Genomic DNA, 72,089 nt, shown 5'->3' with positions numbered 1-72,089 from the left:
TACTATACACGTACCTGCGTACTTATGTTTATGGCTACTCATCCAGCAATAGCTAAGTAACAGCATCATCCTATGTGCCCATAAATGGATGAATGGATAAAGAAATATGGTACATACACATCATGGAATTGTATTCAGCCATAAAGAATGAAATCATGTCATTCTTAGGAATATGGATGGAACCAGAGATCATGATGTCAAACAAAATAAACCAGACTGAGACGAGAAAAAAAAAAAAAAAAAACCTGTGAAAACTGAAGTGGTCAAAGGGCTGGATGGAGGAGGCCAGGCTCTCGGGCCCTTGATGTTGTGCCCACTGCTGCTCAGGAGAGTCCTGCCATGGCCTTCACTGGGGCACCATCCACCTGACCCCTCCAACTCCCTGCTCCTCAGACTATAGACAAAGGGGCTCAACATGTAGCTGACACCAAGGCCACATCAAGGTCATCTAGACAACAAAGTGACTACATAACTGAGGAAGAACTCAAGGTCAGTGCTACAATTTCATTCTTAAGTGTCATTCAAAGGCCCTGTGTTAAAGCTTGCTCCCCATCTTGGTGCTATTGGAAGGTGGTAGAAATAGTAAGAGGAAGGTCTAGTGGAAGCCTTAGTTCATTTGGAAATCACTCTTGTAAGAGATTGTAGGACCCCCATGTGTTCCTCTATTTCTTCCACTTACAGGTCATGAGGTTAGCAGATTTCCTCTATATTCTTGGCACCCCTCATCATGTGCTCATTGCAATAGGGCCAAGCCATGGGGCCAATAAATAACAGATTGGAATATTGAAAAATGTGAGCCAAAATAAATGTTCTCCCTTATAAATCAATTATCTTAGGTGTTGTGTTATAGTAACACAATGCTGACTTGCATAACCAGTGCATAATGCAAAGACATTACAAATAGTTTAGACCCACATACAGAAACGACTTTGAACTGGTAGCTGACTGTCAAAATTCTAGAATGATAGAAGCTAAGTACACTGCTATGTTATTGATGAGGTTGCCTGAATAGGGGAACTCAGGATTCTGGCAAGTAAAGAACAGTGTGGGGTTCCTCTGTTTGTGCAGAAGTGGGGATTAGAAGAGGTTTACTTAAGCAAAAACCATATTCTAAACAAAATATTCATCAGTACTGTCTTCTCTCATCTCTATGTAGCAGAGATCAAGATCAATGAAATGTCATATGCCAACGTTTCTTTTTGCCCAAATATGTTTATTTCAATATCCAACATTTTTACACCAACCTAAAAAGCAGACTTCACCACAGTCTTTGTACAATTTGTGTGTGGATTGACATAAAACCACAGCATATTGTCATCAAGATGGTGTTGTCTTTCATTTACCAGCTCTCATTAGAAGAAATCACATGAGGGTAATTTGAAGCCTAGGATGCACCAGGACAGCAATGACAGCTTGCGATTCCATGGGAGAAAGTGAACAGCAATCATGAGTTCAGGAGGAAAGGAGAATGCATCAACATTTAAACTATTTACAAATGGCTTCCTCTGCTTTCCCTTTTGACTTATAATCCTTAATGGAACTTTCCATTTGGAAAAAGTTGTGGATTAACATATTGTAGTAAAAAAAAGACAGAGAGAAATCCAAAGTACAGTTAGTAAGATTCCACCATGGTAACACTGAGCAAAATATCCCAGGCAACTTATCAGTGCTGATAACAAGTAAATGAACACATGGAGCAAGGAGAAGCTCCCTGCTCATGTCTTACCACATCATTCACACAGGCTCGGATACGGAGTCAATCTAAGTGCCCATAACCAGAGGAGTGAAGTGAAAAAAATGTGGGATATATACAACATGGAACACCATTTATTCTTATGTGAGGGTGAAATCCTGTCATTTAGGCCAATGTGGATGGAACCAGAGCACATGGTGCTATATGAATAAGGCAGGTACCAAAAGTACTTCATGGTCTCTCTCAAATGAGGAAGATAAAAATAAAATAATATAAATGCTAACTTGAATATACAATAGAGATTACTATACATCAGGTTGTAGATGGTGGATAATGGATGGCTATATTTGATGAGTGTTCACTATGGGCACGTGTGGAAATATCACACTGAACCTCCTTAATAGTTACAATTATTTACGCTCATCAAAATAACATACAGAACAGTTCTCAGTAGTCAAGTATTCCAGGTTTTGCCCTGTTACAGCCCCATCCACATTTCTCCCTGCCCAGTGCCTGGCCCCCCAGAACCATCAATCTGCTCAACATTTATATATTGCTAGCATTTCAAAGGTGTTGTCTAGCACATAAAAATATGTGCCTGGGAAAAAAATGGTGGAGTAGATACCTCTGGGGACATGACCTGTTTTGCCAAGGACTATGTTAGGCACTGTGGATACCACGCTGAAATAGAAGCACTATCTAAATGTGAGAATGAAACCTAATGACCAGCTAATACTTTGGTAAGTTAAAGGCTACCTTATCAAAATTGGAAATTTTGGAAATAATATATGAAAAATTCAAAGATACAAAATTGAATATCTGTTCTCATCCATGCATGGTGCACACTCAAAATCCCAGTGACTCAGGAGTCTGAGGCAGGGGGATCACATATCAAAGCCATCCTCAGCAATGTAGTAAGGCCCTAAGCAACGTATCAAGACACTGTCAAACAAAAAAAAAAAACAGAAAGGGCTGTGCCTATGGCTCAGTGGTTAAACAGCCTTTGTTTCAATCCACGGTATCAAAAATTTTTTTTTCTAAGATACACTTCCACAATAAAATTATGAAAATTAGCCTTAGTTGTTATATGCATTTTTTCACATGTGAATAGTAATAATGCATATTTTAAGCAAAATGAAAAAAATCCTTATCATGACATATGTCATTTGAGATTATTTATAAAAATATATCTTATGGGATAAATGTGAATTCTCAAGTATTTCTCATCCAAAGTGGGAATAATTTGGGGAAAGCTGGAAAATGACAAGAGAAGGGGTTGGATTTCATAGTTATCACAGTGTGCAATAAAATGAAAGGTGTAGTGGGATTGTATGCCAAAGTTGAAATAAAAAAATGGAAACTCTGTGTTATGTACAAGGACCAAGTCCTGCTTCCACCTTCTGGTGAAGAATCCCGGATTCTCCTTCTGAGGCTCTGAGTCCTGCAATCATGGGCACTTACTTAGTCTCAGCACAATTACAACTTTTATCTTCTTGTTTCACAGAGTCTCCTCAGAGCACTCTTGATGTCCTTGTTCCTCACACTGTAGATGAAGGGGTTCAGCATGGGGGTGACCACAGTGTACATCACTCAAACAGTTGCAGTAGAGTGTGAGTTTTGGGTCACAGCAGAACTAAGGTAGAAAAAAGGAAAGTGAAATAGGGGAAGGAGAGTGAAGGGGAAGGGGAAGTACTGGGGACTAAGTTGGAGCCAATTGTATTCCATGCTTTATGAATATGGCAAATGAATCCCAATATTATGTACAATATTGAAGCACTAATTGCAAAGGATATTGGATTCCATCATTTTTTAAATATCCAGGACCTTATCATGACCGTACTGTGCGACAGAACAGCAGAACCAATTCCTCCTACCTGATTACACTTAGTACCCTGGGGCCAACCTTCTCTGTCCCTCCTGCTCCCTTACCCTTTCCATCCTCTGGGAACAGCATTCTGCTCTGTGCTCCTGTGAGAGCAACTTCTGTGCCTTCTAGATGTGAGTGAGATCCTGCCGTACTTGTGTCTCTGTGCCTGGCTTATTGCCCTTCACACGGTGACCTCCAGTTCTCTCCATAGGACCAAGGATGCCAATTTTATAAAATTTATATATAAAAAAAGTTAAACCATAGTGAACACATTCTTCAATTGAGCACATGAGGGGAACTGTTCCTAGTAACGTATTGTATCTTTTTATGAGTAACTAGGAAAGAGGAGGTCAAAGTCTCCAGAGCAGAGTTAGTTAGGAAGAGATGGAAGCATTAATTATCTTCATTTTATCAGTATTTAATGCACCCAAGTATTAAAGTATTACACTGTACCCATACCTACATGTAATTATTACGTGATAATTACACATGTTTCTGAAATTGTTTAAGAAAATAGAAATGTTGACTGTCCTGTCATGATCATTACACACTGTATACATAAATTGAATTAATATGCCATCCTCTATTTGTACAGATAAGAAAATAAGTATTGAATAAAATGTTTTAAATTATGCATGTCATATATGATAAAATAATAGAATATACCAGACATTACTACCCTATGTACATACATGATTATATGACTTATGTTACTACCGTAAATCATGTAAACGCAATGAATGAGAAGTCATACTCCATTTATGTATAATGTGGCAAAATGCAGCCTACTGTCTTGTATAATGGATTGGAACAAATTTTTTAGAAATAAGTTTAAAGAATTGAAAAGAAATTTTTAAAAACTAAGTGAAATTTTTTTTTGTAGAGTGTGGATATTTGCCTCCTTATTGTGATCATTTGCCACCTATATTTTACCCTAAAACATCAGATTTCAAACCTCAAATATGAACAAGAAGAATCACCCTACAATAAATTAAATTTAAATTAAATGAAATCTAAAAAAGCAAAATAGACATATACAAATTATTTAAAAACAATTACAATCTTTGAAATGCAAGAAAAAATGGTCATTGTGCCTAAGTCAGTGATCTGAAAGAATAAATACAAATGGCTTAGAAACATGAAAATGTGCTAAATTTCATGAGTACACAGAGAAAATCACATTAAAATAATCAAGAGAACTTTGAATACCTTACCTTGGTGTTTGCTGTAGTTTAAATCTGCAATACCCAGAGACAGAGTGATTCTTTGTTGGGGAGAACCCCAGAAGCAAGAGTCTGTATCTGAAGCTCTTGTTTCCTCTGAGCTTAATTTATACTTTAGTAAAGCTTCTCTAGAGCCATCTTAACATGAAGTCTGGGACAATGGCCTGCCCTCTGTGACCTCAAGCTCGTTGCCTGGTGACCATAAGGTCCTGCTACCTAGTGAAGAAGTGACCAGGATCCTTCAGAGACAGTGTGTATCAAATGGTCCAACAAAGTGGCAAATGCTTAGTGGAGTTTTAAAATCTTAATTTAGTATTTATGGACAAGTGATTGTACATATCCATAGGGTGAACGTGATATTTTTAGCACATACACACAATGTGTGCTGAACAAATTAGCTTAAGGGAACTTTCTCTCCCCACAACATTACCTTATGATTCCAGGTCTGTGCTCCTCACTTCAGATCTTCATAAAACTCATGACAATATCTGGGCACTACAGCCCCCACCCATCCCCACTCACTGTAGAACACCAGGACTGGGTCTTCCTATTCACCTCTGTTCCTGTACCTGTTATCCAGCCTCCCTCCTCCTCCTCCTCCTCCTGCCTCCTTCCCAGCTTCCAAGGTCACTATTCTGTATGTAGATTGAGGCTCTTTTGGCCTTCACATAGGAGCACATACAGTGTTTGCTTCTGTCTGACTTCTTTCATGGGACACAAGGACTTGTTACTTTTATTCTCTTGTAAATAAGAGGATTTCATATTTCTTGAAGGCTGAAGAGCACTCACTTATAAATATACCACATTTGACTATTGTGAATAGTTCCCCAGGAACATTGGGAAGTGCAGGGACATCTTTGGAAGCTAATTTCATCCCCTCTATTTTGTTGTTATCAAGATATACCTCCATGAGTCTGGATATTTTTTTTTCTGCCTCAAAGCTAATATGCACATCTATAGTTTTGTGGCTGAGACACTCTCTTCTTTCTCTTCAACCATCTGCTAATTTTCATTCTATTCAACTAAAATTCACACAGGAAAAATTCTTTATCAGGAACTGTACTAGACATCAATGGTGCAGTCACAGATGAGATAGGGTTCAGAATTTCTAGGAATTCATGATGTGTGTGAGTAGAAAAGTTCCATAAGTTGAAGATGATGGGAAGGAAAGAGGATCCAACAGAAAGGCAGAAAATCTTCAAAGTTTGTCTCATTTGCATCACCATAGACACCTCTCTGCAAGGGAGTTTCCAGGATTAAAAGGCACCAGGAGCATCACTTGTGAGATTCTGTGTTAAAGGTATAATTTTGGTTTGTTAATATTGAAGATAATCCACTATTATAGATAACTGGGAAAGTGCCCTGTTATGTTCACACACCTGAGATTTCCTGGTGAACGTTAAAAGGCTGATCCAATGTGGAACCTCAGGAACAGTCCTGGGGACAGGGAGGTCCTGAAGGGAGACCCCAGGGAGGAGTGGCTTTAAAACCTGTGAAAGCTGAAGTCGTCAAAGGGCTGGATGGAGGAGGCCAGGCTCTCGGGCCCTTGATGTCATGCACACTGCTGCTCAGGAGAGTCCTGCCATGGCCTTCACTGGGGCACCATCCACCTGACCCCTCCAACTCCCTGCTCCACAGACTATAGACTAAGAAGCTCTACATGTGGCTGACACCAAGGCCACATCAAGGTCATGTAGACAACAAAGTGCCTGCAGAACTGAGGAAGACCTCAAGGCCAGTGCTAGAGTTTCAATCTTAAGTGTCACCCAAATGCCCTGTGTTAAAGCTTGATCCCCATCTTGGTGGTATTGGAAGGTGGTATCAAGACTAAGAGGAAGGTCTAGTGGGAAATCTTAGTACATTTGGGAATTGCCCTTTAAAGGGATTGTAGGACCCCCATTTTTTCCTCCTCCTCTTCCACTTCCAAGCCATGAGGTCAGCCGTTTTCCTGTGCCCCATTCTTGCCACCCCTCGTCATGTGCTCATTGCAATAGGGCCATGCCATGGGGCCAATTCAAAAAAGATTGGAATAATGAAAACTATGAGTCAAAATAAATGTTCTCTCCTTATAAATCAATGATCTCAGGTATTGTGTCATAGTAACAGAATGCTGACTTGCATAACCAGTGCATAATACAAAGACATTACCAATAGTTCAGACCCACATGCAGAAAAGGCTTTGAACTGTTAGCTGACTGTCAAAATTCTAGAATGATAGAAGCTAAGTACACTGCTATGTTATTGATGAGGTTGCCAGAATAGGGGAACTCAGGATTCTGGCAAGGAAAAAACAGTGTGTGGTTTCTATGTTTGTGGAGAAGGGGGCAGTAGTAGAGGTTTACTTAAGTAAAAACCATATTGTAAACGAAATATTTATCAGTAATGTCTTCTCTCATCTCTATGTAGCAGAGATGAAGATCAATGAAATGTTATGTGCCAACTGTCTTTTTGTCCCAAATCTGTTTATTTCAATATTCAATATTTTTATACCAAATGAAAAGCAGACTTCACCACAGTCTTTGTACATTTTGTGTGTGGGTTGACATTTTCATCAAGATGGTGTTCTCTTTCATTTACCAGCTCTCATTAGAAGAAAGCACACGAGGGGAATTTGAAGCTTAGGATGCACCAGGACAGCAATGACAGCTTGCAATTCCATGGGAGAAAGTGAACAGCAATCATGAGTTCAGGAGGAAAGGAGAAATGCATCAACATTTAAACTATTTACAAATGGCTTGCTCTGCTTTCCCTTTTGATTTATAATTCTTATTGAAACTTTTCATTTGAGAAAGTTGTGGATTAACGTGTAGTAGTAAAAAAAAGACAGAGAGAAATCCAAAGACTCTTTAGTCAGTTTCCACCATGGTAACACTGAGCAAAATATCACAGGCAACTTATCCGAGCTGATAAAAAGGAAAAGACCACACAGAGCAAGAAGAAGCACCCTGCTCATGTCTTACCACATCATTCACACAGGCTCAGATACAGAGTCCATCTAAGTGCCCATCACCAGAGAAGTGAAGGGAAAAAATGTGGCTTATATACAACATGGATCACCATTTATCCTTATGTAAGGATGAAATCTGACAGGCCAATGTGGATGGAACCAGAGCACATTGTGCTAAGTGAATAAGGCAGATATCAAAAGAAAAGTAATTCATGGTCTCTCTCAAATGAGGAAGATAAAAATAAAATAAAATAAATGCTAACTTGAATATAGAATACAGATTACTATATATCAGGTTGGAGAGGGTGGATAATGGATGGAAATATTTCATGAGTGTACACTGTGGTCATGTGTGGAAATATCACACTGAACCTCCTTAATATTTACAGTTATTTATGCTCATAAAAATAACATACAGAACATTTTCCAGCAGTCAAGGATCCCATGTTTTTCCCTGTTACAATCCCATCCACCTTTCTCCTTGCCCAGTGCCTGGCCCCCCAGAATCATCAATCTGCTCATCATTTATATATTGCTAGCATTTCAAAAGTGTGGTCTAGCACATAAAAATATGCACCTGGGAAAATGGTGGAGTAGATACCTCTGGGGACATGACCTGTTTTGCTCATGATTATATTAGGCACTGTGGACACCACGCTGAAATAGAAACACAATCCAAGAGTGAGAATAAAACCTAATGACCAGATAATACCTTGGTAATTTAAAGCCTACCTTATCAGAAATGGAAGTTTTGGCATTAATATAGGAAAAAAACAAAAATATGAAAATGAATATCAATTCTCATCCATGCATGGTGAACAGTTGCAATCCCAGTGACTCAGGAGTCTGAGGCCGGAGGATCACATATCAAAGCCATCCTCAGCAATGTAGTAAGCCCCTAAGCAACATAGCAAGACACTGTCTCAAACAAAAAAAAGAAAGGACTGTGCCTATGGCTCAGTGGATAAACAGCCTTGGGTTCAATCCACAGTATCAAATTTTATTTTCTCAGATTTACTTCCACAATAAAATTATTAAAATTAACTTTAGTTGTTATATACATTTTTTCACATGTGAATAGTAATTTTGCATATTTTAAGTAAAATGAACAATTATTTAACATGGCAAACATCATTGGAGATTATTTCTAAAAATATACCTTTTGAGATAAATGAGAATTTTCAAGTATTTCTCATCCAAAATGGGAATAATTTGGGGCAAGCGTGGAAATGACAAGGGAAAGGGATGGATTTCATAGTGATCACAGTGGGCAATAATGTGAATGGTGTAGTGGGATTGTATGTCGAAGTTGAAATCAAAGAAATGGAAACTCTGAGTTAACATAGAAGGATCCAGTCCTGCTTCCACATTCTGGTGAAGAATTGCGGATTCTGCTACTGAGGCTCTGATCCCTGCAATCATGGGCAATTATTCAGTCTCAGCACAATTAATATTTTTATCTTCCTGTGTTACAGAGTCTTCTCAGAACACTCTGGATTTTAGCAAAATAAATAATTAAACATTATGACATATGTCATTTGAGATTAACTTATTTCTAAAATTATATCTCATGGAACAAATGAGTATTCACAAGAATTTCTCATCCAAAGATGGGAAAATTTTGAGAAAGTTCAAAAATGACAAATGAACAGGAATGAAGTTCATAGAGATCAGAATGTGCAAAAAAATAATGATTCAGTGGAATTGTATGCAGAAGTCAAAATCAAAGAAATGGAAATGCAGGAAAAAAGGAGAAGAAGAAAGTTCTGCTTCCAGCAACTGATAAAGAATCCCAGATTCTGACTCGCAGGCTCTGAGCCTTGCAATCAGGGGCACTTATTCAGTATCAAAAAAATTGAAATTTAATCTTTCTTACAGAGTCTTCTCAGAGCCCTCTTGATGTCCTTGTTCCTCAGACTGTAGATGAAGGGGTTCAGCATGGGGGTGACCACAGTGTACATCACAGAAGCAGTTGCAATGGAGTGTGAGTTTTGGGTCACAGCAGAACTGAGGTACACACCTAGGCTTGTACAATAGAATAAGGAGACCACAGAGAGGTGAGATGCACAGGTGGAGAAGGCTTTGTACTTGCCCTGAGCTGATGAGATTGCACAGATGGAGGACACTATCTTGCAGTAAGAATAAACGATGCCAGCGATGGGGCCACCTCCCAGCAAGAAAGAAGCAATATATATCACCACCTCATTAAGAAAGGTGTCAGAGCAGGCACGCTGAATTACCTGGTTAAGTTCACAGAAAAAGTGTGGGATTTCCAAGTCTGTGCAGTAGGACAGCCTAAAGATCATTAAGCTTTGCAAAATTGCATGTAAAAAACACACAACCCAGGACACCAGAAGTAGCAATCCACAGAGCCTGTGGTTCATGATGACCATGTAGTGCAGCGGGTGACAGATAGCCACATACCGATCATAGGCCATCACAGTCAAAAGGAAGTCATCCAACCCACCAAAGAGTACAAAAAAGTGAATCTGGGTGATGCATCCTGCATAGGAAATGGCCTTGCTCTGTGTCTGGATATTTACCAGCATCTTGGGGATGGTGGTGGAGGTGAAGCAGATGTCCACAAAGGACAGGTTGGAGAGGAAGAAGTACATGGGCGTGTGCAGGTGGGAGTCTGAGATGGTGGCCAGGATGATGAGCAGGTTCCCCAGCACAGTGATCAGGTACATGGACAGGAAAAATCCAAAGATGAGGGGCTGCAGTTCTGGGTCCTCTGCAATTCCCAGAATAAGAAATTCTAAACATTGACTATCATTCCCTGGTTCCATATGCATGTGACTACCAGAAATGAAAAAAAGAGCATAAAGAATTTTCCCATAGACAGGTATTACATCATTATAGAGAGACAAAACATATTTTGCTCTAAAAAAATTAATTTTAGGAATGGGTGTGTAGTTCAGTGGAGGAGTGCTTGTCTAACATGTGCAAGGCCCAGGATTCCATCATTAGCCGCACAATAAACAAAAAGAAAAAAAACAATGGAATGGAAATTAATTAACTTCTATAGAATGTGCATGTATTGTGTTCCCCTAAGGGATGCTGTGCCATCTCTGATGATGAATTCCTCTTTCACTCTCAGGGTTTTACTAGGAAGTCACGTATTTCAGAATTCTAAAGGGAACATTAATAGAGCCTTTAGAAGCATAAAAGGAGCACCCTTGATGTGCACTCTGGTGGTTCCTGTAATTTGGCTACAGTTAATAGTGCATCAGTAAACATGGAAGGACAGATATATCCAACTACACGCATTTCATTTCCTCTGACTATATTCCCAATACTGTGATTACTGCATCATGTGATAACTGCATTTTAATTTTTATAGAACCTCCAAATTGTTTTTCATAATGGCTTCATTAATTTGTATTCCAAATAACTCTGGATAAGTAGTTTATTTTCCTGTACATACTCACTGGCCCTTATTATCTTTGAAATTTTTACAGTAGACCTTCTAACTGAAATAAGATATTATTCTATGACAACTTGATTAGCATTTCCCTGATAATTGGCAATTGGGCATTTTTCATATGGCTATTGGCCATTTGTATGTATCTAGTACACCGTGGAATAATACTCAGCTGTTGATAAAAGATTGAATCCTGTCACTGGGGACAACCTGGATGAACCTGGGGGACATTATATGAACTGAAAATAGCCAGGTACAGGAACACTACAGCTGTAGGACATCATCCATAGGCAGATTCTGTAAAACCTGGTGTCACAGAAGTGCAGCAGAGCAAGATAGTCACCAGAAGCTGAGGAGCGTGGTGGAGACAAAGGGATTTTGAGAAGCTTCTCAAGGCGAGCAAACACACAATTAGAGAAGAGGAATGACTTCTAGAGTTGTACTGCACTGTAGGGAATTATAATTAACAATAATATATTACATATTTTAAAATAGCTAGAGCAGAGGATTCAGAATGTTCCACCACAGAGAGATGATAAATGTTTCAGGTGATTAACTAATTACCCTTGTGCAATAATCACACAATTTATAAATGCATGGAAATATAAAGTTATACTAATAAAGTTGTATAATTACATGTTATTAAATACAAAGCAATAACTAAATATTAAGTACCAACTACATTCCAGGAATTGTATCAGTAATCTGTATGAGTTTTTAAAAAAAGTCTCCATTATCCAAAGAGAGGGAAAGAACATAAGCAAAAATGGTGAAAATCACTTAATATGTCCCATGGTGATGGGTACTAAGAGGAAAAAGAAAGAGTAGAGAGGAAGTTGTGCTTTTATAGCAATACATGTAAAACCAGCAGGAAGAGAGGCATCCAAACAGAGACCACAGGGAAGGCAGGGCAGGAGCCACAAGTCATCCTCAGTGCTGTGGTCTTCACTGGGGGACAGTCATTCCTGAGGAACATGTTTGTTTTGGAAAACCAAGGCTTTATAGAAAGCCCTTGGCCAGAGAAGGATCAAGTAGAAGAGTGATGAGAAATGGTGTCAGAGAATGTTGAGGAATGAGCTGGCCTCATTGCTCTCTGAGGCTACAAGGTACAGAGAGCCCTTCATCGACATCCTAAAACTCTTATCCTCTTAAATTTCCTGCAAACACATTCTGTGAATTTAAAAGGATTTCCTCCTTATTACCACTTGAGGGTTAAGTTCTGACCTCTAGCTGCTAAGAGTCACCCTGCAATATATAAGCTCAGGTACCACTTCTCTGAGACTTCCATGAGGCACATAAACACACACACACACACACACACACACACACACACACACACACACACATTCAAAAAAAGAAGGAACACACTTCTTCCCTGTGTTTAAAAAGGAGCATGAAAATCTGTGCAGTCAACACAAGGAGAAAGAGAAATAGAGAAGGATGGGTAGTGAGAGAAAAGGACACAGAAGGCAAAGGGGTGGACAGAACATGAAGAGGTGAGGGCAGAGAGAGAGCTGACATGGACCCAGGGAAACAGGACCCTGCAAGCCCAGGTGTCTCTTCTCCAGGAGGGAAAGGCTGCCTTGGTCCTGGCAGTGTTCCAAACCCAGTGACCCTCGCTGGGTGCTCAGCTAAAACCATAAACAATAAAAGTATGTTTTCTAAAAGACCAAAGTAGTGACATTGTTTTTTTTAACCTAGTTTTTAAATGTTTTTATTATTAAATTGCAGTGATACATAAGGTTGGGGCTATTTTTTGAAAGTCTTTTTATTTGTAGGTGGACACAATACCTGTTTTCCATTTACTTATTTTTTGTGTGGTGCTGAGGATCCAACCCAGTGCCTCACACATGCTAGGCAAGCGCTCTGCCCCTGAGCCCCAGCCCCAGCCCTGTTGGGGTCTTTCTGACACAATCTCACGTGCAGGGAATCTGTTTTGCTCCCCTTCAGTCCCTAGTACTTTCCCTCCTTCCCCTCCTCCCTCCCACTCTTCCTCTTCCTCATATCAAGGTGTCTGACAGTCCATACACATTAGAAAAAATGACCAAAGGTCAAAAATCAACAATTGACAACAGGAGATATCCAAAGTACCTACAGCAAAGTGGGGAACTTTTAATAGGAAACAGCAGATCTGTCGTCCTGTGGCTGTTCCTTTCACCTGATGATTGACTTTTCTCTAGATTCACAGCAGATACGGCAGGCCTCTTTCTCCCTGTCTTAAAATTCACACAGCACGATTGTGCCTGTTCACTGAGTCTATAGGTCACAATCCAATATATGTGTGTGCTGGGCGATGATCAAATCAGGATAAGGAGCTTTGAATCTCTTTATCACTGAAGATTTCATTGATTCCATTATTTTTTTGTATGTGACATCAATTCCTGGTTGATATTGTTTTTTTCTATTTTCTGATAAGTAATATTTTGTTAGATACATAATAACTGTATAGATTTATTGTGTATTTTGTAATGTTTTGATACCCACCAGTGTACATCTCTCTGCTGTTCACTCTGGATTTTCCATTCCCCTTCCTTGCAAGGTACTCAGACTTACATTTACTGTCATTCCAACCTTCATACCTACCATCAGTCTTCTAAATGAGCTTATGCTACTGTAAGTTGATGGTCAACAATGATCTGTGTTGCTGATTTCTGGGACATTTTTAGTATCTTATAAATTCATTAATAAACTAATAAAGCTAGCAACAGACACCACCATCTCTGGGCTGCAGGCCAGGCTAGTTGGGCTCTCAGGGAAACTCAGGTGAAAGCTCTGATTCCTTCTTTTCCGCTCTCTCCTGAAGTGTCTGCTGGGTTCTCAGACTCACCTGGGTCGTGTCTCTGGTTCGAGGGTCTTCATTAACATGCATCAGTTCTTCCCTGGATGTTGAAGGTGCAGAGTGAGGCTCTGACCCCAGACAAGAAAACAGAAATGGGTCCAGCTTTGGTCCTCAGGTCAGATTTGAAGATCCTGAATAAGGAATTAAGTCCCAAGGGCATGCACTCAGGGAGAGCAGGAGCAATCACAGCCTACACCTTTCTCTATCTTCTCACTAGGCACAAGGCCTTCTTTATACTGCAACCTCTAAGCACCTGGTTTCCCTGCAGGACTCTGATCTAGACAGGAAAGGAGCAGTTCCCATGGATTCCTCAGGGAGCAGAGTGGAGTCAGGTGCATCAGCCCATATTACCATCAATCTACAGAACCCATCTTCCCAAAGTCCAAACCTCCTGTCATCATATCCCTCCTGGGCATTATAGTTTTCGTCCACGTATGAAACTAATAAACCTGCCCCAGGTAGTTATCTTATGTTCTCAAAAGACTGACTCATGTTGGAGACACAGTCTCTGGTGTCTACAGAAATTTTTTCTATCCCTATTTAACAGAGGAGTGAGCTCTTTTTTGTATAAAATGTAAATCCATAAGACAACATCTCCTGTATTCATTACACTTTGCCAATAATACACACAGTGTCATGCATCTGATAAACTCACTTGTTTCTAATGAGGGACCAAATGATGGCTCTTACCTTAGGATGTGAGTATGAGTTTGAAGAGATAAGAATCTTCAGGCGCCAAGACTTGAGCTCCCTTCTCATTTCTTGCTCATTCAAAGCTGGCTCTTGTCAGATCTCTTCTCTCAAATTTCAAAATAAAACGTGATTTTGTATGTACTTGCAGATTTCTGTGTGTGGATAACTCAACTGTTAAGAAAATCACAAATCCACAGGCACACATGTCGTATTCACACCTGGCACCATGACCACTTTCTGTGGACCCACAAAGTATTTCCACACACTTCATTTATTCCTCACAACATTGTTCTAATGTTACGCTTGTTTCCCCAGATTAACTTCAGAATAAAAGGCACTGGGGGATGTTAAATTTCTTGATATTAAATTTTTAATGGTGCCATTTTAGTGTCACATATTTTTAGGGCACCATGTGATGTTTCCATACTGGTATACACTGGGTAATGAGCAGATCAAAGTGAGCATATTTACCTAATCAAGATTTATCATTTCTTTGTGGTGAACACTCCAGACTCGTAGAGAAAAGGAAAATGAAATAGGGCAAGGAGAGCGAAGGGAAAGAAGTGGTACTGGGGTTAAGTTGGAGCAAATTGTATTCCATGCTTTATTATTATGGCAAAATGAATCCCAACATTATGTATAATTATGAAGCATGAATTGCAAAGAATATTGGATTCCATCATTTTTGAATATGCAGGACCTTATCATGACCATACTGTGCAATAGAACAGCAGAACCCCTTCCTTTTACCTGACTACAACTTAGGACCCTGGGGCCAAACTTCTTCTGTCCCTCCTGCTCCCTTACCCTTTCCAGCCTCTGGGAAACAGAATTCTGCTCTGTGCTCCTGTGAGAGCAACTTCTTTCCCTTCTACATGTGAGTGAAGTCCTGCCATACTTGTCTCTCTGTGCCTGGCTTCACACAGTGACCTCTAGTTCTCTCCATAGGACTGACGATGCCAATTTTATAACAATTATATATAAAGCAGTTAAACTTTATTGAACACTATCTTCAATTGAGCACATGAGGGGAACTGTTCATAGTAATGTTTTATATCTTTTTATGAATAACTAGGAAAGAGGAGTTCAAAGCCTCCAGAGCAGAGGTCGTTAGGAGCATTGATTATCTTCATTTTGTCAATACTTACTGTGCACAAATATTAAAGTATTACACTGTATTCACATCTACATGCAATTATTACATATTACTTATGTCTTTCTGAAAATGCTTAAGAAAATAGAATTTACTATCCTTACAAAAATCAGTATACACTATATACATGAATTGAATTAATGCCATGCCCTATTTTTTAAATTAAGAAAATAATTATTGAATAAAATATTTTAAATTATGCATGTCTAAAATGATAAAATAATAGAATAAGTCAGATATTATTACCATATGTTACTATGATACCTATGTTACTACTCTACATCATGTAAACCCAATGAATGAGAAGTCATACTCCATTTATATATAATGTGTCAAAATGCAGTCTACTGACATGTATAACAAATTGGACCAAATTTTTGAAAATAAATTTAAAGAATTGATAAGAAATGTTTTAAAACTAGGAAAAAACTTATTTGTATACTATGGATATTTTCCTCACTATATTTACCCTATAATATCAGGTTGCAAATCTCAAATATGAACAATAAGATGTACCCTAAAAATAAATTAAATTTAAACTAAACAAAATCCAAAAAGTCAAAGTAAACTTATACACATTAATTCAAAACAATTACAATTTTTAAAATGTAAGACAAAATGGTTAATGTGCCTGAGTCAGTGATCTAAAAGAATAAACACAAATGGCTTAGTAACATGAAAATGTGCTCAATTTCATGAGTACACAGAGAAAATCACATTAAAATCATCAAGGGGACATTAAATACTTTGCCTTGGTGTTTCCTGTAGTCCTAAATCTGCAACACCCAGAGACAGAGCAATTCTTTGTTGGGAAGAATCTCAGAAGCAGGAGTCTGTATCAGAAGATCTTATTTCCTCTGACCTTAATTTATACTTTAGTAAAGCTTCTCTAGAGCCAACTTAACATGAGGTCTGGGACCATGGCCTGCCCTCTGTGACCTCAAGCTCATTGCCTGGTTACGGTAAGATCCTGCTACCTCGTGAAGGTAGTGACCAGGAACCTCCAGGGACCATGTGTATCAGATGGTCCAACAAAGTGGCAAATGCTGAGTGAAGTTTTAAAATCTTAATTTAATATTTATGGACAAGTGATTGTACACATCCATAGGGTGAACATGATATTTTTAGCACATTCACATAATGTGTACGAACAAAATAGCTTAAAAAGACTTTCTCACCCCACATCAGTACCTTATGATTAGAGGTTTGTGCTCCTCACTTCAGATCTTCATAAAACTCATGACAAGATCTGGGCACTGCAGCCCCCACCCACCCCCACTCACAGTGGCACACCAGGACTGGGTCTTTCTATTCACCTGTGTTCCTGTACCTGTTATCCAGCCTCCCTTCTCCTCCTCCTCCTCCTGCCTCCTTCCAGCCTCCAGGGCTACTATTCTGTATGTAGATTGAGGCTCCTTTGGCCTCCACATAGGAGCACATACAGTGTTTGCTTCTGCCTGCCTTCTTTCATGGGACACAAGGGACTGTCCCCTTTATTCTTTTGTAAATGACAGGATTTCATTCTTCTTGAAGGCTGAAGGGCACTCAGTTATAAATATACCACATTTGACTACTGTGAATAGTGCCCCAGGAACATTGGGAAGTGCAGGTACGTCTTTAGAAGCTAATTTCACTGCCTCTATTTTGTTATTATCAAGATCTACCTCCATGAGTCTGGATTTTTTTTTTCTGCCTCAAAGCTAATCTGCCCATGTGTAGTTTTGTGGCTCAGACACTCTCTTTTTTCTCTTCAACCATTTCCTAATTTTCATTCTATTCAACTAAAACAGGACGAACTCCTTATCAGGAACTGTTCTAGACCTCACTGTTGCAGGCACAGATGAGATAGGGTTCAGAATTTGTAGCAATTCATAGTGAGTAAGTGGAAAACTTCAGTAAGTTGAGGATGATGGGAAGGAAAGAGGATCCAACAAAAAGGCAGGAAATCTCCAGAGTTGGTCTCATTTGCATCACCTCAGAACACGTCTCTGCAAGTGAGTTTCCAGGGCAACAAGGCCCCCTGAGCATCACTTGTGAGGTTAAGTGTTAAAGGTATAAGATTTGGGTTGTTAAAATTGAAGACAATCCCTTATTGTAGATAACCGTGAAAGTGCCCTGTTATGTTCACACAACTGAGATTTCCTGGTGAATGTTAAAAGGCTGATCCAATGTGGAACCTCAGGAACAGTCCAGAGAACAGTGAGCTCCTGAAGGGAGACCCCAGGGAGGAGTGGCTTTAAAACCTGTGAAAGCTGAAGTCGTCAAAGGGCTGGATGGAGGAGGCCAGGCTCTCGGGCCCTTGATGTCTTGCCTACTGCTGCTCAGGAGAGTCCTGCCATGGCCTTCACTGGGGCACCATCCACCTGACCCCTTCAATTCCCTGCTCCTAAGAGTGTAGACAAAGGGGCTCAACATGTGGGTGACACCAAGGCCACATCAAGGTCATCTAGACCACAAAGTGCCTGCAGAACTGAGGAAGACCTCAAGGCCAGTGCTACATTTTCAATCCTAAGTGTCACCCAAAGGCCCTGTGTTAAAGCTTGGTTCCCAGCTTGGTGCTATTGGAAGGTGGAGGAAATGATAAGAGCAAGGTCTAGTAAGAAGCCTTAGTTCATTTGGAAATTACACTTGAAAGGGATTGTAGAACTTTTATCTCGTCCTTTTTTTTTTTTTTTTTTTTTTTACTTGGAGACCATAAGATCAGCGGCTTAGCTCTGGCACATTCTTGCCACCCCTCGACATGTGCTCATTGCAATAGGGCCAAGCCATGAGGCCAATCCAAAACACACTGGAATCTTGAAAACTGTGAGCCAAAATAAATGTTCTCTCCTTATAAATCAATTATCTCAGGTGTTGTGTTATAGTAACAGAATGCTGACTCGCATAGCCAGTGGATAATGCTAGGACATTACCCATAGTTTAGACCCACATACAGAAAAGGCTTTGAACTGGTTCCTGACTGTCAAAATTCTAGAATGATTAGAAGCTAAGCAAACTGCTATGTTATGGAAGAGGTTGCCAGAATAGGGGAATTCAGGATTCTTGCAAGTCCAGAACAGTGTGTGGTTCCTATGTTTGTTCAGAAGGGGGGCAGTAGAAGAGGTTTACTTAAGTAAAAACCATATTTTAAATGAAATATTCATCAGTACTGTTTTCTCTCATCTCTATGTAGCAGAGATCAAGATCAATGAATTGTTATATGCCAACATTTCTTTTTGTTCCAAATCTGTTTATTTCAATATCCAACATTTTTATACCAACCTGAAAAACAGACTTCACCACAGTCTTTGTACGTTTTGTGTGTGGGTTGACATTTTCATCGAGATGGTGTTCTCTTTCATTTACCAGCTCTTATTAGAAGAAAGCACATGAGGGTAATTTGAACCCTAGTATGCACCAGGACAGCAATGACAGCTTGCGATTCCATGGGAGAAAGTGAACAGCAATCATGAGTTCAGGAGAAAAGGAGAACGTATCAACTTATAAACTATTTACAAATGTCTTTCTCTGCTTTCCCTTTTTATTTATAAATCTTAATGGAACTTTTCATTTGGAGAAAGTTGTGGATTAACATGTGGTTGTAAAAAAAGAGAGAGAAATCCAAAGGCCTTTTAATCATTTTCCACCATGGTAACACTGATCAATATATCACAGGCATCTTATCAGTGATGATATTAAAGAAATGAACACACAGAGCAAGGAGAAGCACCCTCCTGGTGTCTTACTACATCATTCACACAGGCTCAGATTTGGAGTCCATCTAAGTGCCCATCACCAGAGGAGTAAAGGGAAAAAACGTGGAATATATACAACATGGAACACCATTTATCCTTGTGTAGGGATGAAATCCTGTCATTTAGGCCAATGTGGATGAAACCAGAGCACATTGTGCTAAGTGAATAAGGCAGATATCAGAAGAAAAGTACTTCATGGTCTCTGTCATATGAGAAAAATAAAAATAAAATAAAATAAATTCTAACTTGAATATACAATAGAGATTACTCTACATCAGGTTGGAGAAGGTGGATAATGGATGGCTATGTCTGATGAGTGTTCACCGTGGGCATGTGTGGAAATATCACACTGAACCTCCTTAATAGTTACAATTATTTATGCTCATCAAAATCACATACAGAACAGTTCCCAGTTGTCAAGTATCCCAAGTTTGTCCTGTTACAGCCCCATCCACCTTTCTCCCTGCCCAGTGCCTGACCCCACAGAACCATAAATTTACTCACCATTTATATATTGCTAGTATTTCAAAAGTGTTGTCTAGCACATAAAAATATGCACCTGGAAAAAATGGTGGAGTAGATACCTCTGGGAACATGACCTGTTTTGCCTATGACTATGTTAGGCACTGTGGACACCATGCTCAAAAAGAAACGCAATCCAAAAGTGAGAATAAAACCTCATGACCAGCTAATAATTTGGTAAGTTAAAGGCTACCTTATCAAAAATGGAAGTTTTGGAAATAATATAAGAAAATAATTAAAAATACAAAATTCAATATCTGTTGTCATCCATTCATGGTGCACAATTGCAATCCCAGTGATTCAGGAGTCTGAGGCAGGAGGATCACATATCAAAGCCATCCTCAGCAATATAATAAGACCCTAAGCAATGTAGTAAGACACTGTCTCAAACAAGAAACAGAAAAGGCTGTGTCTATGGCTCAGTGGTTAAACAGTCTTGGGTTCAATCCACAGTATCAAAATTTGTTTTTCTAAGATATACTTCCACAATAAATTTATGAAAATTACCTTTAGTTGTTATATGCAGTTTTTCACATGTGAATAGTAATTATGCATATTTTAAGCAAAATGAAGAATTACTTAGCATGACATTTGAGATTATTTCTAAAAATATATCTTATGGATAAGTGTGAATTTTCAAGTATTTCTCATCCAAAGTGGGAATAATTTGGGGCAAGCTGGATATGACAAGGGAAAAGGTTGGATTTCATATTGATCATGTATGCAACAGAGTGAAAGATGTAGTGGGATTCTATGTCAAAGTTGAAATCAAAAAATGGAAACTCTGTGTTAACATAGAAGGACCATGTCCTGCTTCCACATTCTGGTAAAGAGTCCCGGATTCTGGTTCTGAGGTTCTGAGCCCTGCAATCATGGACACTTATGCAGTCTCACACAATTAAAACTTTTATATTCCTGAGTCACAGAGTCTTCTCAGAGTACTCTTGATGTCCTTGTTCCTCAGACTGTAGATGAAGGGGTTCAGCATGGGGGTGACCACAGTGTACATCATTGAAGCAGTTGCAATTGAGCGTGAGTTTGGGGTCATAGAAGAACTGAGGTACACACCTATGCTTGTGCCATAAAATAAGGAGACCACAGAGAGATGAGACACACAGGTGGAGAAGGCTTTGTACTTGCCCTGAGCTGATGAGATTGCACGGATTGAGGACACTATCTTGCAGTATGAGTAAAGGATACCAATGAGGGGGCCACCTCCCAGCAAGACAGCAGCAAAATATAACATCACCTCATTGAGAAAATTGTCAGAGCAGGCACGCTGAACCACCTGGTTAATTTCACAGAAAAAGTGTGGGATTTCCAAGTCTGTGCAGAAGGATAGCAGCAACATCATTAAGCTTTGTACCAATGCATGTAGGAAACTCACAACCCAAGACACCAGAACCAGCAATCCACAGAGCCTGCAGTTCATGATGACCATGTAGTGCAGGGGGTGACAGATGGCCACAAACCGGTCATAGGCCATCACACTCAAAAGGAAGTCATCCAACCCACCAAAGAGTACAAAAAAGTGAATCTGGGTGATGCATCCTGCATAGGTTATGGCCTTGCTCTGTGTCTGGATGTTCACCAGCATCTTGGGGATGGTGGTGGAGGTGAAGCAGATGTCCACAAAGGACAGGTTGGAGAGGAAGAAGTACATGGGCGTGTGCAGGTGGGAGTCTGAGATGGTGGCCAGGATGATGAGCAGGTTCCCCAGCACAGTAACCAGGTACATGGACAGGAAAAGGCCAAAGAGGAGGGGCTGCAGTTCTGGGTCCTCAGCAAGTCCCAGAAGCAGGAATTCTAAATGTTGAGTATCATTCCCTGGTTCCATATGCATGTGACTACCAGAAATGAGAAAAAGAGCATAACTAATTTTCCCATAGATAGATATTACTTACATCATTGTAATGAAACACTACATATTTTGCTGTAAATAAAAATTTCAGTGATGAGTGTGTAGCTCATGTTGGATCAGTTACCTAACATATGCAAGGCCCTGGTTACCATCCCTATACCTCAGAAAAGAAAGCAAGAAAAGGCAAGAGAAAGGGAAAAACATAAATTCTATAGAACATGTTTGGCTCTTGTCCCCTAAGGGATCTTGTGCCACCTCTGTTGAGGAATTTCTGTTTCATTCTAAAGGTTTCACTATCAAGTTATGCATTTTAGAATTCTAATGAGAACGTTAATCAGGCCTTTGAGCAGTATAAATTGAGCACTCCTCATGAACACTTTGGTTGTTTCTGTGTCTTGGCTACAGTGAATTGTGCATCAGTCAACGTGAAAGGGCAGATCTCTTCAAAATACCCATTTCATTTTCTTTGGCCACATACCAGTAACTGGATTGCTGCATCAAGTGATAACTGTATTTCATATTTTTGTGTATTCTCCATAATGTTTTCCATAATGGCTATAATAACTTGCATTCCTGCCAACTCTAGGTCAGGATTCATTTTTTTTCTCCACATACTCACTATCTCTTGATATCCTTGCTCTTTTTGATAATAGACTTTCCAACTGGAATTAGGCTTTGATTAGCATTTACCAGATAGTTATCAATTTTGAGCATATTTCTTAAGGCTATTGGCCATACAGATACACAGTGGAATAATATTCAGCTATTAATAAATGATGAATCTTATCATTGGAGACAACATCGATGAACCTGGGGGACACTTATGAGGTGAAATCAGCCAGGTACAGAAACACTAAAGCTATATGATATCATTACTGTGTGGATTCTGAGAAATTTTATCTCATAGAATGTCAGCATAGCATATGGTCACCAGAAGCTGAGGTGCATTCTGGGCCCAAAGGGATGAGGAGAAGCTCCTCAAGGGGAAAAAATTACAAGAGAAGAGGAATAGCTTATGTTGACGTATTGCACAGTAGAGTAATTATAGTTAAAATAATATGTACCCTATTTTAAAATAGATATAGGGGAGGACTTTGAATGTTTGTCACAGAGAAATGATAAATGTTTCAGAAAATTAAGCCAATCATATTATTTTTATTTTGAGAAAATTAAGCCAATAATATACCATTTATATATATGTAAGTATAAAGCTATTTTGTGAACTTGAATAATTATATGTCAATTAAAATAAAGCAATAACTAATTACTGAGTACCAACTACATTCTACGCATTGGATGAGTAATCTGTATGAGTCAAAACAAAGAAGTCCCCATTATCCAAAGAGAGGGAAAAAACATAAGCAAAAATGTTTAAAATCACTTAATATGTCCCATGGTGATAGGTACTAAGAGGAAAAAGAAAGAGTAGAGACTAAGTTGTAATTTTATAGCAATGCAAGGAAAACCAGCAGGAAGAGGTGCATCCAAACAGAGACCACAAGGAAAAGAGGGCAGGTGCCACAAGTCCCTCAGCAGCATGGTCTTCACTGTGGGGACAGTCAATGTACAGGTCCTAAGGAACGTGCTTGTTTAAAAAAACTGAGGCTTAAAAGAAATCTGTTGGCAAGGGGTAGGGAAAAGAGTGAGAGTGATGAGAGATGGTGTCAGAGAATATTAAAGAATGATCTGGTCGCATTGCTCTCTGAGGCTACAAGGTACAGGGAGTCCTTCATCCACACCCTGAACCTCTGGCCCTTAGATTTGCTGCAAACACATTCTGTGGATTGCAAAAGCATTTCCTCCTTGCTACCACCTGAGGATTAAGTTCTGGCCTCTAGCTGATAAGAATCACCCTGGAATATATCAGATCAGGTCGCCTTTTCTGAGCCCTCCATGAGGCAAACACACACACTCACACACTCTCATAGCCTGATTTCTGCCATGGCCTCTCAGCACCAATCACCCTTACAAGGCTGTGAGCTTCACCAAAACAAGCCGAGTCTGTCTTTTTTTCTGAAGAATGTTGACAGGGTACCTGGAGATTCCACTCAACAATCTTTACATAAACAAATGAGTGAACCCACCTTATATACAAACAGAGATATGATAAATTGTGGTATAAAAGTGTATTAAGAATTGTAATGCAAAAAAAATCAATGAGAGAGCTCATGTATAATGGCATAATTTGGCGTGAACATACTTTATATACAGAGTTATGAAAAATTGTGCTGTGAATGGATACTTATGAATGTAATGCATTCCAATATTGTCATGTATGAAAGAAATTTAAAAAAAGACTGCTGCTCTTCTTCCCCATGTTTGAAAAGGTGCATGAAAAGCTGTGCAGTCACTAGAGGGTATGAAAAAATAGAGAAGGACCAGGAGTGACAGAAAAGGAGAGAGAAGGGAAAGCAATGAACAGACATGAAGAGTTGAGGACAGAGACAGAGCGAGCTGATGTGGACCCAAGGAACAGGACCTTGCAAGCCCAGAAGTCTCTTCTCCAGGAAGAAAAATCTTTGTTGGTCCTGGCAGCATTCCAAATCCAGTGACCCTCACTGAGTTCTCAGCAAAAAATCATAAGCAGCAAAATAAATTTACCCAAAAACTCCAAAGTGGTGACATCATGTTTTTCATCTACATTTTAAATGTTTTCATTGCATTGCAGTGACGCATAGTGGGGGTCATTAAATATGTTTAGTTGTAGATGGTCAAAATACCTGTATTTTACTTATTTATTCTTTTAGAGTACTGAGAATTGAACCCAGTGCCCACACCTGCTATGCAAGCTCTCTGCCACGGGACCACAGCCATAGCTCTGTCGGGGTCACTTTGAAACAATCTCACATGCAGGGAATCTATTTTGCTCTGCTTAAGTCCCCAGTACCTCCCTTTTCCCTCCTCTCCTCCCTCCCACTCTTCCTCTTCCTTGTGTCAAGGAACCTGACAGACCATACACTTCAAAAGAAAAAAAATGACCAAAGGTGAAAAATCAGCAATTCACAAGAGGAGATATTTACCTACAGCAAAGTGATGAACTTTGAATAAGAAGGAGCAGATCTGTCTTGCCCCTTTCTCTATTGGCTTGTCCCTAGTTATGTTGCAGATAAGGCATGCCTTCTCTCACCATTTTAAAATTCATACAGAATCATTGTGCCTGTTCACTGAGTATATATGTGATCATTCCATATATCTATGTGCTGTGTGACAATCACATCAGGGTAATTAGCCTTTCAATCTCATTCAGTCCTTACTCTACTTCCTTATCTTTTTACTTTGCTTGTTTTGTGTGTGTCATTTCGTAATTGTTCTTGGGTTTGGGGCTTTTTAAATTTTTTGTGCATGTTAGACATAATAATTATATGTTTATGGGGCATATTGTGATGTTTTGATACATGAAAATGTTGCATAATGATCAAAAAAGTGTACTAGCAAGAAAATGTAAAAATAAATTGCTAAAGCCTTGGAAATAAAAGATAAGGAAGTAGAGTAAAAAGTTATGATTGAATCTTTCTTATCTATAGAGAAATAAACTCCAATATACTTGTGGATTGTGGATATAATCTCCAGTAAAATGATGATGAGCAATGCCTACATTGAATCATGGAAAATCAAGAGGCACAGAGACCTAAGAGAGACATGAAAATTAATTGGAAATATGTTGAAAAGTTGACTTATTAGTGCAAGGAGTGCAGAAGAACTTTCACCAGCATTTTCGCTTAAAGCAAGGATTCACAAGTCAAGAAATATGCAATTGTTGAGTCACATCTTTCAGAATGAAAAACCCTGCCAGGAGCCCAATAACAAACACTGGTCTATTGGAAAACATTAGAATCTGTAGACTTTCAGACTCCCCACAGATACATCTCCACTTATGTTCTGTGCATATGTAAATGAAACTAGGGGCAACATGCAAAATAAGTAAAAAAAAAAAAAAAAAAAAAAAAAAAAAACTAAAGAATCAAAAAAAAAAATAGAATGAGAGGGAATACACTCCAACCCTAAGCAAGGGTCTCAACGAATTGAAATAGGTCGACAGCCATGCCGTTGACTTCATCTCGACAGGTTGTGAAACACTTGCAATGGAAAACTCTTTGGCATACTCATCTTCAAATATTAAGTTAGTTCATTTTCCATGTGGATACCCAGAGAGGAAGAGGATTTAATGAAATATCTATATCATGATTTTCTCCTGCAGGAATTTATTTATAGAAACTCCTAAATCTAGATCTTTCTCACCAATATGAAAATGGGTTGAAATATGTTTCATTATAATTTTTATAAATGAGCTCCCTCCAGTGCATATCTCTCCATACTTAATACTGGATTTATCCATTCCCCTTCATTGCAAAGGTATGCAGACTTACATTTTACTTTATTTGAACCACTCTGTGCCTCCCATCCCTCTTCTAATTGAGATTCCATTACCATAAGTTAATGGTCAACAGTGACCCCGTGTTGCTGATTTCTTGGTCACTTCTCTTTTTAGTATCTTATGAATCCATTAATAAATTACTTAAACTAGCAAAGGACACCACCATCTCTGGGCTGCAGGCCAGGCTGGTTGGGCTCTCAGGGAACCTCAGGTGAAAGCTCCTGCAGTGTCTGCTGGGTCCTCAGGCTCACCTGGGCAGCATCTCTGATGGGAGGGTCTTCATGCACAGGCTTCAGTTCTTCCCTGGATGTTGAAGGTGCAGAGTGAGGCTCTGACCCCAGACAAGAGAAGAGAAATGGGTCCAGCTTTGGTCCTCAAGTCAGATTTCAAGATCCTGAAGAATCAATGTGTCCCAGGGTGTCCACTCAGGGAGACTGGAGCAATCACAGCCCACAGCTTTCTCTATCTGCTCATTAGGCACATGTCCTTCTTTTTTACTCCAAACTCTAAGCACATGAATTCCCTGCAGGGCACTGGTCTATAATCAGGAAAGGAAGAGTTTGAATAGAGTCCCCTGAGATCAGAGTGGAGTGCTATTAATCTGCCCCTTTTTACCACCAATCCATGAGCCTCACCTTCCCAATGTCCCACCACCCATCACCACATCCACCCTTTGTGTTCCACTTTTCTTCCCATGTCTAAAACTAAGGAACCTGCCCTTGTTAGGTATCTTGTGCCCTCCAAACACTGACTCACATTGAGGACACAGTCTTTGGCATCTCCAGAAGTTTTCTATGTCCCTCTTTAACAGAGGAGTGAGCTGTGTTTTTTGTAATGCAAAACCATAAGACAGCACCTCCTGCACTCATCACACTTTGTTGACAGTACCAGAAATTTCATGCTGGTAATGAACATACATTTTTTATGATGAGGGACCAAATGATGGTTCTTGATTTCGGATGTGAGTATGAGTTTGATAGAAACTAAATACCCGGCTATGTTATTATTGATGAGGTTTCCAGAATGGAGGAACTCAGGACTCTGGCAAGAACAGAAGAGTATGGGGTTCTCATGAGTGTGCAGAAGGGAGGCAGTAGGAGAGGTTCTTAAGTAGTAAAAGCCACAGTATAAATCACACGTCCATCTGTACCGTATCCCCTGGTCTCTACACAGCAGAGAATAGAACAATGAAACGTCAGATGCCAATATTTCTTATTGACCCAAATGTGTTTATTTCAATATCCAACATTTTTACCCCAATCAGAAAGCAAACTTCACCACAGTCTTCTGTACATTTTATGTCTGGATTGACAGGAAGCCACAGCTCATTATCAACAAGTCGGTCTTCTCTTTCATTTACCTGTTCTTGTTTGAAGAACATACAAAGGATAATTTTAAGCACAGATGTACCCTAACAGCAATGACAGCTTACAGTTACAAGTGAGAAAGTGAACAGTGGTCATGGGTTCAAGAGGAAAGGGAAACACATCAAAATTTGAACAGTTTATAAACGTCTTCCTCAGATGTCCATCACTTTTTTATTTATATTTTTTAATTGAACTTAATTGCAGAAAATCGTAGATTAATGGGCAGTAGTGAAAACTGACAGGGAGAGATTCAAGGCCCCTTTCGTAAGCTTCCACCATAGTCACACTGAGCAAAATATCACAGCCAGGTGTTTACACTGATAACAAGGAAATGAAAATCACAGCAAAGAGAATCGTCCATGGCCATGTTTACTGTAGCATCATTCAGAATAGCTACGCTATGAAGTCACTTATGTGCCCATCACCTGATGAGAGGAGGAAAGAAACGTGGCATATATACAAGTTGAACATACTTAGCCATATGTAAGGAAGAAATCCTATTATTTGGGGCAATGTGGATGGACCAGGAGGATATTGTGCTAAGTGAAGAAGGCAGATACCAAAAGACAAGTACTTCATGATGTCTCAAGAGGTGGTTAGAAAAAAAAAAAGTAAAATGTCATCCTGAACAAAGGATAGACATTACTAGATGTTGGGAAGTGGTTGGAGAGGGTGGATAAGGGAGGCTGGATTTGATCAGTGCTCACTGTGGGCAGGTGTGGAAATGTCATGCTGAACCTCACATTTACAATAATTTAAGATCAGCAAAAAAAATACAGAATAGCTCCCATCAGTCACATGTCCCAAGTTTGCCTTGTTATAGCCCCATCTACACCCCTCCTTGCCCAGATCCTGGACCTACAAACCATTAATCTATCAACCATTTATATATTGTTAGCATTTTAAATGTATTGTATAGCACATAGAAATATGTGCCTAGGAAAATGTCGAAATAGCTACCTCTGGGACCTGTTTTGCCCATGACTGTGTTAGGCACTGTGGAAACAATACTGAAAAAGAAACAGGATCAAATTTGAGAATAAAACATAATGACAAGCTAATACCATGGTATGTTAAAGGCTACCTTATGAAGATTGGAAGTTCTGGAAGTCTTACAGGATATAAATCATGAACACACAATTGAAGGTCTATTCCTCTGTCAGGCATGGTGGTGCATGCTTCTAATCTCTTCGACTAAGGAGGATGAGGCAGGAGGATCAAGGATGAAGGTCAGCCTCAGCAATTTAGTGAGTCTCTAAGTACTTAGAAAGTCACTACATCAAACAAAAACCAGAAATGTCCATGAATATGGCTCAGTGGTTATGCACCCTTGGGTCCAATCCATAGTACTAAAAATATTTTTTTCTCAGAGTTGCTTCCACAATAAAGTTATGAAAATATCCTTAGTTGATGAATACTATTTTCACATGTTAATACAAATTAGGACTCTTTTTAGCAAAATATACAATTTATTGGCATGACATGTCATTTGAGATTAAATTATTTTGAAAATCATATCTTATTGGACAAATGAGAACATTCAAGTATTTCTCATCCAAAGATGGGAATGATTTTGGGAAAGTTCAGAAATGTCAAATTAAAAGAATTGTATTTCATAGAGATCACAACATGCAATAAAAATAATGACTCAGTGGAATTGTATTAGGAACTCGAAATCAAAGAAATGGAAATGCAAGAATAAAGGAGAAGGACCAAGTTCTGTGCCAGGTTCTGATACTAAAAATCAGTTCTGAGTTCTGAGGCTTTGAGCCTGCAATCATGGGCACTTATTCAGTTTCAGTAGAATTGACATTTTAAACTTTCTCACAGAGTCTTCTCAGAGCGCTCTTGATGTCCTTGTTCCTCAGACTGTAGATGAAGGGGTTCAGCATGGGGGTGACCACACTGTACATAACAGAAGCTGTAGCAATGGAGTGTGAGTTTGGGTCACAGCAGAACTGAGGTACACACCTAGGCCTGTGCCATAAAATAAGGAGACCACAGAGAGGTGAGATGCACAGGTGGAGAAGGCTTTGTACTTGCCCTGAGTTGATGAGATTGCACGGATGGAGGACACTATCTTGCAGTAAGTGTAAAGGATGCCAGTGAGGGGTCCAACAGCCAGCAAGAGAGCAGCAAAATATATCACCACCTCATTGAGAAAGGTGTCAGAACAGGCACGCTGAATCACCTGGTTAAGTTCACAGAAAAAGTGTGGGATTTCCAAGTCTGTGCAAAAGGACAGCCGCAATATCATTAAGCTTTGTAACGATGCATGGGAGACACTCACAATCCAGGACACCAGAACTAGCAATCCACAGAGCCTTTGGTTCATGATGACCATGTAGTGCAGGGGGTGACAGATGGCCACAAACTGGTCATAGGCCATCACAGTCAAAAGGAAGTTATCCAATGCAGCAAAGAGTACAAAAAAGTGAATCTGGGTGATGCAACCTGAATAGGTAATGGCCTTGCTCTGTGTCTGGATGTTCACCAGCATCTTGGGGATGGTGGTGGAGGTGAAACTGATGTCCACAAAGGACAGGTTGGAGAGGAAGTAGTACATGGGTGTGTGCAGGTGGGAGTCTGAGATAGTGGCCAGGATGATGAGCAGGTTCCCCAGCATAGCGACCAGGTACATGGATAGGAAAAGGCCAAAGATGAGGGGCTGCAGTTCTGGGTCCTCTGCAAGTCCCAGAAGAAGGAATTCTAAACGTTGAGTACCATTCCCTGGTTCCATATGAATGTGACTTCCAGAAATGAGAAAAAGAGCATAACTAATTTTTACAGACAGGTAATACAACAATGAAATGAAACAATACATATTTTGCTGTAAAAACATTAATTTTAGTTATGGGTGTATAGGTCAGTGTTGGAGTGGCTGCCTAATATATGCAAGGTCCAGGTTACCATCCATATACCTCAAAAAAGAAAAAGAAAAGCCAAGGGAAAGGAATGAAATCATTTTCTATAGAACATGTGTGGCTCTTGTCCCTTAAGGGATCCTGTGCCACCTCTGATGAGGAATTCCTGTTTCATTCTCAAGTTTTCACTAGGAAGTCGTGTATTTCAGAATTCTAAAGAGAAAGTTACTCAGGCCTTTGAGAAGTATGAATTAGCCCCCCCTCATGAAGACTTTGGTTGTTTCTGTGTCTTGGCTACAGTGATTTGTGCATCAGTCAATGTGGAAGGGCAGATCTCTTCAAAATACCCATTTCATTTTCTTTTGCCACATACCCAGTAGTAGGATTGCTGCATCAAGTGATAACTGTATTTTTAATTTTGTGGATTCTCCCCTTGTTTTCCATAATGACTCCAATAACTTGCATTCCTGCCAACTCTAGGTCAGGATTTCTTTTTTTCTCCACATACTCACTGGCCCTTCATATCCTTGGTCTTTTTGATAATAGCCTTTCCAACTGGAGTTAGGCTTGGATGAGCATTTCCCAGATAATTAGCAATTTTGAGCATATTTCAGATGATTATTGGCCATTTGTAAGTGGTACAGATACACAGCAGAATAATATTCTGCTATTAATAAAATGATGAATCTTATCATTGGAGACAACATAGATGAACCTGGGGACATTTAGGAAGTTAAAAAAAGCCAGGAACAGGATCACTAAAGCTGCATGATATCATTCCTGTGTGGATTCTGAGAAATTTGATCTCACAGAATGTCAGCATAGCATGATGGTCACCAGAAGCTGAGGTACATTTTGGGCCCAAAGGAATGAGGAGAAGCCCCTCAAGGGGAAAAAATTACAGTAAGAGAAGTGGAAAGCTTCTTTTGATGTATTGCACAGTAGGGTAATTATAGTTAAAAATAATATGTTACCTATTTTAAAATAGATAGAGGTGAGGAATTTGAATATTTGTCACAGAGAAATGATAAATGTCTCAGAAAATTAAGCCAATCATACTTGCTCAATTATTAAACAATTTATAAGTGTATGTAAATATAAAGTTATTTTTGTGAACTTGTATAATTATATGTCAATTAAAAATAAAGCAATAACTAATTACTGAGTACCAAGTATGTTCCACGCATTGGATCAATAATCTGTATGAGTTAAAACACAGAAGTCCCCATTATCCAAAGAGAGGGAAAGAACATAAGCAAAAATGTTTAAAATCACCTAATAAGTCCCATGGTGATGGGAAAAAGAAAGAGCAGAGGGGTAGTCGTTCTTTTACAGCAATGCAGGGAAAACCAGCAGAAAGAGGGCATCCAAAGAGAGACCGCAAGGAAGTCAGGACAGAAGCCACAAGTCATCCTCAGTGGAGTGGTCTTCACTGGGAGGACAGTCAGTGCACAGGTCCTAAGGAACATGCTTGTTTCAAAAAACTGAGGCATAAAAGAAAGCTGTTGGCAAGGAGGAGGAAAAAGACCAAGAGTGATGAGAGATGGTGGCAGAGAATATTAAAGAATGATCTGGTCGCGTTGCTCTCTGAGGCTACAAGGGACAGGGACTCCTTCATCCACACCCTGAACCTCTTGCCCTTAGATTTGCTGCAAACACATTCTGTGGATTGCAAAAGCATTCCCTCCTTGCTACCACCCAAGGGTTAAATTCTGGCCTCTAGCTGCTAAGAATCACCCTGGGATATATCAGATCAGGTAATCTTTTCTGAGCCCTCCATGAGGCACACACACACACTCACACACTCTCATAGCCTGATTTCTGCCATGGCCTCTCAGCACCAGTCATCCTGAGCTTCAACAAAACAAGCTGAGTTTGTCTTTTCTCTGAAGAATGTGGACAGGGTACCTGGAAATTCCACTTGACACTCTTTCCATGAACAGATGAGTGAAGCCACCTTATATACAAGCAGAGATATGAGAAATTGTGGTATAAAAGTGTATTAAGAATTGTAATGCAAAAAAAAATAAGAGAGCTCATGTATAATGGCATAATTTGGCATGAACTTTCTTTATATACAGAGATATGAAAAATTGTGCAGGTGAATGGAAAGTGATGAATGTAATGCATTGCACTATTATCATGTATGAAAGAAATATAACAAAAAGAATGCTGCTCTTCTTCCCTGTGTCTGAAAAGGAGCATGAATACCTATGCAGTCAACAGAGGGAGGGAGAGAACTAGAGAAGGATGTGGAGTGAGAGAAAAGGAGAGAAGGCAAAGGGGTGGACGGAACATGAAGAGGAGAGGGCAGAGATAGTACGAGCTTTACCTTGCAAGCCCAGGTGTCTTTTCTCCAGGAGGAAAAGGCTTTCTTGGTCCTGGCAGTGTTCCAAACCCAGTGACCCCTCTGAGTGCCCAGCAAAAACCATAAGCAGCAAAATAAATTTGCCAAAAAACACCAAAGTAGTAACATCATGTCATTAAACTACATTTTAAATGTTTTTATTATTGCATTGCAGTGATGCTTAATGTGGGGGTGATTTTATATGCTTTTAGTTGTAGATGGTCACAATACCTGTATTTTATTTATTTATTCTTACATGGTACTAAGAATTGAACCTAGTGCCCACAGGTGCTAGGCAAGTGCTCTGCCCCTGAGCCAAGCCCTTTCGGGGTCATTTTAACACAATCTCACATGCAGGGGATTTATTTTGCTCCACTTTAGTCTCCAGTACCTCTATTTTCCCTCCTCTCCTCCCTCCCACTGTTCCTCTTCCTTGTGTAAAGGCACCTGACAGAACATACACTTCAAAAGGAAAAAAAAAATGACCAAAGATCAAAAATCAGCAACTCACAAAAGGAGATATTCAAAGTACCTACAGCAAAGTGGGGAACTTTGAATATGAAATAGCAGATCTGTCTTCCCTAGTTCTGCCCCTTTCACCTGACCTATTGGCTTGTCCCTCATTATGTAGCAGATAAGACAGGCCTTTTCTCACTATTTTAAAATTCATACAGAATCATTGTGCGTGTTCACTGAGTATATGTGTGATCATTCCATATATGTATATGCTGTGTGACAATCACATCAATGTAATTAGCTTTTCAATCTTTTTTAGGTCCTTACTCTACTTCCTTATCTTTTTACTTTGCTTGTTTTGTATTTGTGGGAACATTTCATGAATGTTCATGGGTTTGGGGCTTTTTAAAATGTTTTGTACATGTTATTATGTTAGACATAATAATTATATATGTTTATTGGGCATACTATGATATTTTGATGCATGAAAATATTGCATGATGATCAAAAAAGTGTACTATTAATAAAATGTAAAAATAAATTGCTAAAGCCTTGGAAATAAAAGACAAGGAAGTAGAGTAAAAAGTTATGATTGAATCTTTCTTATCTAAAGATAAACAAAGTCCAATATACTTGTGGATGGTGGATATGATCTCCAGTAAAATGATTAGGAGCAATGCCTACATTGTATGGTGGAAAATCAAGAGGCACAGAGACCTAAGAGAGACATGAAATAAGTTGGAAATATGTTGAAAAGTTGACTTATTAGTGCAAAGAGTGCAGAAGAACTTTCACCAGCATTTTCGCTTAAAGCAAGGATTCACAAGTCAAGAAATATGCAATTGTTGAGTCACATCTTTCAGAATGAAAAACCCTGCCAGGAGCCCAATAACAAACACTGGCCTATTGGAAAACATTAGAATCTGTAGACTTTCAGACTCCCCACAGATACATCTCCACTTATGTGCTGTGCTTATGTAAATGAAACTAGGGACAACATGCAAAATCAGTGGGAAAAAAAAGCTTTGAAACAATTTTTAAAAAATAGAATGAGAGGGAATACACTACAACTCTAAGCAAAGGGTCATAACAATTTGAAATAGAGAGATCGACAGCCATCCCGTTGACTTCATCTTACAGGTTGTGAAATACGTGCAACGTAAAAGTCTTTGGCATACCCATCTTCACTTATTAAGTTAGTTCATTTTCCATGTGGATACCCAGAGAGGAAGAGGATTCAATGAAATATCTATATCATGATTTTCTCCTGCAGGAAATATTTACAGAAATTCCTAAATCTGTATCTTTCTCACCAATATGAAAATGGTCTGAAATATGTTCTATTATAACTATTTTTTTTTAAAATGAGCTCCCTCCAGTGCATATCACTCCATACTTAATACTGGACTTACCTATTCCCCTTCATTGCAAAGGTAAGCAGACTTACATTTTACTTTATTTGAACTACTTTGCGCCTCCTACCCCTCTTCTGTTACCATAAGTTAATGGTCAACAGTGACCCCGTGTTGCTGATTTCTTGGTCACTTCTCCTTTTTAGTATCTTATAAATCCATTAATAAATTAATTAAGCTAGCAAAGGACACCACCATCTCTGGGTTGTAGGCCAGGCTAGTTGGGCTCTCAGGGAACCTCAGGTGAAAGATCTGGTAGTTTCTGCTGGGTCCTCTGGCTCACCTGGGTGGCATCTCTGATAGGAGGGTCTTCATGCACAGGCTTCAGTTCTTCCCTGGATGTTGAAGGTGCAGAGTGAGGCTCTGACCCCAGACAAGAGAAGAGAAATGGGTCCAGCTTTGATCCTCAGTCATATTTCAAGATCCGGAAGAATCAAGTGTGCCCCAGGGTATGCAGTAGTGGAGGGGAGGAGCAATCACAGCCCACAGCTTCCTCTATCTGCTCATTAGGCACATGACCTTCTTTTTTACTCCAAACTCTAAGCACCTGATTTCCCTGCAGGTCTCTGGTCTATAATCAGGAAAGGAAGACTTTGAATAAATTCCCCTGAGATCAGAGTGGAGTGCTATTAATCTGTCCCTTTTTTACCACCAATCCATGAGCCTCAACTTCCCAATATCCCACCACCCATCACCACATCCACCCTTTGTGTTCCACTTTTCTTCCCATGTCTAAAACTAAGAAACCTGCCCTGGTTACATATCTTGTGCCCTCAAAACACTGACTCACATTGGGGACACAGTCTCTGGCATCTTCTGAAGTTTTCTCTGTCCCTCTTTAACAGAGGAGTGAGCTGTGTTTTTTGAAATGTGAAACCAAAAGAAGGCACCTTGTACACTTAACACCCTTTGCTGAAGATGCCAGAATTGTCATGCTGGTAATGAACATACATTTGTATAATGAGGGACCAAATGATGGTTCTTGATTTCGGATGTGAGTATGAGTTTGATAGAAACTAAATACCCGGCTATGTTATTGATGAGGTTGCCTGAACAGAGGAACTCAGGACTCTGGCAAGAACCGAAGAGTGTGGGGTTCTCATGTGTGTGCAGAAGGGAGGCAGTCAGAGAGGTTCTTAAGTAGTAAAAGCCACAGTGTAAAACACACGTCCATCTGTATCGTCTGCCCTACTCTCTATACACCAGGGAGTGAGGGAAATAAAATGTCAGATGCCAGCATTTCTTGTTTTACCAAATGTGTTTATTTCAATATCCAACATTTTTACCCCAATCAGAAAGCAATCTTCACCACAGTCTTCTGTACATTTTATGTCTGGATTGACAGAAAGCCACAGCACATTATCAACAAGTCGGTGTTCTCTTCATTTACCTGCTCTTGTTTGAAGAAAGTACACAGGGTAATTTTAAGCACAGGATACACCATGACAGGAATGACAGCTTACAGTCACATGGGAGAAAGTGAACAGCAATCACAGGTTCAAGAGGAGAGGGAAACACTTTCAAAATGGGAACAGTTTATAAACGGCTTTCTCAGATGTCCATCACTTTTTTATTTATAATTTTAATTGGAGAAAATTGTAGATTAATGGGCAGTATTAAAAACTATCAGGGACATATCCAAGAACCCTTTCGTGAACTTCCACCATGGTAACACTGAGCAAAATATCACAGCCAAGTGTTTACACTGATAACAAGGAAATGAAATCACAGCAAAGAGAATCGTCATTCAAAGTTGGCTCTTTTCAGATCTCTTCTCTGAAATTTTGAAATGAAGCTTGACTTTGTATGTACATGTAGATTTCTGTGGGTGGATGACTCAACTCTCAAAAAATATCAAAAATCCACAGGCACACATTCATATTCACACCTGCTACCATGACCAGTTTCTGTGGACCCACAAAGAATTTCCACACATGTCATTTATTCCTCACAACATTGTTCCGAAGTCATGCTTATTTACCCAGATTAACTTCAGATAAAGGGCACTGGGGGTGTTAAATTTATTGATATTAAACTTTTAATGGTGCAATTTTAGTGTCACATATTTTTAGAGCACCATTTGATGTATACACTGGGTAATGACCAGATCAAGGTAAGCATAATTACCTCCTCAAGATTTATCATTTCTTTGTGGTGAACACATTCCAGACTGGTAGAAAAAAAGAAAGTGAAATAGGGCAAGGAATGGGAAGGGGAAGGAGAGGTACTGGGGCTAAGTTGGAGCCAATTGTATTCCATGTTTTATGATTATGGCAAGATGAATCCCAATTTTATGTATAATTATAAAGCACTAATTGCAAAGGATATTGGATTCCATCATTTTTGAAATATGCAGGACCTTATCATGACCTACATTGCAACAGAACAGCAGAACCAATTTCTCCTACCTGACTACAACTTAGTACCCTGGGGCCAACCTTCTTCTGTCCCTCCTGCTCCCTTACCCTTTCCAGCCTCTGGGAACCAGCATTCTGTTCTGTGCTCCTGTGAGAGCAACTTCTGTACCTTCTACATGTGAGTGAGGTCCTGCCGTACTTGTCTCTCTGTGCCTGGCTTGTTGCCCTTCACATGGTGACCTCCAGTTCTCTCCATAGGATCAAGGATGACAATTTTATAACAATTATATATAAAAGAGTTAAACCTTATTGAACACGTTCTTCAATTGAGCACGTGAGGGGAATTGTTCATAGTAACGTTTTATACCTTTTTATGAATAACTAGGAAAGAGGAGCTCAAAATCTCCAGAGCAGAGGTAGTTAGGAGCATTAATTATCTTCATTTTATCAATACTTACTGTGCACAAGTATTAAAGTATTACACTGTACTCACACCTACATGCAATTATTACATGTTAATTATATGTTTTTCTGAAATTGTTTAAGAAAATAGAATTGAGTATCCTGACACGATCATTACACACTGTATACATTAATTGAAATAGTGCCATACCCTATTTTTAAAATTAAGAAAGTAATTATTGAATAAAATATTTTAAATAATGCATGTCAAAAATGATGAGATAATAGAATAAATCAGACATTATTACCCTATGCTACTATGTTACCTATGTTACTACTCTACATCATGTAAATCCAAAGAATGAGAAGTCATACTCTATATATGTATAATGTATCAAAATGCAGTCTACTGTCATGTATAACAAAATGGAACAAATTTTTAAAAAATAAATTTAAAGAATTGATAAGAAATGTTTTAAAAATAGGAAGAAATTTTATTTGAATACTGTGGATATTTGCCTCACTATATTTACCCTATAACATCAGGTTGCAAACCTCAAATACGAACAATAAGATGTACCCTAAAAATAAATTAAATTTAAATTAAATAAAATAAAAAAAAACAAAATAGACATATACAATTATTCTAAAACAATTACAGTTTTTAAAATGCAAGAAAAAGTTGTGAATGTGCCTGAGTCATTGACCTAAAAGAATAGATACAAATGGCTTAGGAACATTGAAATGTGCTCAATTTCATGACATTTAATGAAATTCACATTAAAATCATCAAGGGAACTTTGAATACCTTACCTTGGTGTTTGCTATAGTCCTAAATCTGCAACACCCAGAGACAGAGTGATTCTTTGTTGGGGAGAAGCCCCTAAGTAGGAGTCTGTATCTGAAGCTCTTGTTTTCTCTGAGCTTAATTTATACTTTAGTAAAGCTTCTCTAGAGCCATCTTAACATGAGGTCTGGGACCATGGCCTGCCCTCTGTGACCTTAAGTTCATTGCCTGGTGACCATAAGGTCCTGCTCCCTGGTGATAAGTGACCAGGAACCTCCAGAGACGATGTGTATCAGATGATCCAACAAAGTGGCAAATGCTGAGTGGAGTTATAAAATCTTAATTTAATATTTATGGACATGTGATTGTACATATCCATAGGGAGAACATGATGTTTTTAGCATAGGCACCTAATGTATGCTGAACAAAAAAGCTTAAGGAGACTTTCCCTCCCCATATCATTACCTTATGATTCCAGGTCTGCGTTCCTCTCTTCAGATCTTCATAAAACACATGATAAGATCTGGGCACTGCAGCCCCCAGCCACCCCCACTCACTGTGGAACACTAGAACTGGGTCTTTCTATTGACCTGTGTTCCTGTACCTGTTATCAAGCCTCCCCTCTTCCTCTTCCTCCTGCCTCCTTCCCAGCCTCCAGTGTCACTATTCTGTATATAGATTGAGGCTCCTTTGGCCTCAACATAGGAGCACATGCAGTGTTTGCTTGTGTCTGGCTTCTTTCGTGGAACACAAGGGCCTGTCCCCTTTATTCTGTTGTAAATGGCAGGATTTCATTCTTCTTGAAGGCTGAAGAGCACTCAGTTATAAATATACCACATTTGACTACTGTGAAGACTGCCCAAGGAACATTGGGAAGTGCAGCTATGTCTTTGAAGGCTAATTTCATTCCCTCTATTTTTTTTATTATCAAGATCTACCTCCATGAGTCTGTATTTTTGTTTACTTCTGCCTCAAAGCCTCTTAGTTAACCTATCCATGTGTAGTTTTGAGGCTCAAACTCTCTCTTCTTTCTCAACCATCTCCTAATTTTCATTCTATTAATCTAAAATTCACAGAAAAAACTGCTTACCAGGAACTGTACTAGACATCATGGTTGCAGGCACAGATGAGATAGGGTTCAGAATTTCTAGGATTTCAAAGGGTGTGAGTATAAAACTTGAGTAAGTTGAGGATGACGGGAAGGAAAGAGGATCCAACAAAAAGGCAGTAAATCTTCAGAGTTGGTCTCATCTGAATCACCTCAGAAAACATCTCTGCAAGTGAGTTTCCAGGGCAACAAGGCCCCCCTGAGCATCACTTGTGAGGTTACGTGTTAAAGGTATAAGATTTGGGTTGTTAAAATTAAAGACAATCCCTTATTGTAGATAACTGGGAAAGTGCCCTGTTATGTTCACACAACTGAGATTTCCTGGTGAATGTTAAAAGGCTGATACAATGTGGAACCTCAGGAACAGTCCTGGGGACAGGGAGCCCCTGAAGACAGACCCCAGGGAAGAGTGGCTTTAAAACCTGTGAAAGCTGAAGTCATCAAAGGGCTGGATGGAGGAGGCCAGGCTCTAGGGCCCTTGATGTGGTGCCCACTGCTGCTCAGGAGAGTCCTGCCATGGTCTTCACTGGGGCACCATCCTCCTGACCCCTCCAACTCCCTGCTCCTCAGACTATAGACAAAGGGGCTCAACATGTGGCTGACACCAAGGCCACATCAAGGTCATCTAGACAACAAAGTGACTACATAACTGAGTAAGACCTCAAGACCAGTGCTACAGTTTCCATCTTAAGTGTCACCCAAAGGCCCTGTGTTAAAGCTTGGTCCCCAGCTTGGTGCTATTGGAAGGTGGTAGAAATACTAAGAGGAAGGTCTAGTGGGAAATCTTAGTTCAGTTGGGAATTGCCCTTGAGAGGGATTATAGGACTCCCGTCTTTTCCTCTATCTCTTCCACTTCCAGGCCATGAGGTCAGCAGCTTTCCTCTGCCACATTCTTGCCACCCCTCATCATGTGCTCATTGCAATATGGCAAGCCTTGGGGCCAATCCAAAACAAATTGGAATCTTGAAAATTGTGAGCCAAAATAAATGTTCTCTCCTTATGAATCAATTATCTCAGGTGTTGTGTTATAGTAACAGAATGCTGACTTGCATAACCAGTGCATAATGCAAGGGCATTACTAATAGTTTAGACCCACATGCAGAAAAGGCTTTGAACTGGTTCTTGACTGTCAAAATTCTAGAATGATAGAAGATAAGTAGCCTGTTATGTTATTGATGAGATTGCCTGAATAGGGGAACTCAGGATTCTGGCAAGTCCAGAACAGTGTGGGATTCCTATGTTTGTACAGAAGTGGGGCAGTAGAAGAGGTTTACTTAAGTAAAAACCATATTCTAAACGAAATATTTATCAGTAATGTCATCTCTCATCTTTATGTAGCAGAGATCAAGATCAATGAAATGTTATATGCCATCATTTCTTTTTGTCCCAAATCTGTTTATTTCAATATCCAATACTTTTACACCAAATGAAAAGCAGACTTCACCACAGTCTTTGTACATTTTGTGTGTTGGTTGACATTGTCATCAAGATGGTGTTCTCTTTCACTTATCAGCTCTCATTAGAAGAAAACACATGAGGGTAATTTGAAGCCTAGGATGCACCAGGACAGCAATGACAGCTTGCAATTCCATGGGAGAAAGTGAACAGCAATCATGAGTTCAGGAGGAAAGGAGAACGCATCAACATTTAAACTATTTGCAAATGGCTTGCTTTGCTTTCACTTTGATTTATAATTCTTAATGTAACTTTTCATTTGCAGAAAGTTGTGGATTAACATGTGGTATTAAAAAAAAGACAGGGAGAAATACAAAGACTCTTTAGTCACTTTCCACCATGGTAACACTGAGTAAAATATCACAGGCAGATTATCAATGCTGATAACAAGGAAATGAACACACAGAGCAAGGAGAAGCACCCTGCTCATATCTTACAGCATCATTCACACATGCTCAGATAGGGAGTTAATCCTGCCCATAACCAGAGGAGTGAAGGGAAAAACGTGGCATATATACAACATGGAACACCATTTATTCTTATGTGAGGATGAAGTCCTATGATTTAGGCCAATGTGGATGGAACCGGAGCACATTGTGCTAAGTGAATAAGGCAGATACCAAAAGAAAAGTACTTCATGGTCTCTCTCAAATGAGAAAGGTAAAATAAAATAAAATAAAATAAATGCTAACTTGAATATAGAATAGAGATTACCATACATTGGGTTGGAAAGGTGGAAAATGGATGGTTATATTTGATGAGTGTACACCCTGGGCATGTGTGGAAATATCACATTGAAACTCCTTAATATTTTCTATATATTTACGTTCATCAAAATAACATACAGTATAGTTCCCAGCAGTCAAAGATCCCAAGTTTGCCCTGTTACATCCCCATCCACCTTTCTCACTGCCACATGCCTGGCCCCCAGATCCATCAATCTGCTCACCATTTACATATTCCTAGCATTTCAAAAATGCTGTCTAGCACATAAAATATGTGCCTGGGAAAAATGTTGCAGTAGATACCTCTGGTGAAATGACCTGTTTTGCCCATGACTATTTTAGGCACTGTGGACACCATGCTGAAATAGAAACACAATTCAAAAGTGTGAACAAAACTTAAGGACCTGCTAATACCTTGAGAAGTTAAAGGCTACCTTAACTAAAATGGTAGTTTTGGAAATAATATAGGAAAAAAATAAAAAATACAAAATTGAATATCTATTCTCATCTGGGCCAGGTGCACACTTGCAATCCCAGTGACTCAGGAGTCTGAGGCAGGGGGATCACATATCAAAGCCATCTTCAGCAATGTAGTAAGGCCCTAAGCAACATAGCAAGACACTGTCTCAAAGAAAAAACAGAAAGGCCAGTGCCTATATCTCAGTGGTTAAACAGCCATGAGTTCAATCGACGGTATCGAAGTTTGTTTTTTCTTGGATTAACTTCCACAATAAAATTATGAAAATTTGTTTTAGTTGTTCTATGAAATTTTTCACGTGTGAATACTAATTATGCATATTTTAAGCTAAATGAACAATTCTTTAGCTTGACATTTGCAATTGAGATTATTTCTAAAAACATATATTATGGGATAAATGAGAATTTTCAAGTATTTCTCATCCAAAGTGGGAATTATTTGGGGAAAGCCGGAAAATGAGAAGGGAAAGGGTTGAATTCATAGTGATCACAGTGTGCAATAAAGTGAATGGTGTAGTGGGATTGAATGTCAAAGTTGAAATCAAAGAAATGGAAACTCTGCTTTAACGTACAAGGATCAAGTCCTGCTTCCACCTTCCAGTGAAGAATCCTGGATTCTGCTTCTGAGGCTCTAAGCCCTGCAATCATGGGCACTTATTCAGTCTCAGCACAATTAAACTTTTATCTTCCTGTGCCACAGAGTGTTCTCAGAACACTCTTGATATCCTTGTTCCTCAGACTGTAGATGAAGGGGTTCAGCATGGGGGTGACCACAGTGTACATCACTGAAGCTGTTGCAATGGAGTGTGAGTTCTGAGTCACAGCAGAACTGAGGTACACACCTAGGCTTGTGCCATAAAATAAGGAGACCACAGAGAGGTGAGATGCACAGGTGGAGAAGGCTTTGTACTTGCCCTGAGTTGATGAGATTGCACGGATGGAGGACACTATCTTCCAGTAAGAGTAAAGGATGCCAGTGAGGGGTCCAACAGCCAGCAAGAGAGCAGCACAATATATCACCAGCTCATTGAGAAAGGTGTCAGAGCATGCATGCTGAATCACCTGGTTAAGTTCACAGAGAAAGTGTGGGATTTCCAAATCTGTGCAGAAGGACAGCCGCAATACCATTAAGCTTTGTAACAGTGCATATGAGACACTCACAACCCAGGACACCAGAAGTAGCAATCCACAGAGCCTGCCGTTCATAATGACCATGTAGTGCAGGGGATGACAGATGGCCACAAACCGGTCATAGGCCATCACACTCAAAAGGAAGTCATCCAACACAACAAAGAGTACAAAAAAGTGAATCTGGGTGATGCATCCTGCATAGGAAATGGCCTTGCTCTGTGTCTGGATGTTCACCAGCATCTTGGGGATGGTGGTGGAGGTGAAGCAGATGTCCACAAAGGACAAGTTGGAAAGGAAGAAGTACATGGGCGTGTGCAGGTGGGAGTCAAAGATTGTGGCCAGGATAATGAGCAGGTTCCCCAGCACAGTGACCAGGTACATGGACAGGAAAAGGCTAAAGAGGAGGGGCTGCAGTTCTTGGTTCTCTGCAAGTCCCAAAAGAAGGAATTCTAAACGTTGAGTACCATTCCCTGGTTCCATATGCATGTCACTACCAGAAATGAGAAAAAGAGCATAACTAATTTTTACAGACAGGCAATACTTACAACATTGAAATGAAAAAATACATATTTGGTATAAAAAATTAATTTTAGTGATGGTGTGTAGCTCATGTTGGAGTGGCTGCTTAACATAGGCAATGCCCTGGATACCATCCATATACATCAAAAAAGAAAAAAGCCAAGGGAAATAAAGAAATTATCTTCTATAGAACATGTGTGGCTCTTGTCCCCTAAGGGATCCTGTGCCACCTCTGATGAGGTATTCCTATTTCATTCTCAAGTTTTCACTAGGAAGACATGATTTTCATATTTCTAAAGAGAAAGATATTCATGCCTTTGATAAGTATAAATTAGCAACCCTCATGAACACTTTGGTTTCAGTGTGTTTTGGCTGTCTTGGCTTCAGTGAATTTTGCATCATTCAATGTGGAAGGGCAGATCTCTTCAAAATACCTATTTCATTTTCTTTGGCCCCATACCCAGTAGTAGGATTGCTGCATCAAGTGATAACAGTGTTTTAAATTTTTGGATTCTCCATATTGTTTTCCATAATAGCTTCATTAACTTGCATTCCCACCAACTCTAAGTCAGGATTCCGTTTCTTCTCCACATACTCACTGGCCCTTGATATCCTTGGTCTTTTTTGATAAAAGCTCTTTCCACTGGAGTTAGGCCATAGTCTAACATTTTTTGATTAGCATCTCCCAGATAATTAGCAATTTTGAGCACATTTCAGATGGCTATTGGCAATTTATAAGTGGTACAGATGTGCAGTGGAATTATTCAGCTATTAATAAAATGATGAATCTTATCATTGAAGACATCATAGATGAACCTGGGGACACTTATGAAGTGGAATCAGACAGGTACAGGAACACTACAGCTGCATGATATCATTCCTGTGTGGATTCTGAGAAATTTGATCTCATAGAATGTCAGCATAGCATGATGGTCACAGAAGCTGAGGTGCATTCTGGGCCCAAAGGGATGAGGAGAAGCTCCTCAAGGGGAAAAAATTACAGTAAGAGAAGAGGAATAGCTTCTGGTGATGACTGTACAGTAGGGTAATTATAGTTAAAAATAATATGTTACCTACTTTAAAATAGTTAGAGGGGAGGACTTTGAATATTTGTCACAGAGAAATGATAAATGTTTCAGAAAATTAAGCCAAACATACTTGTTCAATTATTATAAAATTTATACGTGTATAGAAATATAATTTTTTGTGAACTTGATAATTATATGTCAATTAAAAATAAAGCAATACTAATTAGAGAGTACAAACTACGATTCATGTATTGGATCAGTAATCTGTATGAATTAAAACAAAGAAGTCCGCATTATCCCAAGAGAGGGAAAGAACATAAGCAAAAATGTTTAAAATCACCTAATATGTCTCATAGTGATGAGTACTAAGAGGAAAAAGAAAGAGTAGAGAGGTTGTTGTTTTTTTATAGCAATGAAGGGAAAACCAGCAGGAAGAGGGGAATCCATACAGAAACCACAAGGAAGGCAGGGCAGGAGCCACAAGTCATCCTCAGTGGTGTGGTCTTCACTGCGGGGACAGTCAGTGCACAGGTCCTAAGGAACATGCTTGTATCAAAAACTGAGGCAAAAAAGAAAGCTGTTGGCAAGAAGGAGGTAAAAATGGAGAGTGATGAGAAATTGTGTCAGAGAATATTAAAGAATGAGCTGGCCTCACTGCTCTCTGAGGCTACAAGGTACAGGAAGTCCTTCATCCACACCCAGAACCTTTGCTCTTAGATTTGCTACAAACATATTCTGTGGATTGCAAAAGTATTCCCTCCTTGCTACCACCTGAGGGTTAAGTTCTAGCCTCTAGCTGCTAAGAATCACTGGGGAATATATAAGATCAGGACCCCTTTCCTGAGCCCTCCATGAGGCAAACACACACACTCACACACTCTCAGAGCCTGATTTCTGCCATGGCCTCTCAGCACCAATAACCTGACAAGGTTGTGAGCTTCAACAACACAAGCTGAGTTTTTCTTTTCTCTGAAGAATGTGGACAGGGTACCTGGAGATTCCACTCGACACTCTTTCCATGAACAAATTAGTGAACCCACCTAATATATAAGCAGAGATATGATAAATTGTGGTATAAAGATGTATTAAGAATTGTAATAAAAAAGAGAGCTCATGTATAATGGCATAATTTGGCATGAACACACTTTATCTACAGAGTTATGAAAAATTGGGCTGTGAGGCATAATTATGTGTGTAATGCATTCCACTCTTGTCATGTAAGAAAGAAATAAAAAAAAAATGATCCTCTTCTTCCCTGTGTTTAAAAAGGAGCATGAAAATCTGTGCAGACAACAGAGGGAGAAAGAGGAAACAGAGAAGGATGGAGAGTGAGAGAAAATGAGAGAGAAGGCAAAGGTGTGGACAGAACATGAAGAGGTGAGGGCAGAGAGCAAGCTGAGGTGGACCCAGGGGAACAGGACCTTGCAAGCCCAGGTGTCTCTTCTCCAGGAGGAAAAGGCTTTCTTGGTCCTGGCAGCATTCCAAACCCAGTGACACTCCCTGGGTGCCCAGCACAGTCCATAAGCAGCAAAATAAATTTGCAAAAAAACCAAAGTAGTGACATCATTTTCTCAGTCTACACTTTAAATGTTGTAATTATTGCATTGCAGTGATACATATTGTGGGGGTCATTAGATATTTGTAGTTGTGCATGGTGTCAATACTTGTATTTTATTTATTTATTCTTATGTGGTACTGAGAATTGAATCTGGTCCTCACACATGCTAGGAAAGTGCTCTGCTCCTGAGTCCCAGCCCTGTCAGGGTCACTTTGGCACAGTCTCACATACAGGGAATCTATTTTGTTCCACTTCAGTCCCCAGTGCCTTCCTTTTCCCTCCTCTCCTCCCTCCCACTGTTCCTCCTCCTTGTGTCAAGGCACCTGACAGACCATACACTTCAAAAGAAAAAAAATGACCAAAATTCAAAAATCAGCAATTCACAAGAGGAGATGTCCAAGGTACCTACAGCAAAGTGGGGAACTTTGAATATGAAATAGCAGATCTGTCTTCCCTAGTTCTGCCCCTTTCACCTGACCTACTGGCGTATCCCTAGTTATGTAGCAGATAAGGAAGGTCTTTCTCACTATTTTAAAATTCATACAGAATCATTGTGCCTGTCCACTCAGTATATATGTGATCATTCCATATATATATGTGCTGTGTGACGATCACATCAGGGTAATTAGCCTTTCAATCCCCTTAGGTCCTTACTCTACTTCCTTATGTTTTTACTTTGCTTGTTTTGTGTGTGTGGCATCATTTCATGATTGTTCTTGGGTTTGGGGCTTTTTAAAATTTTTTGTACATGTTATTTTGTTAGACATAATAATTATATGTGTTTATGGGGCATATTGTGATGTTTTGATACATGAAAATATTGCATAATGATCAAAAATGGGTTCCAGAAGAAAATGTGAAAATGAATTGCTAAGAGACTTGGAAATAAAAGATAAGGAAGAAGAGAAAAAAGTTACGATTGAATCTTTCTTATCTAAAGATAAACAAACTCCAATATACTTGTGGATGGTGGATGTGAACTCCAGTAAAATGATGAGGAGCAATGCCTACATTGTATCGTGGAAAATCAAAAGGCACAGACCTAAGAGAGACATGAAAATAAGTTGGAAATATGTTGAAAAGTTGACTTATTAGTGTAAGGAGTGCAGAAGAACTTTCATTAGGATTTTTATGTAGAGCAAGGATTCACAACTCAAAAAGTATGTGATTGTTGAGTCACATCTTTCAGAATGAAAAACCCTGCCAGGAGCCCAAAACAAACCTTGGTCTATTGGAAAACATTAGAATCTGTAGACTTTCAGACACTCCCCACAGATACATGTCCACTTATGTGCTGTGCATATGTAAATGAAACAAGGGACAACATGCAAAATCCATGAAAAAAAACTATAAAGAATTAAAATAAATAAAATGAGAGGGAATACACACCAACCCTAAGCAAAGGGTCTTAACAATTTGAAATATAGAGGTCGACGGCCATCCCCTTGACTTCACCTTGACAGGTTGTGAAATACTTGCAACATAAAACTCTTTGGCATACTCATCTTCACTTATTAAGTTAGTTGATTATCCATGTAGATACCCAGAGAGTAAGAAGATTGCATGAAATATCTATATCGTGATTTCCTCCTACAGGTATTTATTTACAGAAATTCCTTAATCTGGATCTTTTTCACCAATATGAACATGTGCTGAAATTTATTCCATTATACATTTTAAAAAAACGAGCTCCCTCAATTGCATATCTCTCCATACTTCATACCGGATTTACCCATTCCCCTTCATTGCAAAGTACACAGACTTACATTTTACTTTATTTGAACCACTTCATGCCTCCCAATCCCTCTTCTAATTGAGATTCCATTACCATATGTTAATGGTCAACAGTGACACAGTGTGCTGATTTCTTGGTCACTTTTCCTTTTTGGTATCTTATAAATCCATTAATAAATTACTTAAGCTAGCAAGGGACACCACCATCTCTAGGCTGCAGGACAGGCTAGTTGGGCTCTCAGGGAACCTCAGGTTTAAGCTCCTGCCTTCATTCTCTTCAATCCTCTCCTGCAGTGTCTGCTGGGTTCTCAGGCTCACCTGGGTGGCATCTCTGGTGGGAAGGTCATCATGCACAAGCTTCAGTTCTTCCCTGGATATTGAAGGTTCACAGTGAGGCTCTGACCCCAGAAAAGAGAACAGAAATGGGTCCAGCTTTGGTCCTCAATTAACCTGACGAATCAAGTGTGCCCTAAGGTGTGCACTCAGAATGGGCAGGAGCAATCACAGCCTACAGCTTTCTCTATCTGCTCATTAGGCACATGTCCTTCTTTTTACTCCAAACTCCAAGCACCTGATTTCCCTGCAGGATTCTGGTCTATAATCAGGAAAGGAAGAGTTTGCATACAGTCCCCTGAGATCAGAGTGGAGTGCTATTAATCTGCCCCTTGTTACCACCAATCCATGAGCCTCACCTTCCCAATATCCCACCACCCATCACCACATCCACCCTTTGTGTTCCACTTTTCTTCCCATGTCTAAAACTAAGAAACCTACCCTGGTTAGGTATCTTGTGCCCTCAAAAGACTGACTCACATTGGGGACACAGTCTCTGGCATCTCCAGAAGTTTTCTCTGTTCCTCTTTAACAGAGTAGTGAGTTGTGTTTTTCTGAAATGTGAAACTACAAGACGGCACCTCCTGCACTCATAACACTTTGCTAACAACACCAGAAATTTCATGCTGGTAATGAACATACATTTTTATAATGAGGGACCAAATGATGATTCTTGATTTTGGATGTGAGTATGAGTTTGAAGAAATAAAGACCTTGAATGATAGAAACTAAATACCCTACTATGTTATTGATGAGGTTGCCTGAACTGAGGAACTCAGGACCCTTGCAAGAACAGAAGAGTGTGGGCTTCCCATGTATGTACAGAAGGGAGGCACTAGGAGAGTTTTTAAAGTAGTAAAAGCCACAGTGTAAATCACACGTCCATCTGTACCATCTCCCCTCTTCTCTACACAGCAGAGAATGAGAGCAATGAAATGTCAGATGCCAACATTTCTTATTGTCCCAAATCTGTTTATTTCAATATCCAACATTTTTACCCCAATCAGAAAGCAAACTTCACCACACTCTTCTGTACATTTTATGTCTGGATTGACAGAAAGCCACAGCACATTATCAACAAGTCAGTATTCTCTTTCTTTAACCTGCTCTTGTTTGAATAAAGCACACAGACTACTTTTAATCACAGGGTGCACCATGACAGCAATGACAGCTGACACTCACATGGGACAAAGTGAACAGCAATCACAGGTTCAAGAGGAAAGGGAAACACATCAAAATGTGAACAGTTTATAAATGGCTTCCTCAGATATCCATCACTTTTTTATTTAAAATTTTAATTTAAATTTTAATTAGAGAAAATTGTAGATTAATGGGCAGTAGTAAAAACTGACAGAGAGAGATCCAAGGCCCTTTTCATTAGCTTCCACCATGATAACACTGAGCAAAATATCACAGCCAGGTATTTACACTGATAACAAGAAAATGAAATTACAGCAAAGAGAATTGTCCTTGGCCATGTTTACTGTAGCCTCATTCACAATAGCTACGCTATGAAGTCACTTATGTGCCCATCACCTGATGAGAGGAGGAAAGAAATGTGGCATTTATACAAGTTGAAGATACTCAGCCATATGTAAGGATGAAATCCTGTTATTTGGGGCAATGTGGATGAAACTGGAGGATATTGTGTTAAGTGAAGAAGGCAAATACCGAAATACAAGTACTTCATGGTGTCTCAAAAGGAAGTTAAAAAAAAGGAAATTATCACCCTGAACAAAGGATAGAGATTACTCGATGTTGGGAAGTTGTTGGAGAGGGTGGATAAAGGAGGCTGGATTTGATCAGTGCACACTGTGGGCAGGTGTGGAAATATCATGCTGAGCATAACATTTACAATAATTTATTATCATCTAAAAAAATACAGAATAGCTCCCATCAGTCAAGGGTCTGGAGATTTGCCCTGTTATAGCCCCATCTACTCCCCTCCCTGCCCAGAGCCTGGAACTTCAAACCATTAATCTATTCACCATTTTTATATATTGCTAGCATTTCAAATGTGTTATCTAGCACATAGAAATATGTGCATGGGAAAAATGGAAGAGTAGATACCTCTGGAAACCCATTTTGACCATGACTGTGTTAGGCACTGTGGACACCATGCTAAAAAAGAAACAGGATCGAAAAAATTGAGAATAAAACCTAATGATCAGCTAATGCCATGGTATGTTAAAGGCTACCTTATGAAGATTGGAAGTTCTGGTAGTAATATAGGAAATGAATCACGAAGACACAATTGAAAATGTATTCTCTGTTGGGCATGGTGGTGCATGCTTATAATCCCAGTGACTCAGAAGGCCTAGGCAGGTGGATCAAAGTTGAAGGTCAGCCTCAGAAATTTAGAGAGGCCCTAAGTAATTAGCAAGATACTATATCAAATAAGAACCAGAAATGTCCATGGATATGGCTCAGAGGGTCCCATCCATAGTACTAATAATATTTTTCTGAGATTTGCTTCCACAATAAATTTATGAAAATAGCCTAATTTGATAAATATTATTTTCACAGGTGAATACAAATTATGTCTATTTTTAGTAAAATAAATAATTCAATAACAAGACATAACGTCATTTGAGATTAAATTATTTCTAAATTTATATCTTATGGGACTAATGAGAATTTTCAAATATTTCTCATCCTAAGATGGGAGTGATTTTGAAAAAATTTGGAATTGATAAATTAAAAGGATTGAATTTCATATAGATCAGAATGTGCAGTAAAAATAATGATTCAGTGATTTTGCAGAAGCCAAAATCTAAGAAATGGAAAAGCAGGAATAAAGGAGAAGGAGCAAGTTCTGCTTACAGAATCTGATAAAGAAACCCAGATTCTGACTTCGAGGCTCTGAGCCCTGCAATCAGGGGCACTTATTGGATTTCACTAGAATTGACATTTTAATCTTTCTCTCTCAGAGTCTTCTCAGAGCACTCTTGATGTCCTTGTTCCTCAGACTGTAGATGAAGTGGTTCAGCATGGGGGTGACCAAGTGTACATCACTGAAGCAGTTGCAATGGAGTGTGAGTTTTGGGTCACAGCAGAACTGAGGTACACAACAAGGCCTGTGCCATAAAATAAGGAGACCACAGAGAGGTGAGATGCACAGGTGGAGAAGGCTTTGTACTTGCCCTGAGCTGATGAGATTGCATGGATGGAGGACACTATCTTCCAGTAAGAGTAAAGGATACCAGCGAGGGGGCCACCTCCCAGCAAGAGAACAGCACAACATATCACCACCTCATTGAGAAAGGTGTCAGAGCATGCACGCTGAACCACCTGGTTAAGTTCACAGAAAAAGTGGAGGATTTCCAAGTCTGTGCGGAAGGACAGCTGCAACATCATTAAGCTTTCTAACAATGCATGCAGGAAACTCACAACCCAGGACACCAGAACTAGCAATCCACAGAGCCGGTGGTTCATGATGACCATGTAGTGCAGCGGGTGACAGATGGCCACAGGTCATAGGCCATCACAGTCAAAAGAAAAATGTCCAATCCTGCAAAGAGTACAAAAAAGTTCATCTGAGTCATGCAGCCTGCATAGGAAATGGCCTTGCTCTGTGTCTGGATGTTCACCAGCATCTTGGGGATGGTGGTGGAGGTGAAGCAGGTGTCCACAAAGGACAGGTTGGAGAGGAAGAAGTACATGGGCGTGTGCAGGTGGGAGTCTGAGATGGTGGCCAGGATGATGAGCAGGTTTCCCAGCACAGTGACCAGGTACATGGAGAGGAAAAGGCCAAAGATGAGGGGCTGCAGTTCTGGGTCCTCTGCAAGTCCCAAAAGAAGGAATTCTAAACGTTGAGTATCATTCCCTGGTTCCATATGCATGTGACTACCAGAAATGAGAAAAAGAGCATAACTAATTTTCCCATAGACAAGTATTACATCATTGAAGTGAGACAATACATATTTCGCTGTAAAGAAACTAAATTTTACCAATGGGTGTGTAGCTCAGTGGATGAGTGCTTATCTAACATGATGAAGGCCCAGGATTCCATCAATAAACAAAAACAGGAATCAATAAACAAGGCCCCACAATAAACAAAAACAAAAACAAAACAAAACAATGGAATGGAAAGTAATTAACTTCTATAGAACGTGCATGTATCTGTCATGTCCCCATAAAGGATTCTGTGACATCTCTGTTGATGAATTCCACTTTCACTCCCAGGGTTTCACTAGGAAGTCACGTATTTCAGAATTCTAAAGGAAAAATTAATAGTGTGTTTGAGAAATATAAAAAGAGCACTCCTGATGTGCACTCTGGTGGTTCCTGTATCTTGGCTACAGTGAATATTGCATCAGAAAACATGGAAGGACAGATATCTCCTAGTACACCCATTTCATTTTCTCTGACTATATTCCCAATATTGTAATTGCTGCATCATGTGATAACTGCATTTTAATTTTTATAGAACCTCCATTCAAGATGGGTTCATTAATTTACATTCCAAACAACTCGGCATAAGGAGTTTTTTTCCTCTATATACTCATTGGACCTTATTATCTTTAAACATTTTATAATAGACCTTCTAACTGTAATAACTTGTCTTATTTCTGCCATGGTTCTCAGCACCAATGACCCTGCCAAGGCTCTGAGTGTTGACACCACAGCTGAGATGACCTTTTCCCTACAGAATGTAGATAGGGAGAGTCCACTCGACACACTTTCCATGAACAAATGAGCAGACCCACTTAAGAAAGCTGCTCCTCTTCCCTGTGTTTAAAAAGGAGCATGAAAATCTGTGCAGTCAATAGAGGGAGGAAGAGAAATAGAGAAGGATGGGGAGTGAAAGAGAAGGAGAGAGAAGGCAAAGAAGAGGTGAGGGCAGAGACAGAGTGACCTGACGTGGACCCAGGGAACAGGACCTTGCAATCCCAGGTGTCTCTTCTCCAGGAGGGAAAGGCTGCCTTGGTTTTGGCAGCATTGCAAACCCAGTGACACTTCGCTGGGTGCTCAACTAAAACCATAAACAATAAAAGTATGTTTTCTAAAAAAACAAAGTAGTGACTGTTTTTTTGACCTAGTTTTTAAATGTTTATTATTGCTTTGCAGTGATACATAAGGTTGGGTTTATTTTTTGAAAGTATTTTTTTTGTAGCTGGACACAATACCTGTATTCTATTTACTATTTTTTTTGTAGTGCTGAGGATACAATACTGTGCCCCACACATGCTAGGCAAGTGCTCTGCCCCTGAGCCCCAGCCCCAGCCCTGTTGGGGTCATTCTGACACAATCTCACATGCAGGGAATCTGTTCTGCTCCCCTTCAGTCCCTAGTACTTTCCCTCCTTCCCCTCCTCCCTCCCACTCTTTCTCTTCCTCATGTCAAGGCGTCTGACTGTCCATACACATTAGAAAAAATGACCAAAGGTCAAAAATCAACAATTGACAACAGGAGATATCCAAAGTACCTACAGCAAAGTGGGGAACTTTTAATAGAAAACAGCAGATCTGTCTTCCTGTTGCTGTTCCTTTCACCTGACCTATTGAGTTTTCCCTAGATTCGCAGCAGATAAGGCAGGGCTCTTTCTCCCTGTTTTAGAATTCACACAGCATCATTGTGCCTGTTCACTGAGTCTATAGGTGATAATTCAGTATATGTGTGTGCTATGCTGTGATCAAACCTTGATAAGGAGCTTTTGATCTATTTATCAATGACCAGTTCATTGATTCCATATTTTTTTTGTATGTGACATCAATTCCTGGCTGATCTTGTTTTTTTTTTTTATTTTTCTTTAAGTGTTATTTTGTTAGACACCTAATAACTGTGTAGGTTTATTGGGTATATTATGATGTTTTGATACATGAATATATTTTATAGTGATCAGATCAGGGTACTAGGAATAAAATGTAAAAATAAATTGCTAGACTGTTACAAATAAAAGATCGAGAAGTCAGATATAATGTTATGATTTATCTAAAGAAATATAAATACAAATTTACTTGTGGATGAAGGACATGTTCTTTAGTGAAATGATGAAGAAGAATACGTTCCAAGAGCTGGCCAAAAGTGACGTGGCTTTTGGAAATACAGGTGTTTCAAAGGGAAGAAAATCAAGAGGCACAGAGACATAAGAGAGATATGAAAATAATTTGGGAATATGTAGAAAAGTTGACTTATTAGTGCAGAAGAACTTTCACTGGCATTTTCGATAAAGTGGGGATTCACAAGAGAAGAAATATCACATTGTTGAGTCAGATCCTTCAGAATGAAGAGCCCTGGTAGGAGCCCAATAAGAAACACTCATCTGTTGGAAGACATTAAAGTTTGTAGACTTTCAGACACTCCCCACAGATACATCTCCACATGGGTGCTGTGCTCATGGAAAAGGAACAAGTACAACATCAAAATCAGTGAAAAACATTCTGTTTGAAAGAACAAAATGCCAAAATAAAAAAGGGAAAAAAATGGGAAGGAACACCTTCCAATTCAAAGCAAAGACTTTAAAAATCTGAAATAGAGAAGTCAACATCCCTCCAATGCACTTACTTGACAGGTTATGAAAAAATTGTAATATAAAACTCTTTAGCACACTTATTTTTCACATAAGTAAATTTATTTTTCATGTTGATAATACCAAGAGTGGAAGAAGGTTCTGTGATATATCTATATTAAGAGTTTCTGATGCAGAGATTTACTTACCAAAAAATCCTAAATCTGGATCTTTCTCACAAACATTAAAAATGTGCTGAAATATGCTCCATTGTAATTTTTAATATGATCTCCCATCAGGGTACATCCCTCTGTTGTTCATTCTGGGTTGATCCATTCCCCTTCCTTGCAAAGTTACTCAGACCTACATTCACTTTGATTTGACCCTTCATACCTCCCATCCATCTTCTAATTGAGCTTCTGTTACCATAAGTTCATGGTCAACAATGATCCAGTGTTGCTGATTTCTGGGACACTTTTAGTATCTTATACATCCATTAATAAATTAATTAAGCTAGCAAAGGACACCACCATCTCTGGGCTGGTTGGGCTCTCAGGGAACCTCAGGTGAAAGCTCCTCACCTTCCTTCTCTTCAGTATTTTCCTGCAGTGTCTGCTGGGTCCTCAGGCTCACCTGGGTGGCATCTCTAATGGGAGGGTCTTTATGTACATGCATCAATTCTTCCCTGGATGTTGAAAGTACAGAGTGAGACTCTGAACCCAGGCAAGAGAACTGGAATGGGTCCAGCTTTGGTCCTCAAGTCAGATTTGAAGATCCTGAAGAATAAAGTAAGTCCCAAAGGTGTGCACTCAGGGAGAGCAGGAGCAATCACAGCCTACAGCTTTCTGCTCACTAGGCACATGTCCTTCTTTATACTGCAACCTCTAAGCACCTGATTCCCCTGCAGGACTATGGTCTATAATCAGGAAAGGAAGAGTTTGCATAGATTCTCCTGAGAGCAGAGTGGAGTCAGGTGCATCAGCCCATATTACCACCAATCTACAGGCCCCATCTTCCCAAAGTGCAGACCTCCTACCACCATATCCCTCCTGTGAGTTACACTTTTCTTCCATGTGTGAAACTAAGAAAGCCCTGGTTAGTTATCTTGTATCCTCAAAACACTGACTCATTGTTGGGGTTTAAGTATGTAGAGTTTAGCTCCCTCAGCCTGACACTTTGCTCTTAAGAAGCTGTGACTGTGATTTAGGTCAGCTGAGGCATGCCTCACTAGGAGGAGGAAAAGTCCTCTTCCCCTTATCACAAGACACAAGCTTCTGCATGGTTTGGCCTAGAGGAAGAAGCTTTCTGCATACTGGACCTGGGAACAGCACATTCGGGGATTAGATAATGTCTACAAAGAACTTTGGGAGGGTACTTATCAAATGAACAGGAACAACTTGAATTTAGCTCTGTGTACCCACTGAGGCATGATATTTGGGCTATGTGGGTGAAGTGTTACTGAAGAATTGCTTGCTTTGTTAGAAGAAGAATATAAAAGAAACATGCAAATAAAGCTCAGCATGCAGTTGCAATTGCTGCCTTGGCTCTGCATCCCCTGTGTCTCGGTGATTTCACGACCCTTATCCAGGGACCCGAACGCACTAGACGTTCACAACTCATGTTAGGCACATAGTATATGGTTTCTCCAAAAATTTTCTCTATCCGACTTTAACAGAAGAATGAGCTCTTTTTGTATAAAATGTGAATCCAGAAGACAACACCTCCTGTATTCATCAGACTTTGCCAATAATACACACAGTGTCATGCATCTGATAAACTCACATGTTTCTAATGAGGGACCAAATGATGGCTCTTACCTTTGGATGTGAGTATGAGTTTGAAGAGAAAAGAATCTTTTAGGCACCAAGACTTGAGCTCTCTTCTCATTCCATGCTCATTAAAATTTGGCTCTTTTCAGATTTCTTCTCTCAAATTTTGAAATGAAACATGATTTTGTATGTACATGTGGATTTGTGTGGGTTGGTGACTCAACTCTTAAGAAATTTGCAAATCCACAGGCACAAATGTCGTATTCACACCTGGTACCATGACCACTTTCTGTGGACCCACAAAGTATTTTGGCACACTTCATTTATTCCTCACAACATTGTTCTGGGGTTATGCTTATTTACCCAGTTTAACTTCAGAATAAAGGGCACTGGGTTGTTTAACTTTCTTGAGAGTAAATTTTTAATGATACCATTTTCGTGTCACATATAATTAGGGCACAATGTGAAGTTTCAATACTTTTATACACTGGGTAATGACCAGATCAAGGTGACCATATTTGCCACCTCAAGATTTTTCATTTTTTTATGGTGAACACACTCCAGACTGGTAGAAAAAAGGAAGGTAAAAAACAGCAAGGAGAGGGAAGGAAAAGGAGAGGTACTGTGGGTTAAGTTGGAGCCAATTGTATTCCATGCTTCATGATCATAGCAAGATGAATCCCAATATTATGTATAATTATAAAGCACTAATTGCAAAGGATATTGGACTCCATCATTTTTGAAATATGCAGGACCTTATCATGACCTGTTTTGTGACAGAACAGCAGAACCAATTCCTCCTACCTGACTACAACTTAGTTCCCTGGGGCCAACCTTCTCTGTCCCTCCTGCTCCCTTACCCTTTCCAGCCTCTGGGAACCAGCATTCTGCTCTGAGCTCCGGTGAGAGCAACTTCTGTTCCTTCTACATGTGAGTGAGGTCCTGCCGTACGTGTCTCTCTGTGCCTGGCTTATTCCTCTTCACATGGTGACTTCCAGTTCTCTCCATAGGATCAAGGATGCCGATTTTATAAAAATTAAGTATAAAACACTTAAACCTCATTGAACACGTTCTTCAATTAAGCACTTGAGGGGAACTGTTCATAGTAATGCTTTATATCTTTTTATGAATAACTGGGAAAGAAGAGCTCAAATTCTCCAGAGCAGCTGTCATTAGGAAAGATATGGAAGCATTAATTATCTTAATATTATCATTATTTAATGCACACAAGTATTAAAGTATGATGGTGTACCTATACCTACATGTAATTATTACATGTTAATAACACATGTTTCTGAAATTGTTAAAGAAAATAGAATTGTTGACTATCCTGACATGATCATTACACACTGTATACATGAATTGAATTAATATGCCATACTCTATTTGTACAATTAAGAAAATAATCATTGAATAAAATATTTTAAATTATGCATATCAAAAATGATAAGATGATAGAATAAATCAGACATTATTACCCTATGTACATTACATACATGATTATGTGACCTATGTTAGAATCTAAATCATATAAATCCAATGAAAGAGAAGTCATACTCCATTTATGTATAATGCATCAAAATGAAGTCTAATGTCTTGTATAATGAATTGAAACAAATTATTTAGAAATAAATTTGAAGAATTGATAAGAAAATTTTTAAAACTAAGAAATTTTTTTTTGTAAACTGTGGATATTTGTCTCACTATTGTAATCATTTACCTACTTATATTTACCCTATAACATTAGGTTGCAAACCTCAAATATGAACAAAAAGATGGACCCTAAAAATAAATTAAATTAAATGATATCCAAAAAGGCAACATAGACATATAAAAATTATTTCAAAACAATTACAATTTTTGAAATGCAAGAAAAAAATGGTCAATGTGCCTGAGTCAGTGACCTAAAAGAATAGATACAAATGGCTTGTGACATGAACATGTGTTCAATTTCATAAGTACACAGAGAAGATTACATTAAAATCATCAAGGGGACTTTGAATACCTTACCTTGGTGTTTGCTATAGTCAGAAATCTGCAACACCCAGAGACAGAGCAATTCTTTGTTGGGGAGAATCCCAGAAGCAGGAGTCTTTATCAGAAGCTCTTGTTTCCTCTGAGCTTAATTTATACTTTAGTGAAACTTCTCTACAGCCACCTTAACATGAAGTCTGGGACCATGGCCTGCCCTCTATGACCTCAAGCTCATTGTCTGGTGACCATAAGGTCCTGCTACCTCATGAAGGAGTGACCAGGAACCTCCAGAGACCATGTGTACCAGATGGTCCAACAAACTGGCAAACTCTGAGTGGAGTTTTAAAATCTTAATTTAATATTTATGGACGAGTGATTGTACATATCCATAGGGTGAACATGATGTTTTTAGCACATGCACACAATGTGTGCTGAACAAAATAGCTTAAGGGAACTTTCCCTGACCATATCATTACCTTATGATTCCAGGTTTGTGCTCCTCACTTCAGATCTTCATTAAACTCATGACAAGGTCTGGGCACTGCAGCCCCCAACCACGCCCACTCAATGTGGAACACCAGGACTGGGTCTTCCTATTCACCTGTGTTCCTGTACCTGTTAGCCAGCCTCCTTTCTCCTCCTCCTCCTCCTGCCTCCTTCCCAGCCTCCAGTGTCACTATTCTATATGTAGATTGAGGCTCTCTTGTCCTCCACATAGGAACACATGCAGTGTTTGCTTCTGTCTGTCAACTTTCATGGGACACAATGGCCTGTCCCTTTTATTATCTTGTAAATGACAGGATTTCATTCTTGAAGGCTGATGAGCACTGAGTTATAAATATACCACATTTGATTATTGTGAAGACTGCCCCAGGAACATTGGGAAATGCAGGTATCTGTTTGGAAGCTAATTTCATTTCCTCTATTTTGTTATTATCAAGATCTACCTCCATGAGTCTGGATTTTTATTTTTTCTGCCTCAAAGACTCTTAGTTTGTTAGACCAGGATGCAAGAAAAGACCACTGACTCCAATTATAATCAAATTAAAGCAAGCTTATTATTTCGACCGGCCGGGCTGCCTTTCCCTCCCAAAACGGCGGGAACAAGACAGCCCCGAGGCTTCTTTGTGGCCCAGTTTTATAGCCCAAAAAGTTACACAAAGGGGGGGTTACAGATAACAGCACTCCGAGGAGCATAACACAAGTTTACATTTTTGCTGGCCCTGGCATCAGAATTTATGGAGATCTTAGAGACTCAGAGAGGGTCATTGTCCGGCCAGGGAAGGCCAGAATTTATGAGGCGACACTAAGGTTTAGGAAAGGGTTGTTATCTGGTCAGGGAAAACCGGACCTGGGTGAGTTCAGGGCACGGGCAGGCATTCCAAGTGGGTTCAGAATTTGCAGTAATTTATAGTAAAGCCGAAATTATCTTTTCATGGTTTTATGGCGAGATGCCCAATTTTAAGAAAGTTGGGTCTATCAGTTAACCTGCCCATGTGCAGTTTTGTGTCTCAGACTCTCTCTTCTTTCTCTTCAACTATCTCCTAATTTTTATTCTATTTAACTAAAATTCACACAGGAAAAACTCTTTATCAGGAATTGTACCAGACAACATGGTTGCAGGCACAGATGAGATAGGGTTCAGAATTTCGAGGAATTCATAGTGAGTGAGTGGAACAGTTCAGTAAGTTGAGGATGATGGGAAGGAAAGAGAGGAAATCTTCAGAGTTTGTCTCATTTGCATCACCTCAGAACACATCTCTGCAAGTGAGTTTCCAGGGCAACAATGCATCCCGAGCATCACTTGTGAGGTCCCGTGTTAAAGATATAAGATTTGATTTTTTTAAATTAATGATTATCCATTATTGTAGGTAACTGGAAAAGTGCCCCGTTGAGTCCACACAACTGAGATTTCCTGGTGAATGTTAAAAGGCTGATCCAATGTGGAACCTCAGGAACAGTACTGAGGATAGGGAGCTCCTGAAGGGAGACCCCAGGGAGGAGTGGCTTTAAAACCTGTGAAAGCTGAAGTCATCAAAGGGCTGGATGGAGGAGGCCAGGCTCTCGGGCCCTTGATGTTGTGCCCACTGCTGCTCAGGAGAGTCCTGACATGGCCTTCACTGGGGCACCATCCTCCTGACCCCTCCAACTCCCTGCTCCTCAGACAGTAGACAAAGGGGCTCAACATGTGGGTGACACCAAGGCCACACCAAGGTCATGGTAGACAACAAAGTGCCTGCAGATCTGAGGAAGACCTCAAGGCCAGTGCCACAGTTTCAATCTTAAGAGTCACCCAAAGGCTCTGTGTTACAACTTTGTCCCCAGCTTGGTGCTATTGAAAAGTGGTAGAAATACTAAAAGGAAGGTCTACTGGGAAATCTTAGTTCATTTGCCAATTGCCTTTAAACGGAATTATAGGACCCCTATCTGTTCCTCTATGTCTTCCACTTCCAGCCCATGAGGTCACCAGGTTTCCTCTGCCACATTCTTGCCACCACTCGATATATGCTCATTGCAATAGGGCCTAGCCATAGGGCCAATCCAAAACAGATTGGAATCTTGAAAACTGTGAGCCAAAATAAATGTTCTCCCTTACAAATCCATTATCTCAGGTGTTGTGTTATAGTAACAAAATGGTGACTCACATACTCAGGGCATAATGTAAGGACATTACCAATAGTTTAGACCCACATGCAGAAAAGACTTTGAACTGGTTCCTGACTGTCAAAATTCTAGAATGATAGAAGCTAAGTACATTGTTATGTTATTGATGAGGTTGCCTGAATAGGGAAACTCAGGATTCTGGCAAGTCCAGAACAGTGTGGGGTTCCTATATTTGTGCAGAAGGGGGGCGGGAAAAGAGGTTTACTCAAGTTAAAACCATATTCTAAAAGAAATATTCATCAGTACTGTCTACTCTCATCTCTATGTATCAGAGATCAAGAACAATGAATTGTCATATGCCAACATTTCTTTTTGCCCAAATCAATTTATTTCAATATCCAACATTTTTACACAAACCTGAAAAGCAGACTTCACCACAGTCTTCGTACATTTTGTGTGTGGGTTGACGTACTCATCAAGATGGTGTTCTCTTTCATTTACCAGCTCTCATTAGAAGAAAGAACATGAGGGTAATTTGAAGCCTAGGATGCACCAGATCAGCCATGAAGCTTGCAATTCCATGGGAGAAAGTGAACAGCAATCATGAGTTCAGGAGGAAAGGAGTACGCATCCACAATAAACTATTTAAAAATGGCTTGCTCTGCTTTCCCTTTTTATATATAATTCTTAATGGAACTTTTCATTTGGAAAAAGTTGTGGATTAACATGTGGTAGTAAAAAAAAGGACAGAAAGAAATCCAAAGACCCTTTACTCAGTTTCCAACATGGTAACACTGAGCAAAATATCACAGGCAGCTTATCAGTGCTGATAACAAGGAAATGAACACAAAGAGCAAGGAGAAGCTCCCTGCTCATGTCTTACTACATCATTCACACAGGCTCAGATACAGAGTCCATCTAAGTGCCCATCACCAGAGAAGTGAAGGGAAAAAAATGTGGCATATATACAACATGGAACACCATTTATTCTTATGTGAGGGTGAAATCCTGTCATTTAGGCCAATGTGGATGGAACCAGAGCACATGGTGCTAAGTGAATAAGGCAGATATCAAAAGAAAAGTACTTCATCGTCTCTCAAATGAAGAAAATAAAATAAAATAAAATAAATGCTAACTTGAATATAGAATAGAGATTACTATACATCGGGATGGAGAGGGTGGATAATGGATGGCTATACTGATGAGTGTACACCGTGGGCATGGGTATAAATATCACACTAAACCTCCTTAATAATTACAATTATTTACGTTTATCAAAATAACATTCAGAACAATTCCCAGCAGTCAAGAATCCCAAGTTTTGCCCTGTTACAACCCCATCCACCTTTCTCCCTGCCCAGTGCCTGACCCCCCCAGAACCATCAATCTGCTCACCATTTATATATTGCTAGTATTTCAAAAGTGTTGTCTAGCACATAAAAATATGCACCTGGGAAAAATGGTGGCCTAGACACCTCTGGGGACATGACCTGTTTTGCCCATGACTATGTGAGGTACTGTGGAACCACGCTGAAATAGAAACACAATCCCAAAGTGAGAATAAAACTTAATGAACAGCTAATACTTTGGTAAGTTAAAGTATACCTTATCAAAAATGAAAGTTTGGGAAATAATATAGGAAAAAATCAGAGAAACAAAATTGGAATATCTATTCTCATTCAGGCATGGTGCACACTTGCAACCCCAGTGACCCAGGAATCTGAGGCAGGAGGATCACTTATCAAGCCATTGTCAGCAATGTAGTAAGGCCCTAAGCAACATAGGAAATTGCTATCTCAAACAAAAAAAGAAAGGGCAGTGCCTATTCCTCAGTGCTTAAACAGCCTTGGGTTCAATCCATGGTATCAAAAATTTGTGTTTCTAAGATATACTTCCACAGTAAAATTATGAAAATTTGCCTTAGTTGTTCTATGCAGTTTTTCATTTGTGAATACTAATTATGCATATTTTAAGCAAAATGAACAATTCCTTAGCATGACATATGTCATTTGAGATTATTTCTAAAAATATATCTTATTGAATAAATGAGAATTTTCAAGTATTTCTCATAGAAATAGGGAATAATTTGGAGCAAGCTGGAAATGACAAGGGAAAAGGGTTGGATTTCATAGTAATCACAGTGTGCCACAGAGTCAAAGGTGTAGTGGGATTGTATGTCGAAGTTGAAATCAAAAAATGCAAACTCTGTGTTAACATAAAAAGAACAAGTCCTGCTTCCACATTCTGGTGAAGAATCCCATATTCTGGTTCTGAGGCTCTGAGCTCTGCAATCAGGAGCACTTATTCAGTCTCAGCACAATTAACACTTTTATTTTCCTGTGTCACAAATTTTTCTCAGAGCACTCTTGATGTCCTTGTTTCTCAGACTGTAGATGAAGGGGTTCAGCATGGGGGTGACCACGCTGTACATCACTGAGGCTGTTGCAGTAGAGTGTGAGTTTTGGGTCACAGCAGAGCTGAGGTACACACCTAGGCTAGTGCCATAAAATAAGGAGACCACAGAGAGGTGAGACGCACAGGTGGAGAAGGCTTTGTACTTGCCCTGAACTGATGAGATTGCACGGATGGAGGACACTATTTTGAAGTAAGAGTAAAGGATGCCAATGAGGGGGCCAAGAGCCAGCAAGAAAGAAGCAATATATATCACCACCTCATTGAGAAAGGTGTCAGAGCAGGCACGCTGAACCACCTGGTTAAGTTCACAGAAAAATTGTGGCATTTCCAAGTCTGTATAGAAGGACAGCTGCAATACCATTAAGCTTTGTAACAATGCATGTAGGACACTCACAATCCAGGACCCCAGAACTAGCAATACACAGAGCCTGTGGTTCATGATGACCATGTAGTGCAAGGGGTGACAGATGGCCACAAACCGGTCATAGGCCATCGCAGTCAAAAAGAAATCATCCAACCCAATGAAGAGTACAGAAAAGTAAATCTGGGTGATGCAGCCTGCATACGAAATGGCCTTGCTCTGTGTCTGGATGTTCACCAGCATCTTGGGGATGGTGGTGGAGGTGAAGCAGATGTCCACAAAGGACAGGTTGGAGAGGAAGAAGTACATGGGCGTGTGCAGGTGGGAGTCTGAAATGGTGGCCAGGATGATGAGCAGGTTCCCCAGAGCAGTGACCAGGTACATGGACAGGAAAAGCCCAAAGATGAGGAGCTGCAGTTCTGGGTCCTGTGCAAGTCCCAGAAGAAGGAATTCTAAATATTGAGTATCATTACCTGGTTCCATATGCATGTGACTACCAGAAATAAGAAAAATAGCGTAACTAACTTTTACAGACAGCTAATACTTACACCATTGAAATGAAACAATACATATTTTGCTGTAAAAAATAATTTTAGTGATGGGTGTGTAGGTCATGTTGGAATGGTTGCCTAACATATGCTAGGCCCTGTTTACCATCCATATACCTCAAAAAATAAAGAGAAAGGCCAGGGGAAAAGAATGAAAATAACTTCTATAGAACATGTGTGGCACTTGTCCCATAAGGGATCCTGTGCCACCTCGTATAAGGAATTTCTGTTTAATTCTCAAGGTTTCACTAGGAAGTCATGCATTTTAGAAATCTAAAGAGAAATATAATTATGCCTTTGAGTTGTGTAATCGAGCACTCCTCATGAAAACTTTGATTGTTTCTGTGTCTTGGCTACAGTGAATTGTGCCACGTGGAAGGGCAGATCTCTTCAATACACCCATTTCAATTTCTTGGGCTACACATCCAGTAGTAGGACTGCTCTATCAAGTGATAACTGTGTTTTTAATTTTGTGGATTCTCCATATAATGGCTACATTAACTTGCATTCCCGACAACTCTAGGTCAGTATTACTTTTTTTCTCCACTTACTCACTGGCCCTTGATATCCTTGGTCTTTTTGATAATAGCCTTTAACACTGGAGTTAGGCTTTGATTAGCATTTCCCAGGTAATTAGCAATTTTGAGTACATTTCAGATGGCCATTGACCATTCAGATACACAGTGGAATAATATTTGGCTATTAATAAAATGATGAATCTTATCATTAGAGACAGCATAGATGAACCTGGGGGACACTAATAAAGTGAAATCAGCCAGGTACAGGAACACTACAGTTGCATGATATCATTCCTGTGTGGAAAATGAGAAATTTGATCTCATAAAATGTCAGCATAACATGAGGGTCACCAGAAGCTGAGGTACCAAAAGGGATGAGGAGAAGCTCCTCAAGGGGAAAAAATTACAGTAAGAGAAGAGGAATGGCTTCTGGTGATGTATTGCACAGTAGGCTAATTATAGTTAAAAATAATATGTTACCTATGATAAAATAAATAGAGGAGATGACTTTGAATGTTTGTCACAGAGAAATGATAAATGTTTCAGAAAATTATGCCAATCATTTGTTCAATTATTATACAATTTATACATGTATGTAAACATAAAGTTATTTTTGTGAACTTGTAAAAATATGTCAATTAAAAAAAAAGCAATAACTAATTACGGAGTACCAACGATGTTTCTCACATTGGATCAATAATGGGTTTGAGTTAAAACAAAGAAGTCCCCATTATCCAAAGAGAGGGAAAGGACATAAGCAAAAATGGTTAAAATCACCTAATATTTCTCATGGTGATGGGTACTAAGAGGAAAAAGAAAGAGTAGAGAGGTTGTTGTACTTTTATAGCAATGCAGGGAAAACCAGCAGGAAGAGTGTCATCCAAACAGAGACCACAAGGAAGGCAGAGCAGGACCCACAAGTCATCCTCGGTGGTGTGGTCTTCACTGTGGGGACAATCAGTGCACAGGTCCTAAGGAACATGCTTCTTTCAAAAAAACTGAGGCACAAAAGAAATCTGTTGTCAAGGAGGAGGAAAAAGATGGAGAGTGATGAAACATGGTGTCAGAGAATATTAAAGAATGAGCTGGCCTCACTGCTCTCTGAGGCTACAAGGTACAGGGAGTCCTTCATCCACAATCTGAAATACTTGCCCTTAGATTTGCTGCAAACACATTATGTGGATTGTAAAAGCATTCCCTCCTGATACCACCTAAGTGATAAGTTCTGGCCTCTAGCTGCTAAGAATCACCCTGGAATATGTAAGATCAGGTTGCCTTTTCTGAGCCCTCCATGAGGCAAACACACACACACACACACACACACACACACACACACACACTCTCATAGCCTGATTTCTGCCATGGCCTCTCTGCCCCAGTCACCATGACAAGGTTGTGAGCTTCAACAAAACAAGCTGAGTTTGTCTTTTCTCTGAAGAATGTGGACAGGGTACCTGGAGATTCCACTCGACACTCTTTCCATGAACAAATGAGTTAACCCACCTTATATACAAAGATATGATAAATTGTGGTATAAAGGTGTATTAAGAAGTATAATACAAAAAAAATCAATGAGAGAGCTCATGTATAATGGCATAATTTGGCATGAACATACTTTATATACAGAGTTATGAAAAATTGTACTGTGAATGGATGATTATGATTGTAATGCATTCCACTATTGTCATGTATAAAAGAAATCATAAAAATGAATGCCTCTCTTCTTCCCTGTGTTTGAAAAGAAGCATGAAAATCTGTGCAGTCAACACAGGAAAAAAGAGAAATAGAGAAGGACTGGGAGTGAGAGAAAAGGAGAGAGAAGGCAAAGGGGTGGATGGAACATGAACAGGTGAGGGCAGAGAGCGAGCTGACATGGATCCAGAGGAACAGGACCTTGCAAGCCCAGGTGTCTCTTCTCCAGGAGCCAAAGGCTGCCTTGGTCCTGGCAGCGTTCCAAACCCAGTGACCCTCACTGAGTGCCCAGCAAAAAGCATAAGCAGGAAAATAAATTTGCCCAAAACACCAAAGTAGTGACATCATGTTCTTAATCTACATTTGTAATGTTATTATTGCATTGCAGTGATGCATAGTGTTGGGGTCATTAAATATTTTCAGTTGTAGATGGTCTCAACACCTGTATTTTATTTATTTATTTTTCTGAGAATTGAACCTAGTGCCCACAATTGCTAAGCAAGCGCTCTGTCTCTGAGTTCCAGCCCAAGACTTGTTAGGGTCATTTTGACACAGTCTCACATACAGGGAATCTACTTTGCTCCACTTTAGTCCCCAGTACCTTCCTTTTCCCTCCTCTCCTCCCTCCCACTGTTCCTCTTCCTTGTGTCAAGGCACCTGACAGATCATACACTTCAAAAGGAAAAAAATGACCAAAGGTCAAAAATCAGCAATTCACATGAGGAGATATCCAACGTACCTACAGCAAAGTGGGGAATTTTGAATATGAAGTAGCAGATCTGTCTTCCCTAGTTCTGTCACTTTCACCTGACCTACTGGCTTGTGCCTAGTTATGTCGCAGATAAGGCAGGCCTTTTCTCACTATTTTAAAATTCATACAGAATCATTGTGAGTGTTCACTGAGTATATATGTGATCATTCCATATATGTATGTGCTGTGTGACGATTACAATTCAGGGTAATTAGCCTTTCAATCTCCTTACGTCCTTAACATTACTCTGCTTGTTTTGTGTGTGTTGCATCATTTCATGATTGTTCTTGGGTTTGGGGCTTTTAAAAAATTTTTGTACGTGTTATTTTGTTAGACATAATAATTATATATGTTTATGAGGCATTGTGATATTTTGATACATGGGAATGTTGCATAATGATCAAAAAAGGGTACCAGCAAGAAAATGTAAAAATAAATTGCTTGAGCATTGAAAATAAAAGGGAAGGATTTAGAGTAAAAAGTTATGATTGAATCTTTCTTATCTAAAGATAAACAAACTCCAATATACTTGTGGATGGTGGATATGATCTCCAGTAAAATGATTAGGAGCAATGCCTACATTTCTAGATCGTGGAAAATCAAGAGGCACAGAGACCTAAGAGAGACATGAAAATAAGTTGGAAATATGTTGAAAAGTTGACTTATTAGTGTAAGGAGTGCAGAAGAACTTTCACCAGTATTTTCATTTAAAGCAAGGATTCACAAGTCACAAAATATTCGATTTTGAGTCACGTCTTTCAGAATGAAAAACCCTGCCAGGATCCCAATAACAAACATTGGTCTATTGGAAAACATTAGAATCTGTAGACTTTCAGAGACTCCCCACAGATACATCTCCACTTGTGTGCTGTGCATATGTAAAAGAAACTAGGGACAACATGCAAAAAGTGAAAAAAAACTCTAAAGAATTTAAAAAAAAATAGAAAAGAGGGAATACACTCCAACCCTAAGCAAAGGGTCTTAACAATTTGAAATAGAGAGGTTGAAGGCCATCCCGCTGACTTCAGTTTGACAGGTTGTTAAATACTTGCAGCATAAAATTCTTTGGCATAATTGTCTTCACTTCTTAATTAATTTTCCATGTGGATACCCAGAGAGGAAGAAGATTCCATGAAGTATCTATATCATGATTTTATCCTTCAGGAATTCATTTATGGAAATGACTAAATCTGGATCTTTCTCACCAATGTGAAAATGGGCTGAAATATGTTCCATTATAAGTTTTTTTTTAATAAAATGAGCTCCCTCCAGTGCAAATCTCTCCATACGTAATACTGGATTTATCCATTCCCCTTCATTGCAAAGGTACACAGACTTACATTTTCCTTTATTTGAACCAGTTTTTTCCTCCCATCCCTCTTCTAATTGAGATTCTGTTACCATAAGCAACACAGTGATACCATTCTATTACCATTAGCAACACAGTGATCCCATGTTGCTAATTTCTTGGTCACTTTTCCTTTTTAGCATCTTATAAATGCATTAATAAATTCATTAAGCTAGCAACAGACACCACCATCTCTGGGCTGCAGGCCAGGCTAGTTGGGCTCTCAGGGAACCTCAGGTGAAAGCTCTGGCTTCATTCCCTTCAGTGCTCTCCTGCAGTGTCTGCTGGGTCCTCAGACTCACCAGGGTGGCATCTCTGATGGGAGAGTCTTCATGCACAGGCTTCAGTTCTTCCCTGGATGTTGAAGGTGCAGAGTGAGGTTCTGACCTCAGACAAGAGAACAGAAATGGGTCCAGCTTTGATCCTCAAGTCAGATTTCATGTCCCTGAAGAATCAAGTATGCCCCAGGGTGTGCACTCAGGGAGGGCAGGAGTAATCATAGCCTACAGCTTTCTCTATCTGCTCATTAGGCACATGTCCTTTTTATTCCAACATCTAAGCACCTGATTTCCCTGCAGGTCTCTGGTCTATAATCAGAATAGGAAGAGTTTGCATAGAGTCCCCTGAGATCAGAGTGGAGTGCTATTAATCTGCCCCTTTTTTTACCACAAATCCATGCACCTCACCTTCCCGATGTCCCACCACCCATCACCACATCCACCCTTTGTGTTCTGCTTTTCTTCCCATGTCTAAAACTAAGAAACCTGCCCCGGTCATGTGTCTTGTGCCCTCCAAACACTGACTCACGTTGGAGACACAGACTTTGGCATCTCCAGAAATTTTCTATGTGCCTCTTTAACAGAGTAGTGAGCTGTGTTTTTTGAAATGCAAAACCATAAGACGGCACCTCCTGCACTCATCACACTTTGTTGATAATACCAGAAATTTCATGCTGGTAATGAACATACATTTTTATAATGAGGGACCAAATGATGGTTCTTGATTTTGGATATGAGTATGAGTTTGATAGAAAGTAAACACCCAGCTATGTTATTGATGAGGTTGCCTGAACAGAGGAACTCAGGACTCTGGCAAGATCAGAAGAGTGTTGGGTTCTCATGAGTGTGCAGAAGGGAGGCAGTAGGAGAGGTTCTTAAGTAGTAAAAGCCACAGTGTAAACCACACGTCCATCTGTACCATCTACCCTGGTCTCTACACAGCAGAGAGTAGAACAGTGAAACGTCAGATTCCAACATTTCTTATTGTCCCAAATCTGTTTATTTCAATATCCAACATTTTTACCCCAAACAGAAAGCAAACTTCACCACAGTCTTCTGTACATTTTATGTCTGGATTGACAGAAAGCCACAGCCCATTATCAACAAGTCAGTGTTCTCTTTCATTTACCTGCTCTTGTTTGAAGAACGTACAAAGGATAATTTTAAGCACAAGATGTACTCTAACAGCAATGACAGCTTAGAGTTACAAGTGAGAAAGTGAACGGTGGTCACGGGTTCAAGAGGAAAGGGAAACACATCAGAATTGCAACAGTTAATAAACGGCTATCTCAGATATCCATCACTTTTTTATTTATAATTTTTAATTGAACTAAATTGGAGAAAATTGTAAATTAATGGGCAGTAGTGAAAACTGACAGGGAGAGATCCAAGGCCCCTTTCGTGAGCTTCCACCATGGTAACATGAGCAAAATATCACAGCCAGGTGTTTACACTGATTACAAGGAAATGAAATCACAGCAAAGATAATTGTCCATGGCCATGTTTATTGTAGCATCATTCACATTAACTATGCTATGAAGTAACCTACATGTGCATCACCTGTTGGAGGAGATAAGAAACGTGGCATATATACAACTTGAACATACTCAGCCATATGTAAGGATGAAGTCCTGTTATTTGGGGCAATGTGGATGGACCTGGAGGATATTGTGCTAAGTGAAGAAGGACGATACCAATAGACAAGTACTTCATGATGTCTCAAAGGGAGGTTAGGAAAAAAGAGTAAAATATCACCTGAACAAAGGATAGAGATTACTAGATGTTGGGAAGGGGTTGGGGAGGGTGGATAAAGGGAGGCTGGATTTGATCAGTGTACACTGTGGGCAGGTGTGGAAATGTCAGGCTGAACCTCACATTTACAATAATTTATGATCATCAAAAAAAAAAAGAAAAACAACAACAAACAAATACAGAATAGCTCCCATCAGTCAAGGGTTCCAAGTTTGCCTTGTTATAGCCCCATGTACTCCCCTCCCTGCCCAGAGCCTGGACCTTCAAACCATTAATCTATTCACCATTCATATATTGCTAGAATTTCGAAAGTATTGTCTAGCACATAGAAATATGTGCCTGGGAAAAATGGTGAAGTAGTTACCTCTGGGGACCTGTTTTTTTCCATGACTGTATCAGGCACTGTGTACTCCATGCTGAAAAATAAATAGGGTTCAAAAAGTTGAAAATAAAATCTAATGAGCAGCTAATAACATGGTATGTTAAAGGCTACCTTATGAAGATTGGAAGTTCCAGAAGTTATACAGGAAATAAATCATGAACACACAATTGAAGATCCATTCTCTGTCAGGCATTGTGGTACATGCTTATAATCCCAGTGACTAAGGAGGATCAAGAATGAAGGTCAGCCTCAAAAATTTAGTGAGTCCCTAAGTACTTAGCAAGACAGTATATCAAACAAAATCAGAAATGTCCATAAATATGGCTCAGTAGATAAGCTTCCTTGGGTCCAATCCCTAGTACTAAAAATATTTTTTTCTCAGATTTGCTTCCACAATAAAGTTATGAAAATGGCCTCAGTTGATGAATATTATTTTCACATATGAATACAAATTAGGACTCCTTTTTAGCAAAATATACAATTAAGTAGCATGACATATGTCATTTGATATTAAATTATTTCTAAAATTATATATTATGGGACTAATGAGAATTTTCAAGTATTTCTCATCCAAAGATGGGAATGATTTTGGGAAAGTTCAGAAATGTCAAATTAAAAGAATTGTATTTCATAGAGATCACAATGTACAATAAAATAATGCCTCGGTGGAATTGTATGAGGAACTTGAAATCAAAGAAATGGAAATGCAAGAATAAAGGAGAAGGAGCAAGTTCTGTTCCCAGGTTCTGATACAGAAAATCCATTCTTAGCTCTGAGGCTCTGAGCCCTGCAATCACGGGCACTTATTCAGTTTCAGTAGAATTGACACTTTAATCTTTCTCACAGTGTCTTCTC

The 72,089-nt window shown here is 39.5% G+C and overlaps 4 protein-coding genes and 1 pseudogene across 4 annotated transcripts; all 5 read right to left on the bottom strand.

The window, feature by feature from the left end:
- Positions 1-9,592: 9,592 nt before the first annotated feature.
- Positions 9,593-10,519, bottom strand: LOC144253841 (olfactory receptor 7A17-like). The gene has a single exon (XM_077796504.1). It carries the CDS (start codon positions 10,517-10,519, stop codon positions 9,593-9,595), a length of 927 nt encoding a protein of 308 aa, XP_077652630.1.
- Positions 10,520-21,002: 10,483 nt separating this feature from the next.
- LOC113178198 (olfactory receptor 7A17-like) lies at positions 21,003-21,932 on the bottom strand. Its single transcript, XM_026382626.2, has one exon. The coding sequence runs from the start codon at positions 21,930-21,932 to the stop codon at positions 21,003-21,005; it is 930 nt and encodes a 309-aa protein (XP_026238411.2).
- A 7,580-nt stretch (positions 21,933-29,512) lies between these two features.
- LOC113178426 (olfactory receptor 7A10-like) lies at positions 29,513-30,438 on the bottom strand (annotated as a pseudogene).
- Positions 30,439-42,769: 12,331 nt separating this feature from the next.
- LOC144253840 (olfactory receptor 7A10-like) lies at positions 42,770-43,699 on the bottom strand. Its single transcript, XM_077796503.1, has one exon. It carries the CDS (start codon positions 43,697-43,699, stop codon positions 42,770-42,772), a length of 930 nt encoding a protein of 309 aa, XP_077652629.1.
- Positions 43,700-63,518: 19,819 nt separating this feature from the next.
- LOC144253541 (olfactory receptor 7A10-like) lies at positions 63,519-64,448 on the bottom strand. The gene has a single exon (XM_077795730.1). It carries the CDS (start codon positions 64,446-64,448, stop codon positions 63,519-63,521), a length of 930 nt encoding a protein of 309 aa, XP_077651856.1.
- Positions 64,449-72,089: the final 7,641 nt, after the last annotated feature.

Source organism: Urocitellus parryii, chromosome 3, assembly GCF_045843805.1.
Source record: "Urocitellus parryii isolate mUroPar1 chromosome 3, mUroPar1.hap1, whole genome shotgun sequence".
Lineage (NCBI taxonomy): Eukaryota > Metazoa > Chordata > Mammalia > Rodentia > Sciuridae > Urocitellus > Urocitellus parryii.
Note: the sequence above shows the minus strand (reverse complement) of the source record. Positions and strands in the feature narration are given on the sequence as shown.

Excerpts from the sequence above, each read along its gene's own strand:
- LOC144253841 (XM_077796504.1), bottom strand. The coding sequence starts at position 10,519 with ATGGAACCAGGGAATGATAGTCAATGTTTAGAATTTCTTATTCTGGGA.
- LOC113178198 (XM_026382626.2), bottom strand. The coding sequence starts at position 21,932 with ATGGAACCAGGGAATGATACTCAACATTTAGAATTCCTGCTTCTGGGA.
- LOC144253840 (XM_077796503.1), bottom strand. The coding sequence starts at position 43,699 with ATGGAACCAGGGAATGGTACTCAACGTTTAGAATTCCTTCTTTTGGGA.
- LOC144253541 (XM_077795730.1), bottom strand. The coding sequence starts at position 64,448 with ATGGAACCAGGTAATGATACTCAATATTTAGAATTCCTTCTTCTGGGA.